Consider the following 57,108-nt stretch of genomic DNA (forward strand, 5'->3'; position numbering starts at 1 on the left):
CAAGCTATTCCAGAATACTGAAAACTGTTTTTCAGAGATTAACTGTTCAACCAAATAAATCTGAATCACCAGACACATACTGAGCTTGCTGAACAGAACTGTATATATTTTGCAAAACTGACATCTGTCAGATTATGAGTATCTATTCACTGTGATTCATCTCCCAAATTTCAGTCTTTTGACATAAATTGTGGCATCACTTCTTCCCATACATGTCATGTACAAAGGCTGTTAGTCTTAAAAGAAGGAAGAAAAGTAGGCTTAGAGTCTACAATCCACATTTCTGCTACTTTTTCCTAATTTAGACAAAAAAAATAAATCAGGCAACTGTATGAATAATCAATGATGCTGGCTAAATAACATTTCTGATAACAAAAAATCTAGAAATAATCAAAGTATTTTTTTCTCCCTGTGTGGCTCTAGCTGTTAATTAGATGTGCCATTTTTTTCCCCTGTGACCATGGCTGTAGATTTGTCCATAGACATGTCCATTGAATTTCTATCTGCCAAACCCACATTGTAATAGCTTTTGTAAATGTAACATGCCTATTAAAAAACCCAAAAACCCCAAAAAAACCCAAAAAACAAAAAAACCCCAAAAACCTCCCCCCCCAAAAACAACAACAACAACAACAACAAAAAAAAAAACCCAGTAAAGTCTGCTGTGTTTTGACCACACTTTGGGTTCAACATGGATTTGAAAGCCTGTGTTATTTCTTATCAAAGTATAAAGATCTTTTAGATCTGATCTCATTTGACCAAAAAATGACATAGTACTGCTTGGATGCTGCAAAATGGACTTAGAGGTGTTTTTAGGTCACTCTGTGCTATGCAAGTCCTCTTTCTGTAAATTAAAATCAGGTCCAAAATTTTGCACAGAGCTTCTCTGAATGTTGTTGAGAAGGTGCAGCATCAATCCTCTTTTTTAATCAAACAAATATGAGATAGATGGTTGCAGGAAAATCTTTGAACTCTCAAAATATGCCATATGATGGTGTGAAATGCTCCATTATTTCACAACTGTACTATCAATGCATCCTGAACACCTACCATAGAAATGTTTAAAGTGATTTTTAATGTAAATAGCTTTATTCTCCTTATTTCTATCATTAGAACAAACAAAAAGATCCCTCCTCTGTTTTTCTTTTGAACTAGTAGGCAACATCTACACCAACCTGGACACAATATTATCTGCTTTTCTTTTCAGACACAAAATCAATAGCATTAAGTAGGAACCCCTTTTTCTCTATGGAAACTTGTATCCACTATTGGATCATTTCTCATGTGCAATGAACCATCTGCCTTAATGTCAAAGCTGATTCTTTTAGTTGTTCCTTTAATTTTTCCCCTGTCTCTTCACTTGTAGTATCTAATATGAAACCACAAATTTAAATCTGTCTGAATGAGAGTATTCAGGGCAAAGTGCTTCAATCACTTTCAAATTGCTCATTTTGTGCTACACTGAAGATGATGTTTTTAGAAGAAAAGAGGATTGCAACTTTCTAACAAGTTCAAGACTTTGACTTAATTTCTTTCTTTTCTTCCTTTTTTTTTAAGGTGCAGTCACCAATTGATCTGTCATATTGTGGTTTTCAAAGATGAACTGAGAATGCTCTGAAAGGAATTTGCAGTTGAAGAGCCGTAGGAAGACCTAGGGTAGGGAATTACATTTTCATTGTGGCTAACTTTCAATGACACTGAAGATGTCTCACTTGGAAGATCATCAAACCCATGTTTTCTCTTCTACTTCAACAGACAACGCTTCATTCATTTGATGTAGAAACTCTGAAGAAACTAATTTTCATTTTGAAATAAGTGTGAATTCTTTTTATCCTGAGATTTAACAACTCTTGACAATGCTTACATTTTACTTCAGAAAAATGAGCTGTTTTCATAACTTCAGTCTTTGCAATCACTTTTTCCCACCAAGTCTTTCAGTATTCCCTTTCTCAACCCAGGTTAAAATACATGGAATTTTAGTTACTACTACTTCTAAGCTACCTATTTGTTGTATTAATAAAATAACTATCCCATTTACTAAAAATAAAATGAAAATAACCACTTCTTGAAGTTAATACTCTAAAGAATGGAAAAAAGATTTCCTAATCATGATCTTCAATGATTTCTCTTCCATTAATTTCAGATCAAATCCATCCTTGATTACATGATACTCTTGCTTATTTTATCCTTCACTATATCTAACATTTAGCTCCATCTGTGTTCTCCTGTGGCTAAGAATATAATAAATTCCACCCATAAGGCTTCCAGTTCCATAACTATGTTTAGTACAAAGTTTTCTTTTGTTTTATAATATTTCTTTCACAAAGATTTAATGTGTAAAAATGGCTTTTTTTATCCTTTAAGCACTACATTTTTCCTTTTTCAATCTCTTAGAGACTTAGCAAGCATCTCCTATGTTATCAGAGATGCCTGCTGACACCTTTAAATAGTTCTGGCCAGTGCTCTAAATAAGCTAGAGTCAATTTTATTAGTCTGTAAGATTATGGTCCTTAGTTTTTCATAATAATTATTAGCCACATGATTACAGCAGACTTCTGTAGTGAATATTGAAACAAAAAGGCATTAAATTGATCTAAGATATTATTAGTTTTCTCTCTCTGTTTAGTATGGAATAGTTTCTCAGTCTTTCTCTCATTCCTTACAGAATTCAAGTAGAAACTCCATAGTCATAAACTGTGATGTCCTTATAAAAACATATTTTTTTCAGTTGGTCACCTATAAAAGGTTTCTTGCTCCTCCTAATTATAACTTCTTCTGTGCCTTCTTCTTTTTGATTTATGTCCCCACATACTTATGCATTCCTTTATACTAATGCTAGTAATCTCACATAATTTTCATTTCCTGTATGACTCACATGTTTGAGGTCAATGTATATGATTTAACCAGATGACTTCTTGCTATATACTCACTATTCTTTCCTTGCATTGGGACCACTAAATTCCAAAGTGTATGCTGTCTGTCAGGAAGTGCTTAATTCCTTTATTCCTTTAAATTTCTCTTCCATGACATGTGATCTTCCAGTATCCTGAGTTTGCTGAAGTCTGCTTTCTTGAAATCCTTTTCCTCTCACTTTGCTGTTCTCCCTCCTTTCCTTACAAAGGGTCATGGATACTTTCATTTCATATCCACACAAGTTCTCTTTCACTCTCATGTTCTCATCCACATCCTATTTAGCACAAAGCTGCTATTCTAACCTCTCTAGTTGCTTCCTCTACTTCTCTGCTTTCTGTATCAAGGCTGACACTATATAGAAATATGTATTTATTTATTTGTTTACTTACTTACTCTCTTACTGTAAGCTGTTATATTCCTTTCCAGCTGAAGTCTACCTAACTTTCCTCCCCTGTTTTTATGAAGCTTCATGCCCTACAGCATTTGGCTAGATTCAAAAACACCCCAAAAAAGTGTGACCCCACAAAATCCAAAACTGAATTCAAGCCTTACACAACAGGTATTTCTGGCTTGGGATTGCAGCGGAAATCTCCCTGTTTTGTCATCAGGTGTATGTTTCCTCTTTCTGGACAAGCCACCATGTGTGCCCTTGTATTTCCATCAAATAAGCCATTTTAACAATCCATTACTGTGTTAGTTGAGTTGGAGTTTCATATTAAGAATCCCAGCTTTTCTATTTTACTATTTTCTGTTCCCAATTTCTATGTGTGAAGAAACATTTCTACATTTGAAAGGAGAGCAGATCACTCAGGTTTCAGATTGACTGCATAGCCAGTCATCAAAGGAAAAACACCCATTCTTGTGGAACTGTTTATATCAGTTTTTTTCAATGAAAACCCCAAACTTTTCCCAATGTTCATTCGTCATTTGGGGTTTTTATGCTGACTCTCAGTCTGATATTTGGAGTTTGCTTCTATGCAGTATAAGAGAAATAGAAGGGCAGCTATACTCCAGATTTAGGAGCATTCGCTATATACAGAAGAAAAATAGGAGAATATTTGGTCTTAAAACCAGAAAATAGATTAGAAATCTCAAGTTATTTTCTCAATCTCCTACTTATGTAGATATCGTGTTTATTAAGAAGAACATGCATTTTTTATGTGTTTTAAATAAAGTACAGGTACAATTCCAGTAAAGACAATGGATCCACATAAGTTGCCTGAAGTAAACTCTAAGACTGAAAACTTTTTCTGATGGTGACAGTGCCCTGGTGTGTGAATTTTGGCAACTCATTTATCTGTCCTTTAATTTTTGGTTCCCCAAGTGCAAAATGGCTATGACAAGAGTTAACAAATTCATACAGTGTTTGTCTTAGAGTAAATTTATAAGCCCAAAAAGGTCCCTACATGATGAATACCACAGAAAGCAAAGAATTTTTATTAATGATGCCCACTCAGAATGACACTTGTATCTCAGTGATAACTTCATCCCTAAAATCACTAAAAGAAGATTTAAAAGCTTACAGAAAATGTTGAAATGAGGCAAATTTTCTATCATCTCTGTAGAGTAGCAGCACTGAGAGCTCCAGCACACATCTGTCATCTGGAGGCCAAGTAGGCATTCCACAATTCCAGGAAATCAATTCCAAAGACTGTAGATTGTCAGTTGCTTGTACACTGGAGGCCATCCAGGCAGCAGATTAAATTGTATGAGAAAATTGTAGCAGGCTCTAGACTGCATGTAATGGAGACCCTCAATGACCTTTCTGAGGACTTGGGAAATATGCATTGAAATTGCCAGTGGGCCCTTTTGTAGCACCAAAACTGCATACTGAATTTCTCTTACTTATCACACAGGGTCATTCACAACTGAGCTGTTTCTGAAGAAGAAAAACAAATGCAAAACAGAACAAACAGAAAATGTAATCACCATCTTTTCTTCTTTCAGAAAATGTACAAGGTTACTAGAGATCCATTATCTGTATAACCACAAAAAGAAAAAAAAAAAAGTTGGTACTTGTGAAAGCCACAGTCTTTACCAGCATTTAATTGGGCTACTGTTCCTGAATCTTTCACCCCTGAGAGATTTCAGCAGAATACACAAAACACTGGCTGAAATGATTGCTGATTGTAGAAGATTGATTTAAATGAGTAATAGTTTCAGGTTGTTGGTTTGTTTTTTTTTTTTTTTCCAGACTGTTAACCACCCCCTGGTTTTTAGGTTTTGTTTTTTCTAGAGTAGACCTCGACCATTCAAACTGCAAATGAGACCCTTTCAGCACTGCTGACCTGGGGGTTCAGGCTACAGTATGCAACTCTCCTTGTCATGAACAGAGAAGCTGCACATACACAGAGACTGGAAACCCCATAAAGAATATAGATGAGCCAGATGAAATCCTGTTTCTTACTTCTGACCAGCCTGTGGTTTCAAAAACTGGAGAGTTAACACCCTGACTTCTACTTTCCCATTTATGAGTGGCAAAGTGGGCTGGTCATTTTATCTCACTCCTTAATAGTATTTCTACTCTTTAGGAAAGCTGCATGGTTTAACATATATTTGTATTTATTTTTTAATCTATTAAAATATTTTCAGGGCATTTTAAGCAGATGGAATAAGTAGATTTATTGGTGTGGAGTGCAGTTGTGCTTCTCTGAATAGCTCCCTTACATTCACTATGACATATAAACGTGTCCTTGTGCTTTGCTAGTAGATCATATGGAATCATACACCAAGCTGCCCATAACTTAAGAGTTTTGTGTTTATCTTCAAAGCAGCTTTTAGGGCATCAGACCAAGCAAGTTTTTGGTCTGACAGCAAGGCTCTACAATCTCTGTAAGGCACATGATCAGAGAGGGAAGTGGTGAACAGAAATTGCCCTTATTATTCTCATGTTTTGTTGACTCTGCACAGATTTCCTATATGACCTTGACCAAGTTTTTAAAACTATTTCCTAATTCCCTGTACAGTATTCTGGGGTAATAATTCTCCATGTCAGAAGTATCTGAATAAAAATTTATTGCTAAATGTCTTCCCTGCTAAGACTTCTAAGTAATACACTCTTTCAAAGAAAATTACTTTTCTGCTAAAGGAGCAGTTGCTATACTAATTATAAACAAACATTGTTTATATTTTTAACTTTGCTTTATCAGAGATCTTGCTCTGATATATCTCTATGTTGTACTTTATGGTTTTACTTACATATCAGTAGTTTTCTGCCTCTTACATGAGATATTTTTACAAACATTTTGATCTGCTATAGCACATTTGGTGCTAGCTACTGTAGAATTAGATCTCCTGTTTTCTGGGAAGAAAAGATGGGGAGAAAGGAATGGAGCAGCAATCCTTGTACACACACAAAAAGGAAATCTATGGGCTAAATGACTGAAGAATGGAATGAAAGACATATGAATATAAAGAGCAGCCTTTCAAAGACTGTTTTAGCCACAGGCCTTTTAATGTCAAATATCTGGTGTATCCAGGCTGTAAAAAGCAAAGCAGGAATTTCTAGGATTGATTTTCATCCCTTTGACTCATCCCTTTCCTTTGCCCATTTGCTCTCGTAAGACAGGTCCAGAGTGTGCAACAGGAAACCAAGCAAAAACAATACAAGAAAAACGCGTTTTAATTTTAGCCACACAGCTGCTTCTGGGTTCTTTAAATACACTCCTCTCTAAGTGCTTCCATACACCAAGATATCCAAGTGCTCTAGACAGGCTGAGTCTCAACTGCAAACTCATTCCACAACTAATCTCTGTCTGGCATTGTTACAGCAATCAAACCAAGTTGGTCAAATGCCCAATTGGGGAAAACTGGGTGCTTATCCAAGGGCTCTCTGCTATGTGACTTGAGCTACAGACTCCAAGTTCTTTGGGCAGAAACAAGTTTGTGGACAGGAATTAAACACAACCTCTTTTTTTTCCTTATCCTCTCCCTCTGCACATTTCTATACAGCATAAGAAACCAAAAATATCTTTTGAAGGAATGGCTGTGAGTGACACTGTGCCCTAGTATAATGTGACAGGTGACCTATTCTCCTTGTTCCAGGCTGCATGTAGCCTTGCTGTCTGGAAAACTATCTGGGGAATTTAAGGCCTACCAAGAGAAAAATGGCAAATCTAAAAGCTCAGTCACATACTCAGTTCTTCATCTTGGGTTGGTGTTTTTTTTTTCTCTATGGCTTTTGAAGGTGAAACAAGCCACCTCTGAATTCCAGAGGTTTTTTACTGCCATCATGTGGAGAATTTCCTTAAACAAAGAGAAAAACTGTCTTCTCTGACAAGATATGATTTTTCCTGCCCTTGGCAAAACTGAAAGAATTTAATTCAGTCTTACATCTACACAGAACTAGTCCTGGAGCCTCAAAGGCCATAACATCTGGTAAATATTCAACTGTTCTTAGTACATTTTGCTTTTGCCCTATTGAAACAGTTTATTTGTTGGCATAGCAGAGCTGGACAAGATTGTGACAGCCTGGGTATGCCTGGCATTTCTGATATTCCATTACAGGTTTCTTTCTCTGGTCTGTAGGAACATACAAGCACTATTTATCAATGCTATGTCTCTCCATGCAGCAATGTAACAAAGAAAAACAATATTACAGCAGGGCATCACAAATCCAATTACATAAATTGTCTTGGGATCAGAAATACACATTTTTCAGGCATTCCTATTCCCACTATGCAATCCTCCATTTTATCTGACCACTATAACAATCACACTTGAGAAACCTGGTAAACATAAAACTGTTCCAGAAGGTTAGAAGTTTAGAGGGCTATATTAATTTTAACAAAAGAAGAAGAGTATTTCTACACTCCAGGAAAGTCCAAGATTGCAAAAGTTTTCAACAAAAACCAATGACTGTATTTCAATTAGGAATGCCACCACATTTTATACCTATTTTATTACTTTTTAATTCTGTACTGTACTGATTAATATTGTATTCACAAGTAAATTATGTAATTTTTCTGTGAGCTTTTCAGAGATATTGACAGATATTCCTTAAAGGTTATCCTTGTATTAAGTCAATACAATCTGAAAGACAATTACTGTCAGAACATTTCATAGAAACTCTGTTATTTTCCCAAAGACATACAAACAAAGGGTCCCATTTTCAAGACTGGTGAGCCCCTAGTAGCTCCTCATAAATTCAGCACAACAGAAATCAGCCTTCCAGTTTATATCTTCTGTCCATTTTGCTATATCACTACAAATAAAAACTGGTTTTTAGTTTCTCCCTGACCATAGCTTGCAAACAGTAACTAGGGACCTAAGCAGGGTCCATAAATTACTCCAGAACAAAAGCACGTTTTAATTGATACTGACATCCTCCTAACAAGACTTCTTCAGAAGATCTACTACACCCACCAAGTCCATAAATTACTCCAGAACAAAAGCACGTTTTAATTGATACTGACATCCTCCTAACAAGAATTCTTCACCCACCAAGTTAAAAAGTTGGTCTGAAGATCTGTGAAGTACTACCACCATGGCACCGCCTTGTTCTAGTGTCCTAAAAATCTGTTCAGATTTGGCTACATTATACACAGTCCACTGTAAAAAATCAGCACTTAGCATATTTTTCTTGATCTGCTCCCATAAGCCCTCACAATTCCTGTGGCACTGGACACAAACTGTTCTGAGTTTTGCTGTGCTAGTCAGTGCAGTGCAGGTTTCTAAGTTAAAGGTAAAATATATCCCACTACTGTTCCCTATAATAGGGGAACAGACTTTGCCCTGCAAACCAAGAGGCAGTTCTATATTTGTCTTTCAGATGGTTCTAGTAATTCTGAATGTTTCACAATCATACTGTTAGGCAAAGCTTCAACCACTACTAAGAGAACCCCCACACACCAGATTAGCTCAGGCATCTAACATAACAAGCCCACAGGGAAAGCAACTGAGCCACAGTGGCATCTGAGCTTCTGAGAAAGCCTGTCCAGTCTATGTGCCTGGCTCATCTATCCATACTGTGAGGCACAGCACAGGCTGGATCAATGTTACCACATCATATGATCTCCTACTGACTAGTCTGAAGGAAATGTAATCCTTCTATGTGCAACTAATATGGTTGGTCTCTAATCCTCTGCAGCACACGTCTGTACCGAAGGTTCGACATTCAAGTTCTCTTCTGCATGAAGTTCATTTTTTATCCTTGTGTATAAAGTTACAAATTCATGCCTTTTCATTTACTTGAAAAAATGATGAAAATAAAAGGCCAAAATCTTTACCAAAATCACAATCTCAAACTCAGCCATGTCAAATATAGTTCCCAAAAATTAGGAAAATACCAACTTGAGATCACCAATTCATTGGTTCTGCTATGTTATATTTATGATATCAGGATTTCTTTAATTACCTGCTGACATCTTAGTGTTTTTCTGCCAAACAAGGTGTCATTCAGTTGAATGACTAAATGGGAATAAAACACGTAGAGAATTAGGTTGTTGTTGTAGTTTGTAGTATTCCTATCTCCTATTAGTTGCCCTTGGTACAAAAATAAAAAGCACAGACTCACAGAATATTCTGAGTTGGAAGGACACCACCAGGATCATCAAAGTCCAGCTACTGTCCCTGCACAGGACAGTCCCAAGAATCACACATTTACCTAAATAACATTATTTTAAAGTAATATTTGGGACTCCTTATTGTAATCCTATGTAAATTAGACGAAGGCCTTTTCACCCGGAAAAAAAATAAATCCATAGGCAGTCCTTGATTGGACTACATCTGTCCCTCTCGAAGTCCCGTAATCCAAAGAGACTCACGACACCCCGTGGTTATTACAAGGAACGCAGGCATACAGAACCCATGCAGAATGTGAAGATGCTTGTCTCAGCTCTCAGGTTCAAAAATTAAGGTACAACTAGAAAAATGAAGACACTGGACGAGCTACAACACATAGTAACGAGTCTGTAGAGATGGTCTTAGCAAACTCAACACTTACCAAAAAAACCCCAAAAAACAACAGCTCCCAAAACCACCACCACCATCTGAAATACAAACCCAAATAATTTTTGAACTCCAGGAAACCACGACATCTAGCCTGCTTTGGAGAAAATAGTAGCATGACAACAGTTTAAATCCTGCAGATTCTTCCACCAGAAAAAAAAAAATACTGTAATGAGATCTCCCTGACAGCACTGCACTGATTAAGTAAAGGTATCCTTCTACACCTTGTAGCTTTTCACACACTGTACTGAAGAGCAGACGAGAACATGACTGTGCTGGGGAGGTGAGGGAACACAAAATCATTTGTTATTTTAAAATTACCTTCATTCTGCCTTGTCTTAAACAGGATACATTTCTGGCAAAGATGAAGTTGCAGATGGATACAACAATATGAAAGATGTGTACTTTGAAAAGAATACATAGCTAAAGTTGAAATTTAGAAGAAAAGGAGCTATTACTAAAGTACTTTCTTTAGACAAAAATCTTGTTAAGTCAATTTCTGGGTGAAATTCTATGATCTGTGACAGACTGCAGGTCAGAGCACATGATCACACAATGTTTCCTGCTTTGATATTTATTAAATAAGATATTAATTATTAACAAAATATATATGTGGAATGTCTTTTCAAAGAGATTTTGAGCTTTAATATTGTTTTAATGTCCAACAACACAATTATCTGCATGAATTAATTCTTTTGTTGAGACCAATGAAAACTTATGAGGCATCATTTAAACAATATTCTTCTGTTTATGTATTAAAATTACAGAAGTGAATAACAGAAGGAACAAAGATACCTGTATTAAAATATCATAACAATTAGACTAGTTCAATGAAGTGAGAATGAATAAAGCTATTTATTTGCAAACTAAGATAATACAGTGCTTGCTAAAGGGTATTTTGTCTGTGATAGCTAAACAAAGCAGTGAGTATATGAAGAAAAAAGATAGAGTACATGGTGTTTTCAGACCTAACCTTTCCAGTTCAGACAGTGTAATATGAGACTACATTCTTCTGACCTCGCTGTGCTTTATTTCCAAAGTTTGCCAAACATTTCTCTCTACCACTGTGTTACGACAAAAGATTCTTTGTCCCACAAGCATTTATGAAGTCGATGCATCAACACCTTTATTAATTGTTCAGTAAGCACACATTATTTAACCACCTAATTAGATAAAAAGTTGCCTTTGTCACTCTTAAGCCATGAAAGATGATTTCTGCGTCTTCTCCTGAAAGAAGATATTCAACACCTTTTTTTAATAAGTGTTGAAACACCTACACTGAATAAACATGCAATCATATTTCACTCACATTCTGTTCACTCTTTTCCTGTTGTATGACCAGAATAAACAGGGAAGTGAACAAAAAGTTAATTCTTATTTGTCAAAACACTCACCTTTAGGATAAACAAATCAACCACTGTATAACACAAGGAAAAAGGAAAACATCCTGTTGCCACTGAGTGTAATCAGTGAACTCACACAGTAAATGAGACCTTGGATCAAATGAAATGAAAAGGGAGAGAAGGGGTAATGACAGAAATATTATTTAAACTACAAAAAGAACGTATTTGGAGGAGGAAGAATTTAGATGATGTTCAATATAAACCTAAGGTTTACCTTGACTATCCAAGAAAACTTCTCTATTAAACAGTGCAGTGTTTCAGTTATCCTACCTGCTGCCCCTTGGAGGAAGGCCTGGTATCACATACTCCAAATCTGTTCTGAATCACCTGAACTGGACAGCAGGCTGTCTGTCCCAAACACAGGCTACTCGCTCTCTGGTGAGCTGTTTTCACTGAGCACCCACACATACTCCATGTCCTGAGAAATAAAGCCTCTGGGGAGGACAGTAAGGGCTGTTTCTGGGTACAAGGCAAGCCAGGACCATGCCTGTACAAATAAGATGATACAACAGCATTCTTAGCATGCTTCTCCTCAGAACTCAAAACTCCTGAACAGTAAGGGATCCAAATCCAGAGTCCAGAGATCACACATCTCACACTACAGCTTAGATGTAATCAGAGCCAACTCTGGCATTTAAGTGCTCAAAAATACATCCCAAGAATAAGAGTCACTAGTGTTCTCTCACAGCATTTCAGATTGGTAGGACTGGAACCCAACAATGCCACATTTTTTAAAATGACGCTGCCATTTCATGTAACCTCAGACATTTTTGTGTTGCATTTGGCAAGTTGTTTATGAGACTAAACTGAGATTAAAGGTCCTTCTCTTTTTCATTCAAGAATTTCTTAGATCTTGTTGACCTCTTTAATCAGCATATTTCAGGTTCTTCAACAGGACCATCACAACAATGAAAGTGTTTCTTTCCATTTCTATTTAAGGAATTAATTTTGTATTTGCTCAGGTCTTCTACACAGCCTTTTCAGTTTTCTCTAATGAAATGGCTTTCATGTCCAAATGCAAAATATTCTGACATATTTCTGGGTGCTGGTAACATTTATGCAGTTCTCAGAACAAGAATAGCTACTGCAGTTTTTTCATTGAACCAGGGACTCACTTCCTCCTATTTATTTGCCCTTGGTTTATATGCAGTTCATGTAAACCAAATCCATGTATTTTACACTTCCCAACCTTGTAAAAGTTGGTTGGGTTTTTTTTTGTTTTCACTCATGACAGGAAAAAGTGATTCTTCCCCTGTACTTCGCACTGGAGAAACCACACCTTGAGTTCTGTGTCCAATTCTGTGTCCCTCCCTTCAGGAAAGGGCACTGAGGTGCTGGAATGAGTCAGGAGAAGGGTGATGAAGGTGGTGAAGGATCCAGAGCACAAGTTCTGTGAGGAGCAGAAGGGGTGTTCAGCCCAGGAAAAAAGGAGACTCAGGGGTGGCCGTATCACTCTCACCAGGAGGCTGCAGCCATGCGGGTTCGGCCTCCTCTCCCAGCAGCCAGAGACAGGACAGGAGGACAGTCTCAAGCTGTGCCAGAGGAGGATCAGGCTGGAGATGAGAAGGAATTTCTTCACAAAAAGGAGCATTGGACATTAGAACAGGATGCCTGAGGAGGTGATGGAGTTACTGTACCTGGAAGTGTCTAGGAAAGACTGACTGTATGCAGCACTTGCTCTAGTTGATATGGTGGTGTGAGGTCATAGGTTGGACTCGATGAGCTGAGGTCTTTTCCAACCTAACCGATTCTGTGATTCCTTTTTTTTTTTCCCCTTCCCTGTTTTCCCTCATTGAGACAAGTTTGAGACCTCTGCTGCTTTCCTCGTATTTCCTCTCTCATTCATGGACTGAGAGAGGCTGTACAAATGCCTAAGCTTCGTGTGGGTAAGAATCGTGCTTTTTTGTACAGCATTCGGGAAGCGCAGCAGCACCGCAAGCCCCGGGCCCCGCTCACCCCGCCCGGCCCCCTCACGGGCCCGGCGCGGCCCCACGGCCCCACGGCCCGCGCTCCCGCCCGCCGCCTCTGCGGCGGCGCGGCCCGGCCCGGCGGGAGGCGGTGGTCGCGGCCGGGCCGTGAGCGAGCGGTGGCGGCCCTGGCGCCCCGGGACTGTGCTGTACCTGGTGCGCCTCGCCGTGTGGCGGGGCGGTGGCTCGGGACCGGCAGCCGAGTGGCTCGGCCCGCCTGCGCGGGCTGTCCTCGTGCCGCAGGAGTCTGGCGTGCGGGCCCGGCGGCGGCTGGCGGGGATCGGCGGGAGGGGCGGCCCCGGACGGCGCTGCGGGAGCCCGGCTGTAAAGGCGGTGCGCGGCGGAGGTGCTGCCCGCCGGGCCGGGGGGCGCCTCTGCCCGGGAGTGAGCAGGAGGCTCCTCACGCCCGTGCCTCGGGGGAGTGACACTTCTGGTTTGCTTATTTTCGGTTGTGGTTGTGGTGTTTTGCCTTTTTCTGTGAGAGAAGATGATGTGTCAGCCCTGCCCAAAGCTTCACTTGATGCAGAGCTGGCAGATGAGGTGTTCTTGCTTTATTTCTAGCCCTCTTGCTGTTTGTTGTTTTTGGTTTGAGATGGTTTTGATGTTTTGGAGTTTCAATTAGCATTTCTACTTATCACTTTCTTAAAAAATACATTTGTTTTGGAAAGGGCTGAGTGCTGAAAGTATGGATCAGGACTTAAACCACTTCTTCCACTGCAAGGATAGCATCTAGGTTGCGCTTGTGTAACCATGTTTGTTCCATACCTGTTAGCAGGCAGGCAGTTGTGACTGAAGATGGAAAGTAAAAGTGAGGCAATTAGCTGCTTGAGGAAATTTTCTTCTGCTGGCCATAATTCCATCATTCTTGTAATAGCCATATTCCTATTTCAGAACTCAGTACTGGTGCTAAGATGCAGTATTTTGGAGCACACTTCTAACAAAGTTGGCAGGACCTGAAGGAGAAACTTGCATTTTGGGGTAGATTATTTCAGAATGTCTGTTGCATTGTCATTTGAAGCAGCCTGTAGTGCATACTGCTGCTGATGGACTGCTGGCATGACTGTGATGCAGACTCCTGAGTTCCCATATTTGTAATTTAAATATAACACTTAACATTGAGACATAACTTCAGTGGGTTACTTAATAGGAAAATAATTTCTGCACTTAATTCTGTCAGTTTTCTGTTAGCCAATTTCTCAATTACCTTCTTTAAGAGAAGTAGAAACTTAGTCTTACTGAATGCTGCCTACTTCAGAAAGCAGCTGAAGGTTGGGAGAGGTGTGTAGTGTGGGAGGCCATAATGTTATTACATTTTTCTGATTTTCATCGCTTTTAGTTTCAGCCTTTCAGTGTTTTCATTCTGGGTGTGGGCATTTCTGAGGCTCTTTCTCCCCTAGGAGTGTATTGCAGTGTGTTGCTCTTCCAGCAGCAGATTTCTTTAGCCCCCTGTGTGTTCACTGGTCACTCATTCTTTTCTCTGATGACTTACTCTACTCTTGAGAGTGAAACAAAACTGTGTTAGCAAAACCACAGCTTTGCAGGTTCAGCTGTATTTGTTGTAAGAGCTTCACCCAGCACAACTGTCTTGTTTTGCAATTCAGCCCTTGGGACAACAAAGCTTTCGTAAGATAAATAATGCCCTGAGTAATCCCAGTTCTTGAAATAAATGGTGTTATGAATAGCCTTTCAGTTTTAGATTGTTTTACCTTTTTGGGGTGGAAAGACACATCCAATACATTAGCTTTTGAATTGAATTTCATTCTTTCAGCATTTTGAGATACTCTTGAAGTCTGCAGTTAGGTCACTGTCAGTGTAAAGGGAGCTATGCAGCTATCCTCCGTTGTTGTCTTATACTGATGGAACTTTGTTTAGATTCAGATAAAGTCCTTTTTGTTCTTAACTCTTTTTGTAGTTTCTCAATGGAAAAGGTGCTAAAAGCTGCCCTCGGCACTATGGAAACACTCAGACAAAATAGTCATCTACTGCCACCCGTGAGGAGTTGTTGGGCAGAGTGACAGAAATGAAGAGCTTCAGCCATCGCTTCAACCATCGCTTCAGTATGGCGGCAGCTGAATCTGACAAGGACTCCGGATATTCAGGTTTAGAAGAACACTGTTACCTTTTCTGTGTGTTACCATGCTGAGGCTGTGCTTTAACTGGTGACGTTTAACAAATCTGAGTAACCCCTTCCAGTTTGTGTCTCATTACCTTTCAGGGCCTTTCTATGCAAGATTGGTTTCACCTGTAATCCTCTTGCCACCAAAGTTTTTTGAAATGGAACATTACCAAATTAGAGAGTTCATCCAGTGAATTTGAATGGCATGGGAATTTAGAATTAATGGAATAATCTTAGACTTTAGAGTCTAGAAGGGGAGATGTCAAAATTACTTTTTCTTTGCAGTCAGTGTTGAATGAATTATTGGATTGTGCTGCCCAGTGTCTCTTATGAGCTGACCATATTGTCAGTAGAGCCTGATGAACCAGAGGGTGGTGGTTATAACATCAGTAAAATAGTAGTCACGGTGTGCCATTTTAGTACTCAACAAAACTGTGCAAAAATGACCTTTAAACAAGAAAAAAACCCACTTCTATGAAAGATACCTGCTTCACTGGGTTTTAGATAGAAAATTTCAAGACACAAAATGCCTGCATCACAAACTATGGATGTGGCAATGCTGGAGTCTGTAGTGCTTTGCTGTATCACTTTTTAGACTAATGCAGCCTTCATGATACTATGCAGTCCCTTGGAGACTAAGTATGAAAGAAAAGAAAGTAATAGATTTTTGTGGGAGAAAGTGTCTGTATAAGAACTGACCTGAAATACAAAGCCTTTTGTTTAGAGGCTGACAGCTGTCTGCCACAGCAGCTTTGGTTTTGTTGATATTACAGAACTAAACTTTATTGTTTTTTGTGACTTGGTTGAAGGAGGCAGAATATTAGAACTGAAATACAGTAGTAAACATGTTGCATGTGGAGCAACTTACAGCTGAATTCTGCATCTGGCAGATGGAAGTTCAGAATGCCCGAGTGCTATGGAGCAGACGGACTCCGAGGATGTGCTGAATGCGCTGTGTTGGAATGCAGAGGATGGGCCTTGGCAGTGCCCGAGGACCACAAGCAGCTCCTTTCCTGCACTATCTCCTATGGTTGTTATGAAAAATGTGTTGGTTAAGCAGGTAGGGAAGAAATAATATCTTTAAAAATATTGCATGTTCTTAATTTTTTTTAAAAAACATTTTTCCTTTTAAAAAATATTTTGCAATGTTGTTGCATTCCAGAAAAAAGCCTTGTAATTTAAGAAGTTCTGGTGTGTTTCTCTCTTCTTTTGAGAGGCAGCTGGAATCACTAAGATGAAATGTGAAATGTAGAAACTCTGCTCCATCTCTTAAACCTCTTTGTCTCAAAGGAATCCCCCCCCCAAACACATCTTCAAGAATGTTATGTGAATAGCACCCAAGATTAAACAGAAAAGGGTGATTTGCTTTTGAAAGCTGCTCTTGTTTTTTTATTCAAAAAAAATGGTGAAGTAGGATGGTAGGTTTGTTTCCTCATTCCAGAAGTGCTTCAATGGGAAGCACCAATCCAGAATGTTATAAATGAAAAAGTTAAATCCTTGTCTGAAGTTAGCTGTGGTACTTCTACTGTAATAGTTGTTTCACTTAATTGCATGTGATGGCTCACATTGCAACAATTACCTTCCCTGTTTATGTTCTCCAGTAGAAGTCCAAAGTACGGTCATATTATTAGACCTGCTGCTCTGTACTCACTCATTTTCGGAGCAGAGCAAAAGTTCTTCCATGTTTTTTACTAGAATACTTCTGAGAATACAGTGGGAAGGGGAAAAAAGAATATAAATCCTGATTCTTCTTCTACTGAGCCTGTTATGACAACAAGCAAGACCTAATATTCCCTTTTAGTATTTAGCAGATTATGCAGTCGTGGGGAAGGTGATTCTGCTCTCTGAGCATTGTGCTTTATCTTGACAAGAGACAATTTTATTTTATAGTCACATTCCTAGATGTGTGGACAAAATACTGTGTAAACAAATGCTGAAGTTTTTATATGTAAAGTCAGGAATAGGCAGGCTTCACCAAAGGCTGGGGCCTTTGGCCCAGAGCACAAAAATTAAGACATTACTGCACTGATTCCAGTGTTAAACTCAAAGATGTGTTGCAAATAAGAAGCAGCAACTAATAATAAGTAGCTGATATATAGAGAGATGTTAAAAAATCCAACCACACACACACACATACATAAATACATATATATGTGTGTGTGTATATGTGTGTGTGTGTGTATATAAACCCCTGGTAGAATAGGAGAAAAGAAATTTAGCAACAAAGAGTTGGAGATGGATAAAATGTCCACACTTGTTTCTCTTGAGCAGTGCATCATAATACCTAACTAGGTATGATTAAAGACAATAATATAAAATTGAAAAATGTTTACTACAATGAAGGAAAGCAGCAAGTCTAGGTCAGAATAATAATGAAATGTCTTTCTGCCTTTTTTCATTATGCCTAGTTAGCTCAGGTGGTCATCTTTTTAAGATGGCCTTTTCAACACAGTGCTCAGTTGGGCTTGCTGGACCAAAAAAAAAAAATAGCAGCATCCAGTTAGTGCTGATTATTTCTTCCAGTTTCAGTTTCTATCAGCATCATCTTCTGTCTTGGAACCAGTGTGATCCTCTGCAGTGGTGGTTACCTGCTGGCCCTATTTCAGAATGTAAACAGCTAACAGTAATGCTGGTAAAAAGTATCAAGTGGCAATTAATGCCAGTGCTGATTGTGGTAAGGTTTCTTTAAGTCTTGCAAAAGTCTTTGATAAGTGGGAAGGCTTTTTAGGCAAGTGACACTGATACATCAAAAAGTTAACTTTCATTAAAAAATGCAACAAAACACAATTTGTAGAGTTAGTGAAATCAAAGTGGCCTTCTCTACTGAAAATGAGATTTTGAGTAGGAGAGCTAGAGCGGAGTGCTACATGAGAAGGAAAAGAAAGAGCAGAGATAGGAAGAAACCCAAGAGCAGGACAAACAGTTACCACAGCTCTTTTGGCTTCAGTGGTTATGGATCTCTGCCGTGCTAGGTGCAGTTCAGCAGTGCAGTAAATGGCAATTTCTGGCTCCAAACCCTTGCTTCTTAAGGCTACATGTTCTGTCCTGTGTTTGTATAGCTACAGTATTTATATGCTTCCTCACTCCTTACATCTCCAGTTACTTTTCTTTTGAATGTTCTTTCTTCTGTGTTAAGGTAGTAATATTTATTTTTACAGGTAGCTGTTCTGTACCCCTATTCCATAAGCATCTTGCCCACTGAACCAAAGCTACATTGTGTCAGAGTAGGTAATTGAATCTTTTCTCCAAGTCTCAGTTCCTAATCAGTGGGTAATACCTGCTTTTGGTAAGTTCCAAGTCCTTTACTGGGGGAATGGACTTTAGCAAAGCATGTTAGCGTTTGCCAGTTTAAAACTTATGAGACTGGTGGAAAGGATATGAATTTCAGATGACTTAATATAGACTAAAAAAATAATAAATTGTTTGTGGTAGCTAAAAACTGTGCCTTCAGCAGGCCTGCCAGTTGTGTGCCAAGTTGTAAGGAATTGGAAAAGCAGCTGACAATATATTAGCATAATTGTAGCGGCGATGGCTTAAATATAGTAAGAAGTGAGATTTTGCTTCAGAAAGAAATCGTGTCCCTTACTAGACCATTTGATGTCTTTGGAGAAAAGCAATCATGTTTTTGGCCAGAAAATCTCATGAAGATCTTTAGTAAGGTGTTGGAGGAAAAAGAGGTAATGTCTTGTAAAAATTGATGTTTTCCCCTATATTCCAGAGTATGGCTTGTGGGAGGGAATAAAGCCTTGGGCGTTATTCTTGAAATAAAATGCTTTTAAGGTTTATCAGTGCACAATGTTTCCCCAGAGGTACGAAGTTAAACTCCTCTGGGTTTACCACAGGCTTTTCTCCTTGCATCGGTTGATATTCACCCTTTTTTTTTCTGTTTCATAGTTTGACATTTACTGAAATTGTGTATTGTACTTCAAATTACAAGACTTCCTGAACAGCTGTTGTGTATCTTAAATAACCACTTCAAAATCTTTCTACAAGGATAGATTAGAGAAGATTTGAGTTGCTACCTTTCAACAAAGAGGGAGCCTGAATTGTTCCTAAAATGTCTGCGCAATCTTTCCTTGACTCTTAAGATGTTTCATAACAGAAAGCTTAATTATTTTTCAGCTTTCCTGTGTACTTGTAGTTTGACCCCAAGTCTGGGTCAAACTTTTTAATGAACATTTTACAATATAAGCTTGCACTGTAATCCTCACTTAGGAAAGCATATATAAATTCAGATTGAATTGTTTTTAAATATAGCTGCTGTTGCATAGTAAAAGGATTATGGATTACAGCTTTATTTCCAGCGTTATACTCCATTGTCAGAGAAAGAGAAGGATGAGTTAGATGGAAAACTCTTCATAACACATTAATTGGACAGTATATATCAAAGGTATAAAAATGGCACAGTCCACCTGTTTCATTTGAATTTGTTTGTATGGTCTTCTATGACACTTTTGTAAGACTTGTGCTTTTTCCCTGTTTGTGCTTCTTAGGGGAGTTCATCACAGCTCCAGTCTTGGACTGTGCAGCCATCCTTTGAAGTGATTCCAGCTCAGCCACAGCTGGTGTTTCTTCGTCCATCAATCCCACCTCCCATTAATCCTCACCCTGTTGGGAAAAAGAGAAATGACTCCACTAATTACCTGCCCATCCTGAATTCTTATCCCAAAATAGCACCACAGCCCTGCAAAAGAGATCACTCCTTTGATCCAGAAGAATGTCAGGAAACCACTTGCCATAAACGACTCTGCACAGAAGCACCCAAGATGGAGACTTCTCCTGGACTGACGAGCACAGGCTTGCCTACTAGTTCTTTTTCCCACCTACCAGTTAGCTTTAAGACCCCTCAGGATTCTAGCCAGCAGAGTTCTTCAGCTCTGGTGACAAGTGGAAAACTGTCGGCTCTTCCTGGTTTTCATCGTGTTTCCAGTGATGCTCAGAAAGTGCCAGGTTTGACTCCCCTCTTGCCTTTTGGGACTCTGCAGGCAGCAAAGTGCACCCTTCATGAGAGCGAGAATGCGTCACAGACTGCAGTGCCTTCTGCAGCGTGGAGCCCTCCGTTGGTACCAGAAGAGATTTGCAGTACCCCTGAGCTGCTCTTGCAGCAGCAAAGCAAGTGCAGACGCTTTCAGAATACGCTCGTTGTGCTGCGCAGGTCGGGCTTGCTGGAGATCACTTTAAAAACCAAGGAGCTCATTCATCAGAACCAGGTCACGCAGGCTGAGCTGGACCAGCTGAAGCACCAAACACAGCTTTTCATAGAGGCAATAAAGAACAATGCTCCACAGTCATGGGCAGAGCTGGAAGCATCCCTAACAGGATCTGATAAAGCTGATGGCAACCTCGAAGACCCCACTTATCCTAACATGTAGTAAAAATGTGCAGAGCTGTTGGTCAAGTTACTTCTGTGCCTCCTTTTTCCTGTCTCAGACTTCTACTTGAGCATTTTTTGAGTCCAGGATTTGTAAAGTTGCATTGCCATTAACAGTTTGTCTTCAGAGCCAGCTGTGGGACTGGAATAGCATGGTGGGTTCCAGGCAGAATGGGTACTTAGTACTGCAGTGTGACCTTGAATTTCATGCTAACTCTGTGTAATTCCTTGGTCTGAAGGAGTTTGTATGTGCTCTGCTAGCATGTTCCCGTTCTTGAAGTGAAGACAGTCATTTGCAGTATTCTGCAAGCATCTTCTTACTCCCATCTTCAGAAAGTTGTTTCTGAGAGTGCAGCAGCAGAACAGGCCCCACTGTTGGGCCATCATCAGTTCCAAGTAGGTGAAAGGAGTTGGTGTGAGGTGAAATAAGTCCTTTTCCCATCCCCTTCCTTATTTTTTTTTATTTAGAGAAATTGAATAGAGAGGAGAATTTGAAGTTCAGAGTATGTATTTTTAGGAAGCAATTGCCCTAGAAAACAAGATGATGGGCTCAGGGTACCTGGAGATGAAAGAGAGGCAGAAAAAGTGAAGTCCAATCGTAGCTGTTTGAGACAAGGAAAAATGAGTCTACCAGTGACCTTCTCTATTCTATTTCCACTGCTCTAATAGAGTATAAAGGAATGAAAAACTTGCTTTGCTGGGCAGTACCCTCTGACTTAGGGAGATTTAACTGGTGGAAATCTCTCATAGTCTATGTAGTACCACATGGACTTTTTCTCTGACAGTTTGGAGGGTGGGCTGAAGTGGGTGTGCTTACAGCTAATGGGCTGGTGTAATTTGTATAAATATATGTTCAATAAATCTGTGAATAAAGTTCAGCAGCTGGTTAGAAATCTCCTACTGGGCATCAGTCCAGACTTAAATAGTATTTACTGAACTAGAAAAATCCACTCTGGAACTCATACTTAAATCTGGGGCTCCTTAGGAACCATATCCCTGGATAATGGGACACCTTAACTCAACATCTATAAAAAAATAAGGATGTTGAAGGTATCTGGTGATAAATATGTCATCAGGTACCATTCTGTTCAGTTTTCTTAGCTGCCTTTATTCCTGGGAGCCCTGATAAAGCTTTAAAACAACAAGGGCTTTCCTTTCTTGACTGCAATATAATAAAATAGGTTAGCTTGGAAATGCATTTGGAAAATTAGTTGACCACATCAGGACCAGGATAAGTCCAGATTCTGCGCAGGATCTGAAAGTGGTCCAGTAGATTTGAACAGAAATGTTAGTGTCTGAATGGAAACTGTAAACAATGAACTCACAGTTTCTTTTGATCCTTAAAGCAGCAAGATTTGGTACTAAGAAGTTAGCTGAAGACAGTCTTGGTCTAATCAGTCAGATGGCCTGCTGCAGCTTCAGCTATTGTTGACAACTTACATGTGGGGTAGCTTGATGGGTCAGACAGACTGGTTTTTGTATTAAGTTTTAATAAATGTTGGTATTTTTGATTACTTTTACTATGTCTTTTTGAAATTCTACTGTTCTAGTTGGAATTTAGGTATTTTCTGTACTTTCAAAGCCCGTTGCTAGCTCTGAATACAGTAGCCTAACACCTCTGTTATAGAACATGACCTTTTTGCTAAAACTTCACAGAAACTGACTGTGAAATATGAATGAAATAAAGTATGTACTTGAAAAGTTTGTGGATTATTTAGTGCTGTTGAACTGCAAAGTCCCTGGTTCCAAACATACTTTAAGTACAGCTCCACAGCAGCATGTGGGAAAGTACAGATACAAAAGTGATACTATGATGTATCTCTCTGAAGAGAGTCATGTGAGCTTTAACAGTATCTATGAATTAAAGGGTCTCTGGGAGGAGCATGCATAGAAATGGGCTGTACAGAACTCTAAAAATACATTGTCGTGGGTGACCACTGCCATGGATCTGTCATGAACAACCTGGAAGGATTTTTCCATCTCGGAGCTGTTGTCTCCATGATGACTGTACATTATGCTCACCGTCTGTGCAGGGTGAACTCCTACGCTGTGTCTTAATCCTGTCAGCTGGGTATGCAGAAGTTTGAAATTGTGAAGTAAGAATCTTGGCTACTGAAAGAATTACTGGAGTAAAAAATGTTTTAGTTGGAGAAAAAATTCTCCAACTAAATCTATACCAGCTTTTCACCAAAACACATTTCTTCAAAATGTGGCAGTCTTACGTGGTCTTTCTTTTGTTCAAACTTGACTTGAAGGGAGAACTAGGCAGTCATGCTCAAAACATCCAGCAGCCACATGGCATGAAATCTTAAGATACATGAGATTTCTGTTCAAAGCTCTTACTTGACATTAGAAAAGACAACTTGCATCTCATTGCCTTATATCTAAAAAGGAGTGTCATCAATTGGAATAATTTGATTTCCTGAAACTAGAAACTCAGTGTTTGCGAATTTTGTATTCACAAAGTATGGATGCAATTCAAGCAGGAAGTTCTCAGGTTTCTGTCTCTTCTGCCTACCTTTTCCTTTACATGGTTAAGTTTATCTGCAGCATGTCAGGCATCTTCACCTTTATTTCACCAAGGCCAAAAAGATTAATTTCTTCTTTTGGGTGCATTGCATCTGTTGTTTTTTTTCTTTCTCATGATAAAAACAGTCTGAAAGAAACAGTACCCCTGTAGGCTTGAGCTGAGCAATCTCCTGGCATGCAAAATTTCTGGCATCCACTATACTGAACATAGCATGCTGTTCTTGCTTTCATTTTCATAATTTCTAGTACAAAAATGTAGGGTCCCTCCCTACCTACACAATTTTACACACTTGCTGTACCTAAGTGATGCTTCTTTCAGGTTGTGGTGTAATGCAGCCATATAATCCCAAGTGCACTGCATGGTCCTATGTGTCCAAAATGCTCATGCCCATTTTCCCTTTTTAAATCTACCTCCTTTAAGGTATTTCCGTGAGAAAAATGTAACAGTTCCAGTGTAATCTGATTCAGAAGGCGGAAGGAAACACCATGTGTTCAGTCTGCTCTCTTGCTGAGCAGTTTCCAAGACTTCCTCAAATTCTTGTTGAACTAAAGCTGTTCTTAGAAGAAGTATCCTGCATTGATTTGAAAGCTTCTACAATTAAGAATCCACCCAAATTGTTTAAAGTATAATTACTATTAAACACATGCCTCTTACATTGATCCTGAATTTGTCATCTTTCCATATCCAGCTGTCAGATCTTTTGTCTGTTGTCTGCTAAACTGAAAGTGCATGGTGTGACATTGCTGTTTTCACTGTAGGCATTTTCAAACTGAACAAGTCACTCTTCAGCTTTCTTTTTAAAAATAAGTAAATAGGCTCAAGTCTTCTGGATCTTCTGTTTGTGGCACTCTTCTTTGGATCCTTTACAATAATTTCAATGCATTTTTAATTGGAACACTAATAGCAAAACAGGACTGCTAAAAGAATTGTACAGTATCAATTCTCCCTTCCGCTACTCTACCTCATTTTTATAGCAGTCTTGGCCGTGACTGACATCAAATTTGAAATACAAATAATCCCTGTGTCTGTTGCTTCTGTGGTTGGTGAACCCCTGTATGTTTCAACATTCCTTTGAATGCAGTTTGCAGCCAGAAAACAAAGCAAGCTGGTTGCAGGAAGTGGCCAGTTGTATTCATTAGTTTTCTCTGCTTCTCTCCTTTGAAACTTGTTCATCTTTAGATGAGATTTGAAAGGTAATTTTATCTTGTATTTCAATTATTGAAAAAAATATTATAGTAAAGAACTAATTTTTAAAATAATAGCAGATGATTGTGTTTAGTGAATGTCTGTATAAATTCAAAAACCATAGTTGCAATGTATTTCATACCAGATAGTTAATTTTGTACAAATCTGGCTTCTGTCATGTGGCACACTTTTAAATGCCCATCAGTAATAGAAATACTACATGTGTGTTGGCTTTGTCTTCAACCAATTTTGAATTTTAGCTGATCAATATAAGGAGTCAGTTTTACCTGACCAGCTTTCTTACTTGTAAGCTTTATTAATTTCAAATAGTTTTGCTTTCTGTGTCCTGGAATGATCAGAAATTATGGGTTATTCCATTATTTTCTTTCTGTTTCCTGCTATGTCAATTTAAATCAGTCTACCTACTTACTGAAAAACTGATGATGTATTAGTTCTTTCCTCACCTCAGTCCTCTGAAATCTTTCCTAGAAGTGGGAAATTCATTTAAATATTATTGGTGGTTCAGAAAGCTTCATGATTAGCTCTGTCAAATTTTCAGTCACAACTTATTCAGACTTGCTTAATTAAAAATGCATAATAACTGTTGTTTGAAATAACTGTTTTTGAAGTAAAAATCAAGCTACTCTTATGATCTGAGTGGAATAATAAATATTTTTTTCTAATTGCTCAACAGAAATTTTTGTGAAATACTTTTGCCAGTGTGCACTGAAGCATTATAATTTTTATCTCGATCTGAAGCGCTGCCAGCAAAGATTTCTTCTGCATCTCATACATATTATAAATTGAGGAAATGGACTTCCCAGGGCCAAAAGGGGAGTTTCATCAACTTCTTAATTGTTTTCTTCATTTTCTTATTGTGATTAAATTAATTTAGTTAATGGGAACTGAAATGCTTCTTACCATGCTTACTTAACACAATTTTACTTTTTCTTCTTAGCACTAGTATGGATTTTTTTTAGGCCATATACTTAGGCCAGGACTAAGAAATCCAGTAACAGACAGAAAACCAGTCCTTAGTGGTTTTTAACAAATAGGACTGCTTGAAAAATTTGTATGTTTTCAGTGAAAAACTCAGGGTTGGTTGTTTGTTTTTTGTTTTTTTTTTTAATGAAAAAGTCTTTTGGCTGAAAGCTTCAGTGTTTTTCAGTGTTACTCCTAGAATTCATTTTTCAGTGAATCTCAAGTACTATGGAGATAGTCTGGACTATGGGAAAGGGGGAAGATGTTATTTCTCTAAAGGAATGAGGTAAACCTTCATTTCCTTCACCTGCATTGTTTTGGGTTGCCTGTACAAAAAACAGGGCCCCAGCTGTGATGAGTGGTTCCACCACCTCATGCTGATGATGCAGAAGCCCATGTAGCCAGTCAGAACTGCTCAGTTGTTTGCAATGGCAGAGGAGACTAAGATCCCAAGTAAGTGAGGATGAAACAGCATCTCCTGAGAAAATTGCTAGCTTAGTGAGTACAAATACCATTTTTTCACCTTAAAAATTCTAGCTGAAAAAACCCAAACAATAGTTTTGTTTGGCATAAGACATCATGGTTCTGGATAGGTCCTGTTCTACATTGGCCAGAGGCAGAGTTCAGTGCAGTGACTATTTTGTGAAATGAGCAGTGTTTAGTGTGCAAAGTGTGAAATATGACTGGACAGTGGAAAAGCTGTTTTACCCGGGGTGAATGTTAGCAGTGCCTATTGTTTTGTGTTGTTGCTAAATATTGTTTCCCATGCAAATGTTATACCTATCCAAACGTGCTTGGAAGTCAGAGTAGGATAGTCTGTATCAAAGTGAAAATGGTTTTCACTGTTCAACATCCTATCACTAACCATGCTTGTAGAACACTTACACATTAATGCTTTTTTAGAACATTCTGGAAGGGGGTTGCTGACATTACTTGTGTGATAAATGGCCAAAAGCATTCCAAAACATTTGATTGCAAACTGATCCTTATTGTGCAAGGATGAAAGTCTGAGCTTGACGGTAATCATCTAAATAGTGAAACTCCTCCAGATGTGTGGATGCAACAGCCTGGTCAGAAAGCGAGAAAATGGGCTTTGTTTTCTCACACTGGGCTTGTGAGACTTTTTAGGGAGTTGTAGAAACAATGATAACTTGTCAGTACAAACAAACTGCAAGTGGTGTTTTCCTACTCTGTTTTTCTGTTCTTCTCAAGGACTGTTTGTGAGAAAGATGTTTTTGTTAGTTAGCCAATCAAGTAGAATGTGTCTAATCTGTCTATAAAAGAGAAGATTTTTCATATTAAATGCTCTTCTCCTGTAAACCAGCCTTCGAGTGAATTTGTGTCATTTCTGGCTCAAGGGTGACACATGCATAATGGGAGCTGCAGCCAACCCAAAGTGGGACAGAGCAGAGCAAGTAACTGCACTGAGGTCTATTGCTGTAGTGCTCCTGGTCCTGTGCAGTAGCAGCATTTGGGTAGAGAATGTTGAGAAACTGTATAGTTAAGACAGGTGTTGACATTGAGAGTGAGATGTTGGTGCCCAGATAAACCAGTCGTCCTGACTACCTTCTAGCAGTCCAGAAACAAGCTGGGCATTCTGAACATGCACCTGACGGCCAAAGCCTCTATTTCTTTGAAAGACTGGGATGCAAAGGTCAAACTTGCCTGCATGTTAAAATTGTTACCCTGTTCAGTTTTATCCGCAGCCAAACTTAAAGCGGTGGTGTTAGGAGAAGCAGAGTGATGCACTGCCTCTACCTGATCCTGGAGCCAGTGAAGTTATGGGAAGGATAGCTGCAGTTTCTAAGGCTTGTTGTTTTTCAAATGCTTCTTCAGCATCTAAACACTTACAAGGCAGAGACACTACAGCCATCTGATGTGAAATGTGTATCAGTGAGCTTTGTAGGGTGAGTGGAAGAAGATGGATGCTTTCCATTCCAGGGGGCAAGAGATGCCTTGATACCACTTTTCCTGTTTCCACATTATAACATCTGTTCATCTGCAGATGAATGCCTCAGAGGAATGCCACATTCTTACTTCATCTCACTGCTCTGGCAGCCAGTTCAGTAACAACCAAGTGCTCAGTAGCCACGCAGACATTCACTATTTCATAAAATATAATGACAATAACAATAACAAGTCACTGCCTACCTCTCATATTGGGGAAGGGAGGAAAACACTCCATTGTCCTCCACAGCTTAGATTATCTTTGGGCATGCTTTTGTAATTTCTTTATCAACCCTGTTCTGATGTAAGACCAGTCCTTAACACATCATTTTTCAGTAAATGGACTATTGCATCCATCTTAGGCCCCTTCAAAATAGAAATATGATTAAAAATGTCTCAGTTTGCCTGAGATTATTTTCTGTTTGGGATGAGAACAAGTATAGCAGCACTCAGTTCTTCTTGCATCTTCATGCATTTCCATGGCACCAAAGCTGCAGGTGAGAACTTCTCTAACTTAAGCACACATAACAGCATGAAATTGATACAGGCAATTTTGTTCACACTTAATGTCCTACAAGTGCCAAGAGCACTGAGTGTCTAACATATGCTTTTGAACTTCTTCCTTATTTTGAGATTTGCCCCTGTTTCTTTCTTATTAACAAAAAAGATCTTGATGAAAATGCAATATTTACAATGTATAGCATCAGCTCTCAGTCTTGCTTTAGAGATTACTGTTAATGTTCCATATCTCCTTGGCATGAGAAAGTATTTGTTTTAAATCACACACTGTTGTCAATGCACTGTAATTTTCCATTTCTTTTCTACAGTCTAAATTGTCACATCAGGTAGAAGATAAAATAAGAGAACTTTGAGTGAGGGACTGATTGCCATACGCCCAACACCTAAAATCTCGGCAATTTGGCAAGAAGAAAGTGGAAAAAGATGAAGTAAATTCCACAAAATTAATGTCATAAGTAGGTGGCAGCTGTTAAGGAGAAAGAACAAAGGCAAAGGAAAGGAAAAGAATACTGAACACCAATGCTACCAAAGATTTTTCTCACAGATGCATGAAAATAGATTTGAATGTAACTGTCCACACAGTAGACCAGTTTTCCAGGTTTCTTTTTAAAAATCTATGTTTAAGCACAAAGATTTTTTTCCTATTTGATTTAGATATATAAGCTGAAATGTATCTTGGTGGTGAAGAGGAACTGACTTGCTGCTTTCATTGAGTGCTCCTTCCTTTCTTCCAGCTAAAAATATATGCTGTAGTCTTAAATTTGTCACTTTAATCCCACAAATCACACCCACCTCAAAAGCACTTGGCACTGCCATTAGTACTGCTGCATGAAATAATTCAAACAATAACATATGGCTGGAATTGAGATGGCCCCAGGCTCAGTTTCCTGTTTCCCCTTGTAGAAGGCACTTTTATCTTCTCAGCTGTAAAATGAGAAAAACAAAACTTATTCCCTATTAGAAAGTGCTTCAAGCTTCTTGTATAAGAATTGGAACAACAAGTCATGGCTGTGGGCTATCATGGTTCTGGTGCTAGATTTTCTAAAGGCTGAGCATTTGTGTAGTTATACTAACCTACATTTTGTTTCATGTTAATAGATTAAACTACATGCTCACTGGGTTAATTTCCCTAATGTAGTTCCACAAGTGGGTATAGAGACTGTTTTCTTAAGGTTTGGAAAACTGAAAGGAAAAAATATAGCTTACTAAAATCTCGACTTCTATGCCTATGCAGGGAAATTTTTATAAATATCTCAAGGTTGAAAAGGCTAAAGGAAGGGATAGAGTGATAGCTGCTGTATTGGGACCCTAAAAAAACCTTTTGTGGTGTAAACAAACATCTGTTGTGCTTCTCTATCACATATTAATTTATGCCCATGCACGTAATTTTCCTTTCCAACATATAAACTTCTTCATGTAACTGTAATAATGCAACATATGAAACTGGGGTCAAGAGCCTGGAGATTTATCAGATGTCACATTATTCTATCTAAAAAGATACAATATTTGAAATCAGAAAAATGCCCTCAATGCAGTCCTGGAAGTCATTGATTACTGCAGTCTAACCAGCATACCTGGAAAACACAAGTGAAATGAAGGGTGTGAGTACTGCAGCTGCAGTTATGGGATTATGCCTATCCTAGAAGCTCAGAATATGCTCAAATATTTCCTCCTGAACTGAGATACAGTTCTCTGCTACCTGTAGGGCTGAGTGTTTTCATTATTGTCTTCATCTATGAAGCTTCTGTCCTGCTTGCTTTCATGTGTTTACATAATTTGCACAATTTCATTATAGAGATGCTGGGATTTGTCAGAGTCTAAGGTAAAAAGGATCAGAACTTATAAGTACTGACTTTTGGGACAGTGTAAAATTTAAAAATAATCTCAGATGGCTTCTAATCTATAGTAGTTCATTAATGAGTGGAATTTTTTCATGCCTTGAAGAATCTTTAGGGGCACTTTAGTCTTGCCTCTATTCCCCCCGCCTTGCCTCTTGTGGAGTAAACTGATCAACATGCTCCATTTTTTGTTAATTGATAGCAACTCTGGAACAACAATTAAGGTGACTGACAGCATGTTAAATGAGGTGCTGTGCAAACAGTGTATGACACTGTATATTGAATCTGCATGACCAGGTTTTGGTAGTGGAGAGGCTGCAGGGAGGCTTCTGTGAGACACTGCCAGAAGCTTCCTCCATGTCCAGCAGAGACAATGCCAAGTGGCTCCAAGATGTATGTGCTGCTGAATAAGGCTGAGCCAATCAGGAATTATAGTAACATCTCTGTGATAACGTATTTGAGAAGAAAAAAAAGTTGTTGAGCAGATGTGATTGCAGCCAGAGAAGTGTGGTGTGAAAATACATGACAGAAACGACTGCAGGACACCAGGTGGAGCAGAGGGAGGAAATGTTCCAGCTGCCAGAGCCAAGATTGCCCTGTAGCCCATGTGAAGACCATGGTGAGGCAGCTGCCACCCTGCAGCCCACAGAGGACCACAGGGCTATAGGGATCCACCTGCAGCCTGTGGCAGAGACCCACAGCAGAGCAGGAGGGTGCCTGAGAGGAGGCTGTGAACCTGTGGGAGGCCTGTGCTGGGACAGGCTCCTGGCAGGGACCTGCAGACACATGGAGAGAGGAGCCCACGCTGGAGCAGGTTTCCTGGTAGGACTTGAGACCTCATGGGGACCCACACTGTAGCAGGCTGTGACTAAAGGACTATATCCCATGGAAGAGTGGCCCATGTTGCAGCAGTTCATGGAGAACTGTTGCCCGTGGGATGGACTTTGGAGAAGTTTGTGGGGGATTGCCTCCCATGATAGGGACCCCACATTGCAGCAGGGGAGGGACTCCTGCCCTGGTTGGCATCAGAAATAATGAGTGATGAACTGACCACAAGCCCCATTCCCCATCTCCCTGCACTGCTCTGGGGGAGAGGAGGTAGATCTCAGGAAGGAGGGGAAAGAGGGGTGGGGAGAAGGTGTTTTTAAGATTTGTTTCACTTCTTATCATCCTGCTCTGATTTTGTTAGTAATAAATTCAATTAATATCCCCAATTTGAATCTCTTTTACCCAAGACAGTATTTGGTGATTGATCTCTCCCAGTCCTTAACCCATGAACCCTTCTTTAGTTATATTTTCTCTCCCCTGTCCAGATGCAGAGGGAAGTAATAGAGGGGCTTTGGTGGGTGCCTAGTGTCCAGCCAGAATCAACCTACTACACACCTGAGCAATGACAATTTTTATTTGGAAACATCTGGGGAGACTAAAAAAATCTGGCTCCGAGAATCTTAAGAGACATGGGACTGGGATGCTGGAGCTCTGGCATCACTTGCCAGTTAGATTCAGTAGGACAACCAATGCTAAAAGCTCTTTGGTGTAATGAAGACAAGGCTGCTGCCAGGGCAGTTCCACAAGAGGACTGAAGCACTCTTTGGTCCATATTTGCTGACTTTTGGTGTAATCTCCAATTTATTCCTCTTTATTCCACTGGCTTTCCAGAAAAGAGCTGGAAAATTAAACAACCCCACATCTGGACATGTCATTATTAAAGACCATCTTGCTGGTTGTTGTCTGACATGTTTCCGTAGGTTTAAGTATCAAGCAGGACACAGAGATTCCACATAGGTTTAAATTTTCTTCTCCCTTCATTGTATTGCACAAGTAGGTCATTGCTTTACTCCAACTCTGATAGCTCTGTCTAGCCTTTAAATAACTCAAAGAGAACTATATGGGCTCTGCTGTTGCTGCTTATGGTTTCTATCCATGCATCTTCGCCTTGTAACATAATATGCTGTTCAAGAAAGAAAAACCCTTTTGGTTTTGCTGGGGTTTGAGGTTTTTTCAGCAGAAAGTGATTACCAATGAGTTTTCTTAACTTTCTTTGCGTCCATTCAGCCAACAATCAATGAAGTTAACTTGAAATTGTTGTCATACCTCATACTGCCTGGTGGCTCTCATCATCCCTACGCACATCAAATCACTTCTGCTCTCACTGGGGCCACTTTCTCTGATTGCTTTCGACCTCAGCTTTTCTTTCAGTCCAGGACTGCTTGTCCTCCTCCAACTATATCCTTACAGTTAATGAGTCTTCTCATTCATTCAGTCTGTCTCCTTGAAAGTATTTTTAGACTGTGACCATCTCCCTTGAGCTGGCTATTTCTTAAGATAAATGCTATTTCACATCATCGTTTCTGCTATGTTCCCATGCCTTATTACTTTTACATTTTGACTCTGTACCCTCTGAGGATATCTAATGAAGACCTTCAGGCCTTCAGGGCCGCCTGGTAGGGCAGTATGCAGAGGAACACCATCCACTACTTACTTTTTATGAGATTCGTACTGTACATAAGAACACATTTCTGGTTTACTTAGGAGTTGCATCCCCTCATTTCCTCTACACTGCCATTGCAAAGACTTCTGAGACCTTAGAGGTGACACCAATTTTTCAGATAGTCACACTTAAAATAGACAAACCACTAAGCAAATGTCTGTGGTCTCTGTGCAAGGCCTTTAGCAAGAGGGAGCTTTTACTTCAGCCACTAGCATTATCAGAGAAGAAATCTGGTGGTCATCTGATTTTCCAAAGCCAGAGAAGCCTAAGTGCTTTATTTTTAAAACCTTTGCAAATATTTAGACATTGTCACAAGAAATCATGTTCCAAAATATATTTGCTATTGCAGCTGCTATGTAATGAAATGCAAATAGTAAGTAATGACTCTTTAAGTACAGAAGATGAGAAGCTTTTATTATTTATCCTTAGAAAACTTTAGAGCCAGTGAACAGATTTAGAATTTGCGACATTGCCATTGAGCTCAGCCTTCATTTAATAAATCATAGCTAAGAGCAAAGGTTCTATTCACAGTTGTTGAGCCCTGTTACATTTTCTTGCCGAGGATTTCTGTAGGTATAGAAAGCTATGACAAGGAAAGGATGTCAAGGCAGCTGACTAATTAAAAAAAATACTCTTAATTGTTCCTGCAGAGCCACTACCCCAAACAGGGCAGTATGCACACTTTGGAATAAGCAGAGAAATAAGCCAAATACAGGGTTGGTCTAATGTTTATAGCTCTTTCCATACCAGAAGATATTAACTGTAAAGGCTGTGGCCATCTGAAAGTCCCACCATGACTGCTGAAATCCAGTAGTTTGCTGCAAATGAACCATTTAGCTGCATAAAATGGTGATGCAGCAATTTCCAGCCAGTAACACAGGTGTCTGACAGGAAGAATAGCTGTACATGACTGTGCTGCAGTGACTCAAACTGGGATCTATCTGTGCTTCTGCAAGGACTGAAATTTTGTGGTAAGGGCAGACAGCTGTAACCCTGACACGGGCCAGGTATGATCCAGCCCTGATGTGAAGAGGCAGCAGGCTTCATGGGCAACTGATGTTGTACTGGAAGGATTCTGTCCTTGCAGAGTGGCCCACTGAAACTCTGAGTTGTTTTGCCCTTCTGAGTGTGCAGCCCTAAGGAGCTTTAAAGCCTGAGGCACTGTGGCAGCAGGTGCCAAGTGCCATAAGCTGCCCAAGACTGCAGTGTCCCTCAAAAGCCAAAAGCAGAGGGCAAAGATGTCAAACCATAATTTCTGCTGGTGGGAGGTGACTTCTAGCTGAAATGTTGAAAGGCTATTGTCTTTAAGTCTGCAAAAGTGGAGAAGTTGGATCAGTGACTCTGTGGAACAAAAATAATCCTTCCAAGACAAAGTGTATGGCATGAGACTCTGGCTCTGGTTCCAGTGTCTAGGTGACTGTCTGCTCACCTTGACACCATTTGCCAGGAAGGAAAAATTTATGTCAAGATGCTGTTTGTGGGTGGTGATAATAGCTTAATTTTCCCATAGCTTTGAGTTAACAAGGCACGAGTTTGGTAGTGTAATTTATAAATAGAAATTAGAATGGGTCTGCAAATTGGTTATTAGATGCATTTTTAAATTGTTCATTACATTAAAGTAGGGAGGATGAAAGGACTTGTCAAAAATCACATGATTAATTACTGGCAAAGCCAATAAACAAATCCTAATTTCTTCTTTTCTCACATCCACGTGTATGCTGTAACAAATGTATAGAGACAGCTAATGACAGCTAACTGTCAAAAAGCACAATACAGCTCATGTAAAAAATCAGAATATGTTTTATTGTTCACTGTTAGAGAAAATACATCATATTACCCATGGAAACAATTGTGTGTTCATGGGAACACACGCAGTGTGGAAGGATGCATATCCTCCATGTTTTAGTTATCCAGCTAAGGGTTTTTCCAGTACATTTTCAAGGTTACTCTGCTCATCACAATAGACTTTGTTTGTTATTGATTCAAAGGTGTATTCAAGTGTAAAGTGGTCAAAGATGATTACAAAGCCTGTAGGAGTGAGTGACTCCATCCTGGCTTGTGAGAAACTCAAGGATAAAAGCAAGGGACATTCCACTATCGGGAATGCACTGAGAGCCTTTCTGAGGAAGAAATAATATTTTTCATGGCTTGTCAGCATACTCCCAGCCTATTAAAGAGAAACAATGGATTCCTACCCAGCCCACATAAGCTGATGCAGTTTGCCAAAACAGAGGCTTCTCTCTTGCAGCTGCTGGGGAATCCAATGCTATGATCCTGGTGGAGATGTTACGATATCCTTTGTTAAGACATTTGTAAGCACAGGATCTCAGCACTGATCTAATGGGCTGCTGCTGCAGCTAAAAAACAACAGACACAAGAAGTTGATTAATCCCTGTAGTAATTCTATTAACATCTTTAATGGAGTTATAGCACGGATGATTTTACCCCTCTGCAGCAATGCGAGAGGGAATTGCCCTGGAGAGCTGTAACTAAAGTGTGGCAGGGATGTCTGAGAAAAGCATTTTTCTAATTATTCAAGTGCAAAATGAAGTGCCCTGATGGGCTGGAAAACCTCCCTGTCTTCTGGAATTTTGAACTCTTCACAGCCTTAATGGTACAGGTGTTTCCTGTGAGAGGGTGATGCATCAGGGCTCTGACACAGCAGAGAAGCTCTTGGCACCCTCCCAACTGCTCACTGTGTGGCCACACTTCCTTCTGTCTCTCTCACAGGTATGCATAGCCTGTCTCATCACACAGCTTCTCAAACACAGCATTTTCATTTACCTTTGTGGTTTCCTCTCCTTGTCCCTCCATCTGACCATGCTTGCTGCTCCCTGTCAGAAGGGCAGCTTTGCCTGGACTCTGTCATTGGACAAAGGATTGCTAAAAATAAGTAGCAGAGCTACAGTCTTGGACTATCATTATATAGGGAACACATCACGAATAGAAATGAGAAATTCTCAATTTCTTTTAGTTTTCCTCCTGAATTTCTAGCCTGTGGAGATAAGGTTTTCCTGATGCATTAACCATGTTCATAACCTGTTCCTAGGACAGCTTGATTGCATTGCAGTTCTGTCATTAAGGGCTCGTCAGTATTGTGAATCAAGAATCATACCTTGAGATGGAAGGGACCCACAAGGATCACTGAAATCCAGCTCTTTGCCCTGAATAGGACAATCCCAAGAACGACACCATGGACCTGAGATCATTGTCCAAACAATTCTGGAATTATGCTCTCATGTGAAGTTACCTCATGTATATAAGTGCCAAAGAGCCACTCCACAATACCCTCCCTAAGACTAGACACCATTTTTACAGTCTTCCACAACAGCCCAGGCTCCTGTTGCAGTTTTTAAAGACTATATAGGGTGACTAATAGGGCTGGGGACTGAGGGATTCAGACAGGAAGCCACAGGAGGGTCTGACTAAGTTTTCTGCAAGTTCAAAGACTGTTGCCACCTATGCAGGTGCAGGGATGTGACTACTAAGCTGGAGTATCTCATCTACATGGTTTGTGATTTCCATGTAAATATGCTCAATTTATTCTGTTTGATAGCCCATCCTTTCCTCCCACAGCCGCTGCAATCCCAAAAGATGGAGTAGCCCAGCTCTGTAGTGATCCAGGAGACAGTGGGAGAGGACAGGGAAGGTGTTGTGTGCGTGGGATGCACACACACCCTTGGGGATTTTATTTCTCTTTCTGCCTACGGTAGCTAGTCTCCACATTCTGCACAGGGATGAAAAGTCCAAGCAGCCACTTCTTGCCAAAGACTTCTTGCAGGTTCTCCCTCCAGGGCCGGGCTCTTACCAGCATTCCTTTCCGCACCTGGTACCGAGTCTGCCCGCGCAGGATCAGCAGCATCTGGTGGCAGCAGAAGCCGGCGCAGGCCAGTCCGATCCCAAGCCAGAGGTAGAGCATGAGGATGACAAACATCTCAGAGCTGAGGAGAGCTCCTGAAAACCAGGAGGGAGGGAGGACAATAAAAGAAAGAGCTTAGACACAGCCCACATGCAGTGTAACACAGCCCCAGGAACCAACAAACCAGCTGCTTTCGCTGGCCACAAATGCGGAGGTAGGGACAAGACCGGCTGGTTGCTCTGACTGTGTTAAATTATTTCCTTCATAGTGTCTGATGAATGGACCTGCTGCAGAAATACTGAAATGATATCAGTCTCTTGTACACTTCCCCTTTTGCTGTTTATGTGAGGATCTAGATTACAGGGACAAATTCAACCAGAAGTGAAGCATATCTGCTTCAGCATTATTCCGAACAATGATTAATTTATTTAAGGATTTACCTGCTCATCAGAGGGAATCTAAGATTTCTAGGATTTTGAAAAGACAAGTGGACCCTACAGCATATAGATGCTTCTAAGAAGCCTTACTCTTTGTATTAACACAAGGCAGAAATATTTCAGATTTCTCTTTTTCTCCATCTCTACTATATGAGTATGTGTGCATATATATATATATAAATGTTAAAAAAGAAAAATAAATCAATAATGACTTTCCTATCTTTGTAGCAAGACAGTTTTCATGTGAAAGCAAGAAAGAAACAGAAACCTTTCTAAAACACAATCTAAATTCCTTTTATTATCTGCTGCTATAATACTCAAAATACTTTGAATATCTGAAGCTCCTAATTCAGCTGGGGGTATTTTAGTAAATATTGGTGATGAATATATTTGAATAAAAATATTCTGTAGGCCCTTTCCTCTACAATGATTTTAGAACTCCTTCTTAAAAATGTTAGTATAACAGCAGGTGTCACTGAGTGACCTTTCAGTGTGTAAGCAGAGCTAAACCCATTAATGTAACATTTTCTGCGTGCCCATATGATGTTTATGCACATGTTTTGTGCATATTGGTATATTATTAAACACCCATATTTACATACAGGCATATTTACACAAAGGAAATGAAATGTGTGTCAATACTGGTATAAATAGCTGATATCTTTTCACTGGTTCCTATAAGGTTTAGAAATAAAAAAGCTCTCACATGTTTCTGTTCCTCTGGAAGACCATGGGCCCTACAAGACCAACTGTGTTAAAGCAGGGATTGCACGGCCAATAGAGGTGAGCTGCCTGAAAGAGGTTCATGGATGCTTCAGGTTTTAAGTCCAACAGAAGGGTCACTGGATGTGCATCTCTTGCTTCCCTTATGCAGAAGGCTGGATTAGGTGGTATCACCTGGTTTTGCAATCTGTGAATCCCATCTTTTCCACCTGGCAGTGCCATAAGTGAGAGACTGGGGCAGGCTTCTCTGAGGATAATTTGTAAGGACACTGACTACAGCCTCAAGCTTTTAGAGACTGTCTTCACTTGAAAAAGGTACAGGAATCATTCTGTTTTCTTCCTAAATGTAATGTCATCTTTCCCTTCTTATTAGATCCCATTCAGCTCAGGGGGCTCTGTATGCAACACAGCAAGAGAAGAACAAGCCTCTTAGGATAATGACAAATCCTCATACCAATTCTGTCAGAATAACTTGATCTACCAGGTAAGAAGCCCAGAGCCAAATACTGGATTCTTTGTTCGTCTTTTACTAGACTAGAGTGTGACAGATATTTATTTTTTTCCTACAACTGATACTGAGATGGGATATGGGGAGAGACCTTTTCTTTAGACCCTTTGCAAGGTGCCTGTAGGCTTTACTTATCTGCCTTGCTGAAATTCAACATTCAGGAAGTAATTACCCTTGTTTCCCCTTGAAAATATTAAGCATCTCTGAGCCATCCTTTCCAGATACATGATTTTTTTTAACCTTTTCTTCAGGCTACCTACATAAAGCATTTTCTATAATTTATTTTGTGTAGTCCAATATGATGTGTTTACAATAGCGCTCTCCATTTGCCCCTCATCCCCACAGTCTCTTTTAGTCTCAGATTTTTTTTTCTCTAAGTGACCCAGTGTGATCTCAAGGTTATATTGCCATATATTATCCATGCCAGAAAAGCTGTATTGTAGGCTATAGTTATCGACTTTGGGCCAGATTCTGAAATCCATGCCTGAGTACAGTCTGGGCAGAATGAGCCAGCTGAAAACTTTCCCAGCACAAAAGCAGGGAACATTTAGTTGACATAAGACCAGCAGATTAACCCTTCATCCCCCTTTACTACTTCTGCAGTACAGCGGGCATGATGGAGAAGAAGAAAAGTAAAGTTGTTTCCCTGCTATCCCCATCCCCTGTTTTTTAAGTCCAACTTAAGTAACAGTTACATTAGCTGAAAAATACTGTGTGAACAACCCTTCCAGGTAACCATTCAAGACTGTGTTTTTTCTTTCCTGAAATAGAGGATAAATGTGCAGGTAGAAACCCAGTAGGTCCTTCCTCCCAAGTGATCAAGACACTACATACCTGTTATCTTGCTGGGTGAGGCAGCAGTTCCCTTCTCAGCAGAACTAGAGGTTTGGTGGGAGCTGCTGGAAGCTGCTGCCTCTCAAGGGTGTTCTGGCTCTTAGCTCTGCACCCAGGCCCATTGTGTCCCACTCAAACTGTCCACACACTGTATTGGCATCACAGTTGCTGCCACAGAGCTGGGGCACTTCAGTGTCTCTGCAAATATGTGCCAGGACCCACCACTGTGCAGATGAGCCCTCAGAGTCAGAGAGAACTAATTCCTTGATAATCTCCTCCCATATCCCTGCTCCCCCTCCCAGACTGCTATGCTGAGCAGAGCTTAGGCACAGGGGAAAATCATTCCCAGTGTTTTTAATGCTAGTAAAGCTCATGCAATATTATTTACAAAAATACTTCTAGTTGGAAAAATGATTCCATAAAAATGTCATGGCAGGATTTCATGTTTATTGTCTTTCAGTGATTACCATGACAAATCTGCAAATTTGCCAAGCAGAGAGATATTTGTTTGTTTTCAGATGGCAGCCCAGCCTGGAATCTGAAAAGCAAGCTAGGGCCTCCCTGGCTCCTGTTTTCCCAGCAGTGGAGTCTCCACACTCAGATCTTAATCAACAATCCTGGTGACAATGCACAAGCCAAAACATACTCCCTTCTAACTGAGCTCAGCTGAACCTGCAAAGCTAAAATACATGGGATACCTATTTTAGTCTGGTAAAAGCTGATGTAAGTGTATGAGGCAGGAGCTCAGAGCAGGGAGATGGCATTTTCTGCAGTCACTCTCAGGGCAGAGTAACAGTCTAGGCTGTCTGCAGAATCCTTTCTCTGAGGCCAGGATCTGTCTACTCTTGGGTTTGGACAGAGAAAGGGCTGAGGCTGGAGAGTCTGAGGGTGTGCTGAAAGGTGGAGAGGCAAGGCTTCTTGTTCTGCAAGAGCAGAGGATGAGTTATGGGAACAAAATCAGGAGAGGGAAGAGAAGGGTTGCGAAGATTTATAGAAAGGCAGGGAGAGAGGGGAAAGGGGAAGAAGTAATAAGAAGGGTAAGGAATGGAAGCAAGGAGAAGGATGTATTTGCTTTTGGTTTGGAGCTTTTGCAAAGAGCAGCACAGAGAATTCCCATGGTTCTCTGTGGACTTGTGTCCCAGACTGGGGTCACTAGACAGGTACCTAATCATGTCACATTAACTCCTCTCTCAGTTTCTGTTGCCTGAACCCTAATTCTCCTGTGCTGGAAGGATGAAAAGATCTCAGTAAGTTTGCACTGCCAGGAGGCAGGAGGTGGGTGACAGTGAAGGGACTGAGTGGACCTGGATAAAATATACCTGCTGGGATATGGGGAAGCTGCAGATTTGTAGGGTACAAACACCTACAGGACCACCCCCACCTCTACCTGTAGGACAGGCAAAAGATCCCTCAAACCTGCAGTGAAATCCATCTCCTCTGTCTAACTACAACACATGTCCTGCACAACAGATAGCTCTATTCTATCACCACCAAGTTGGTTATGGGGCATTTTCCAGAGCCTAATGCATTGGGAATGTAGCTATGGATGTAACCTGGAGTGGGTCCCAGCTTCTATTTCAGGTGAAGCAAAGTCTTTTGGAAAGGCTGGCTGTAGCCTCCAAAGAAGGCCAATTGCCCCTCTTGCCCATTTCCATACCACACCTCCACAGATGACTATCCAAGGAACTTCAGGTCCCCCCATCCCAGGAGCCCTGGAGGAGGAACACGCTCCTCATCTCTGAGCAAGGAGTCCTTACCTGAGAAGAACTGGCTGATGGAATGAGGCAGAAGAGTGAGGAAGGCCAGTGGGTCCGCAAAGGACATGGAAAGTGTAGCAGAAATGTAAACCATGCCTGCCACTAGGGAGTCAAGGCAAGCCAGGGAGGTGTAGAGGCAGAACATGATGAAGTTTCGCATGTTCCTGCTCCCGATGCAGTTCCCTGTGAAGAAACAGTGGTGGTCATGCCTCTGGGTGACTCTGGCACACAGTCTACAGAAGTGAGTGCCGGGCAAGGCTGAGCCAGGGGACCTGCTTCCATCCAGCCAGTCTGCCACTTCGGCTCCTTTGCCCAAGTTTAAGTCCTTGCCCAAGTCCTCGGGGGAGTTCTGGATCACAAGGACGTAGTTTCCCAGGGCATTAGCTGAGAGGAAGAGGAAGAGAGCACCATGCAGCAGAGCAGGCGAGAAAAGTGAGGTGGTGGAAGGGTCTCTGAACATGCTGGGGATGAAGACAAAGATCTGGAGGACGAAGGTCACTAGGGAGATGCACAAGAAGTAGGCTGGAGCGACAACATTGAGCAACCTGAGAACTAGCATTGCGGATTACGTTCCTGCGGGGGAAAGCAAGGAGAGAAGGAACATCACCGCTCCGGCTGCACACTTCATCCTTCCATTTCCTGCCGGGTCCCGGCCCCGCTGCCTTCGGGAAGTGCCCTCCGGGGGCCGCTCTCCCTCGCCGCCGCCCCACGGCCCCTGCCGGGCCGAGGCAACGGGACAGCCCGTGGGCAGCGACCGCTCCCCGGTTCCCGGAGGAGACCCCCCGGCCCCGGCGCCGGCCTCCGGGGAACTTGCAGCAGCGGTGCCCCGGAGGGGCTGCAGCGGCTGGCAGGGGAGAGGCGGCTCCCGCGGAGCGCTGGCGATGCGAGCACTGCTCTGTTCGCCTAGCAGTCTCTCTGCCAGGCAGGGTCAGTTTTGGTATTGCATGAGAGGAAAAAAGGTGGTGCTGGAGGAGGGGGGAGTGAATTGGAAAGGAGGGGTGGGAGGAGGAGAAGGGGAGGGGGGAGAGGTTGCTCTAATCCACTGCAATACGGATCAAATCCAGTGCTCTAATTTATCCCTTAAAGCCACGGATCTACAGATTACCTCTATGATAGCTGCCCTGTGCTGCACGAAATTAGAAAATATACAAAACAGCCGGTCAAGCGCTGTCCGGATGCAACCTGCGGCGCTCGGCTGCCGAGCCGGAGCGGCGCCGCAGCTGCAGCCGCAGCTGTGGCCGGGCACGACGCGTCCCCGCCGGACAGGCGGTCACCCCGGCCCGGGGCTCAGCATCGCCGGGGCACGGGATGGCGCGGGGGCCACCCGCGGCAGGCAGCGAGCCGGGGGACCGTGTGCGTGCCCCGGCACGCCGAGCACACCCGCGCCGGCAGCCTGAGGGAGTCCGCGGGTGTCTGCAGAGCCCCGGCGGCCCCGGAGCCGCCTCGGCCCCGCGGCGCTGCGGGCTGCCGCTGCCACCTTGCAGTCCCCTTGTCCCCGGGAGCCGCCCGCTGCCGGCGCGTCTGGCGCCGCGGAGCCGCCGTGCCGAGACCCCCACGGCAGCCGAGCCGGAGCGCAGCCCGGAGCCTGCCCTGCTCTTCCTCTCCCTTCCTGCTCGTCCTCTCCCTTCCTGCTCGTCCTCTCCCTTCCTGCTCTTTTCCTGTCCCTCTTTTCTCTCCCCCTGCCCTGTGTCTGTCTCTCTCCGTCCAGTGCCTCGTGTCTCTCCCTGTGCCTGTCCTTGTCCCTGTGCTTTTCAGCCCCGGACTTCTCGCTCCCTCTCTATATGTCCCTCCCGCGTCCTGTTCTTGTCCGGTCGTGTCCCTTCCCGACCCTCCCGTGTTGCTGCCCCGCCCGGCCCGTCTCCACCGTAGCTGTCCCTTCAGCACCAGCCGCACCTGCGGCAGCTCCGTCCACCTCACACCGAGCACAACCCGGCCCAGGAGAAGAGAGAGGTGTTCTTGGGCCTCTGAGGTCCTGACACCTCCCACAGGGAGAGCAGAAGAGTGGGAAGAGGCATCCTGCCCCTCCAGCCCGCAGAACACCGTTCCTTCCCACAGTGTGGGTGAGGCAGGCCAGGTGAGTTTTCTGTGTGTCCCCACACCTCCACAAAGCTGCGCCTATTGGAACCAGCTTTGGAGGCAAGGGGAAGTGTGGGGGGCAGTCGTTTCAGGTTCAAAGCCTTCCTTAACACAAGCAGGAAAGGCTTTGATCTGGGCAGGTGGTGCCTGGACAGTAGCAGTAGCCTGGTGCTGGTAGAAGTTTTGCAGACACGTGTTTGCTCCCTGACAGCTACACACCCTCACCCCCCTCTGCCCACCCACACTCTTCTTGTACTGTCTGCACAGGCTCTGTGCACGGCCTCTCCTTCTCCTACACACCTACGTGCTGCACCCTCCCAGCTCTCATGAGCAGCATCCCTGTCTCCCTCCACAGATGAGCCACCCATGACACGAGAAGGGGAGAGAAGAGGGTATTGGGCTGCAGCGGTGACCCTGGAGACAGTCAGACTCTGCACTGGTGAAAAGTCAAAGAAACGTGCATTTTACATAATCTTAAGTCCTAGGTTTGCTGGTCAGTCCCTCAGCACAGACTCTGCAACTCCACAAGAGACTCTTCCCTCACCTGAAGGTGCAGAGCAAAATGAAAGCGTGTTTCATGTCTCAGTTTCTAGGGAGAGAAGACTGGAGGAGAGACGGCTGTGCTTGTCTCCTGCACATGCACTAGCATGGAACGTGATGACAGCAACCAAGTGTTCAAGGGCTCTTTATTAGAAATAACTTTCCTCCCAGGTAACTTTAATGGTCCAACATTTCTGAGAAAAGCAGTGGCAATGACACAAGCAAGTGCAAACCAAGCCTGTAGGCACTGGATCTGCAGTGACAAACAGCTAAGAGACACCTCTGGCAGAACTGAAGGGGAAGCTGCTCAGAGCGGATTTAGTTTTCACTCCCACCTCCTTCATTCTCCTGTCACGACTACTGAGAATAAAATTCCTCCAATATTCCCTCAACTCATCAATTTAAAGTAGACTGAGCCTTGCAATAGAGATACATGACCCAGTCTAGGTTTTATCTTTAGATGATCAGACAGTGTTTTCTCCATATTTTAACAGCTTACATCAAAATAATAATAAAAAAAGAAAATTACAGAGAAATCTTTTCATGTCATGAAAGACTCTCGACTGAGGGGACTGCATCTCATGAAAGACATTAAGCCTGCCTGCATAGGGAACATCAAAAGCTGTAGCCAAAGCGGGGGGAGGAAGGGAAGGGAAGGGAAGGGAAGGGAAGGGAAGGGAAGGGAAGGGAAGGGGAAATATGGTTTTTCACTGGAATGGAAGATTGGTGAGGCAGATTATTCTCTACATGCTCATTAAAATGCTCCTGCACATTGATGCTTATGATTTGTCTCTGTCAAAATAGTGGATTCATATTTAACAATATAGAAAAATATCCTCTTTCAGTGCTGTTGTGTTGATATTATGAGCTGTTTGCAGGAAGGGGGAGAAGTTGACTGGGGATGAATTTGCCTATGTATATGCATGTGTATATAAGAGAAAGATGGGTAAATAGGAGATTAGCACAGGAAGTAAGCAAAAAACTGGAACAGTAGTTAATTTGGAGCAAGCATTAAAAAGTAACAACATGTACTGCATGAATTAGATTTTCTCCTGCTGTAAAATCAACATCATGAGACAACTTGGGTGTGTGACACTCAGAAATATTTTCTCCCTTTTTTTTCTCTGAGTCTGGTTTTGACCCAGGAGATGGAGTATTTCCCCATTCTGCTTTTCAACTGTAAGTAAAATCACTTCTCTTGTGTGTCAAGATTTTCTTGTCTTTTGAGTATGGCAAGGGTTATGCTATCTGCCTTTGTCTGGAAGAATTTGGCAGTTGGGCATAAGAAACACATGTGAGAGGAGTTTATTGTTCTCATTACCTACTGTGAACATGTTCTCCAGAAGTTAGCACAGCATACCACAGCCAGTCCCTCTCTCTCCCTAGCCTTGATGATTCTGAGTGTCAGCACTCTACTCTTCCCTGCTGGCCAGTTGTGTGCAGGGACTCTCCTTAGTATGCACTCTTTCCCAATATGTCCCTTTAGCAAGCAGGGTAGGAAACCACTGACAGAATTTATCAGTTGTCAGCCAGCTGGTGACTCCATCCTCCCATTCAATCATCTGGGCTACCTTTGATAATGACTGGCAGATGACAGTTTTCCTATCTTCCTCCCCTGATCTTCTAATTCTTTGTGCTCAGAGATTTCAAACAGAGTAAAATACCATTCCAGTTGATGCTATGCTCTGATACAGCCTGCCCTGTCCTTGAAGGTTTCGCTTTAAATTGCATCCCAAATTATGTATACTTTCATCCATCTCAAAATGTGCATTGCCTTAGTCCACACTGCTCATTTATTGTTCGAGATACAGTCTGGTTGTGATTTTTCTTTGGAATGAGTAACTTAACCTCTGTTATTTGTTGTGACATTTTTAAAGAAATGAATTCTCTCCATGGTAAACCAGGTGCTGCTTGATTTAAATTGTCACTTAACTACAAATTTTATGAAGTGGTTTCTGGTTTGGTTTGATTTTTCTTTTTCTGGGTAGTTAGCCTTCAAAATTTGAGCACCCACAATGGTCTGGAGAGGCCTCCTGTTTGATTAGGTAAAACTGAATGGCCAAGAAAAGTTACAGGACAGCCTAATGTCCCCAGTTTAGCAACAAAATAAATATAGCATGGCTGAGCTGCATGCCTTTATGCTGATCAGCTTCAAATCTATCTAGGTGGAGGCACGAATACTGAGAGCAAAAGGGTGCTCAGCCTTTCCTCATTCAGTTCTGGGTTACACTACACAGGCTGTCAGGATCTGATCTTCCATAAACACAAATCTAACGCTAAGCTTCTACTTCTAGTGAGAAATGGCCTTCAGAGGCCAACTCAACCATCTTTCCCAATTTTCCATACCCTTGTTTCAAGTTTACCCACCCTTTGCAGACAAAATTCTGATAAAGTCCTGAAGATCTCAGGTGATGGAGATTCTTCACCACCTCCAGGAATTCCATTCAGCTACTTCTTATGTATTCAGAATTTCTTCTTATTCATTTTACACATAATGTGGCACTCCCTTCCAGCAGTCGAAGGTATTAGTCCTTATACTGGTGGATTCAGAAAAAGAAATCTTTTTCTCATTGCAGTCTCTTACATACTTTAAAGTGGCTATCATGTCTTTCCTAGATGAAGCCATCCAAGTGCTTAAATACTCATTAATTGTGCCTCTTGGATTGTGTTTGAAAACCTCTGAAAGAAAGAGCAAGGGTCCTGGTGTATTGTTCCTGTTGTACAAGCCCCTGAGAGGGGCATCCAGCACTGAGGTCAGGCAGACCAACAGTATGGTTTTAGGCAGCTGGCTTTTAAGCTATGAAGATTGCCCATTGTGCTGCTTCAGTTGTGCTGAGGAGTTTGATGAGGAGGACATTTATTAACAAATGAAGAGATGGTAACATGTTTCCAAGGAGTTGGGATATCACATTGTTCATGATGCTCTGGTCCATTCTAGCTGCCCATGCAATGAAGCAACAGCCTGTGTGAAAAAAAGGGCTCTAAGCCACAATTTATGATATGCCCTGCTGTGTCAGGAAAGCTGTTGCAAAAATCAACATTTCATTTATTTGCTGCTTGTTGGTGGTGTCAGGAAACAAATTTTTGCAGTCAAGTAAATTTCAATGTGCCAGAGCAAAACAGCAGGAAGAGAAAATGTTGATGATAGGTGGGAAGGGAGTGTTGCGGGAGGGAAGGCACTCTTGGGCCCAAGCTCAAGGCCAGGGGTGTTGTCCCTGGCTGTTGTCCACTATCTCCTCCATCCCCCTGGCCTTGCAAATGCCCCTGAACTCTGTCCTCAGAATGGTGTGGAAATTCTTCCCCTAAGAGACTCAAGATTCTTCCCTTCCAGTGCCTATGGCTGCTCCCTTCACCAAACCCTGCCCATAATAATGTCTCATCACCAGAGGAATGGCTGAGTGCTGCAGCAAAACCCCCTGCAGAAAAGCTCCAGCAGTGAAAAGAAGAAGAAGGACAAGAGAGGGGAAAGTAGCACAGGCATTTTGTTCCTGCAAAGCTCTGAGCATCATCTGCAGGTGCCAGGGTGGTCTCGAATTCCCGTCATGCTCAGCAGACCTCAGTAGCAGATGTTATATCCTGACAACAAGGTGTCATGCTGCCACTAGATGGGACTCTTCTAGCTTTCAAGATACTTTAACTATCAGGTAAAGTACACAGTAAAATATATCTAAAAACATTTGTCTCAGCTGACTGATTTGAGCTCCTGAGCCACAATGCTCAACCCAACTGAGCAGACCCATCACTCCCAGGTGGCTGTCATGGAAAGTTATTGGAGCAGGGTTCCTGACATTCTGCATCATTTCCAGGCAGGACATCGCAGGAACAGAGCTCTTAAGGAGTAGAAAATTAAACTAATAAATGGAAATGGTGTTCATTCAAGGGAGGATTAAACCCCAAACTAACAGGCATGAATCTGTGAGGATGGTCTTCCGAAGCAATCTTCTGTCATGAGAAGCAGCTACTGCTCCAGAAATTGTGCACTGCCCTTTTTCACAGGTCTGACATCTTCCTTCTCACCCCCAGCTGGCTGCCCAATCCTCATCTGCCATCGTTGGATGCTTTCAGCATTGTGTCAAATTTATACTGGGCACAAGAGGCAGGAGACCTGGTCTTCCTTTCTGCTTGTGAAGTGTCAAGCACACCTAGGGAATCCTATAAATAATAAATAACAATAACACATGCACATATTCATAACCAAGTCATTGTTTAAGTAGTGAATATTCAGCACACACCAGATGGTTTTTCTTTCACTGCCTCCAAAATGGAAATGACCAGTTACTAAAGATAAAATATTCCTTCCCTCTGCTGCTTCCCTAGGGCTCCTACTTGTTGTTCTCTTGTAGAACTGCTACTCCCTAGAGAAAAAAGCCTTTCAGCCTTGGAAACATTGAAATCAGATCTGAAATATGAAACGTTTCAGCAGAAGCTGCAGATAAATGAACACAGTGTTAAATCAGTTCCAGAAAATAGACTTGGATTAATCCTCCTGCCTGCTGCAGCAGTGCTCTTGGGAGAAGCAATCTCTCTCCCCACTGTCACATGGCTGCTGCCTCTGCCATCAAGATGTCCCTCCACTGGGTCTGTAAAAGCAGTTCCTAAATTATTTTTGCTCATCAAAGTGCACTACGTGTACCTCACATGACCACCACCCAGCCACACTGCAGGTGGCAGTGATTTTTACTCACTGATTTTAACGGAGGGCCAGACGAGGGCCAGATTCTGCCTGCTTCATTTCCAGCCATCCCAGTTTTCACCCAGCAAAACTGGCTGCAGTTTTCCTTTATGATCTCTTACATAAGATGCATTAACAGCACTGGGAGCAGAGACCAGGCCCTCAGCCACCTAATGCCAAGTCAAACCATCTTGCTTCTTGCCTTTCTTTGTCCCCATGTGCAACACATAAACTTGCCCAGCTCCATTGAAGGAGATGGTCCCATGCCGTGCCATGCCATGCCATGCCATCAAATACTTAGGTAAGAACTTAGGTAAGAAAGACACTGGGCTCAAACTGTGGCAGATTTAGGAGGACCTTGGGCTCAGGCACTTCATTTTCCAAGCGCACATTTAAGCCCCAGATTTGGTGCAGAAGAAGGGCCATTATCTCTGACAGTCAGGTGCCCATATGGAGGGGATTCCCACACTGATCCCCTGGTCAAGGTGCATTCTGTGCAGCTCTGAGCTAGACACCAGCCAGGGCATGCTCTGGGCAGCTCTCTGTCCCTGCTGGTGAGGAATAACATCTTTTTCTGGAGCCTGTCTGGCTTGCTTTAAGAGAAGAAATTCAATTTAGTGTTTAGGAAGAAGAGGCAGAACTATGTCCTCTTCTCAGGAGGCTGGAGGCAGCCCCACACTCACCTTTTCTCAGCCCCCTTGTGACCTGGACTTTCAGGGGAGGCAAGACTTTCTCTGTGACAGAATGATGGGGCTGGGGGTGGACTGGGCAAGCTATCCCTACAAATACTGGGAGCAAACCCCAGGCCACTGAGGCCAATATCACCTCTGGGCTAGACAGGACTGAAAGGTAAACCTTGTTCTAGGAATATCAACTGCCTAGACGAGCCAAGGAAAAATCATGGAGATGCTACTTTCTTTCTCAGCTGTAGGAAAAGAAAGCTGTAGTTTGATCATGGATAGCTGTTTGCCAGTTTCCAGGAATCACGTGGTGTATTCAGTATCAAACCAATGAAGACCTTAGCACTGCTTTGAGTAAGACTAATGTTGCGCTGATGGCACTGCATCAAGGTCAACTTCACATGAGTCTGCCAGAAGAAAGAGCATGTATGTGTCAAATGGTAATTTCCCTTATCCACAAGCTTCAGGGCACTTCCAAAGGCCAGTGGCAGTCCAAGGACTACAGAGCCACTGCGGTGTCTCCTGTGGAACAACACCTTCAGTCATATTCTTCATCCTTGCAGGGGTGACTGAGTGAGGAAAACCAGAGGACTTCATTGGAGAAGCAGTGGTTCTCCTCAAGGGAGGACTGTAGGGGATAACTACTGAGGATCACAGGGTAAATAGCAAGAAGAAGAGTGAATTATACCCATCTGAAAACCCACTGAGGAGCTAAGGGAAGAAACAGAAAAATGAGGAGTAAATATAAGGGAGAAGTTCCATAACAGTAGGACTTGGACTTTCTCCAGACTTGTCTTCACTTGCTTCTCTCAGATTCATGTCTGATGGATTTGGGGTAAGCACAGCCAGCAGCTAGGTTTCCAAAATGCGTGCCAGAAGCAGAAGCTATAATGTGCTTCACTCATAGCTTGGAAAAGGGAGCTATCCCATAGAATTGGAGGGGGTAGCAGGTATCTTCTGCTCTGGGAGTAGAGGGAGCACTGGCTGTATACTGGACAGCAGGGACAAGGTCACTTTTGGGGGTTCAAGGGGACCAGGACCAAGAAGAGCCCTGTGGACAGCTTGGGTGGAGGGAATTCTGGCATGATGTGGAGGACAGGATGTAAAGAAGCTGAGAAACAAGAATGGAAGAGATGAAGGTGTGGGGATGGAGGGGATCTCCATGTGATGTGAAAGCTGGAAAGAACATGGGCGGTCGGGGTCCAAATGATCCAGCAGAGAGGCTGGGGTGATCGCCGGGATGAGAGGGTCAGGGGCACTGCTTCCCAGGCCCCCTGCGGGCACCGACCCTCCTCGCCAAACCTCCTCGGGCACGGCCCCCCGGCTCCCCGGCTGCTGCTGCCCCTCTCCCGCACAGCCAGCAGGGGCGGCAGCTCCACGCGTGACAGGCGACCTGCCACACCCTGAGGATCGACCGCGGGATGCTGGGGACAGATGCACATGAAGAGACACAGCGGCCCGGCCCGGCTCGGCACGGCCCGGCTCTGGGCGTGGCAGGGATGCCGGGCCGGGCCGGCAGATGGCGCCGGGAACCCGCCGGGAGCAGCGGGAGGAGGGAGAGGAGGGAGGAGGTGCGGGAGGGGAGGGGAGGAGTGCGTGGCCTGCCCGCGGTCTCACAGGGCGAGGACGTTTGTGGGAGTGGGGTGGGAGCCATTCACCTGTTCAGTGCCATCACCAGCCATCCGTCACTACCCAAGAGAAGTCTCTGCCCTGCCTCCCTCTCCAGCTCCGCTGGGGAGCCCCAGCCCTGCAGCTGGGATCAGCCTTGGCAGGGCAGCTCTCTTCCCCAGCAGGACCCACAGGCAGAGCAGCATCCCCCAGCCACAGCTCCCCAAATTGCCACTGGTCAGGACTGCAATCCCCAGTACAGGAGGATAAAAGATACATCAGATGTGACTCCTACCCACTGCAGTGGGATGCTCTTTGGTACATGGCTAAAATGCTCCAGGAGTCCTCCAAGCTTTGCTTGGGAGGTGCAGTGCTTTCTCCTTGTTTGCTATGTCACATATTACATTGGTCACCAACAGAGAGCAAAAGAGCTGCTGCACCTGCCTTGTCTCGGTATGGTGCAGCTCTCCCTGTGACACCAGCAGATCTGCTGAAGCAGTGGCAGAGCTGCCAGCTGCTGAGCTACCTGGCAAGGTGGAGGAGGGACCAGATAGATGTAGGGCTGTGATCAGCAGTGACCACCACTGCTCTCCTTGTTGTGGCGTGGCTTTATTAGCCATAAATTGTTTGTCATTCACTCACATTTCCCTTTTGGTTTCAGTTCAGTTGAGCATTCCCAGCTTCTCCTAGGTGTAACTCCAGCCTGATAAACTCCATATTTTCTCCACCTGAGTGGTCCCTTCATTTCAGTGCACGTGGAAGAGAAGGGAGGGATAAAAGAGGTGAAAAGAATAGAATCAGAGTGGTTTGGGTTAGAGCATTCCCAGCTTCTCCTAGGTGTAACTCCAGCCTGATAAACTCCATATTTTCTCCACCTGAGTGGTCCCTTCATTTCAGTGCACGTGGAAGAGAAGGGAGGGATAAAAGAGGTGCAAAGAATAGAACCATAGAATCAGAGTGGGTTGGGTTGGAAGGAACTCTCTACATCACCTAGTTCCAAAGTCCTGCCATCAGCAGGGACACCTTCCACTACAACAGGTTGGTCAAAGCCACATCCAGCCTTGGCCTTGAGCATTTTTAGAGATGGGGCCACCACAATTTCTCTGATCAACTTGGTCCAGTGCCTCACTACTCTCACAGTAAATAATTTCTTCCTAATATTTAATCTAAACCGTCTTTCTTTCAGTTTGAAGCCACTGTCCCTTTTCCTATCACTACATGCCCCTGTAGGAGTCCCTTTCCAGCTCTCTTGTACACTGCCTTTAGGTACTGCAAGGTTGCTGTAGGCTCTCCCTGGAGCCTTATCTTTTCCAGTCCGAACAACGCAAATTCTCTCAGCCTATCTTCACAGAAGATGAATGAAGTTGCTTGTGATAAATTATACACATAGTAAAAATATAGGTAAAGCCAGCAGCATGAGCAGGGAAAGTATTAAATAATTCTTTGTTGTTGACTAGGCTCAAATGTTGACCACATGTTCCAGGCAGAGAGATGGGTGAAAGTAGCTTGTCAGTGGGTCAGAAGAGACACAGAAAGACGTTGTGTACTTCATACAATGCGTGGCTTCACCAGGGAACATCTTGCTGCAAAGTGCTGTGGATGTCCACATTTTATATGCTTCTGAATCTCTTTCAAGAACAATGTGTTTGCTGGTGAATGGGAGAGGACACTAAAGGAGCATCATCCACCTGCTCTGTGTTTATGCTCTTCTCAAGGTGGTTGCTGCCAGCCACTTCCAGAAACAGAATGATAGCTACACAAACCTGTTTTCTGACCTAAACCAGCCCCTCTCTTTTTTTTTTTTAATTTAATTTTTTAAAAATTATTCAGGCACTATTCTTTACATAGAAGAAAGGCCAATGAGCTACTTAGAAAATATGGTTTTGTGGAACATTTTGTTTATGAGACAGCCTATTTAGAGTTAATGACTTTCACAAAGGACTGTGACACTGTACATTAGCTAGCTGCGCTGCTGGCAACAGTTTTAGCCAGGGAGAACATCAGTGCATGGAGTGTTTGCTCCCAGGAAGGCTGGCATGTGGGCAGACACAGCCCCCGTGCAGAGCCCTGGCCAGAACAGTATGGTTCATTTTATGATGTGCATCTTCCTCACTGCCTCTCCTAGCCCAGCCTGTTAGCTTACATCTTTCCCTATATTCCACTGCCATTCTCATTAAAACTACCACCACTTTTCCCTCGTCTATCTGCAATCAGTCTTTCATTGCTCTAAACATCATAAAAATGCCATTTACTGTTTCAGAAGGTCAAGTGCTCAGCCTGGACCTTTTTCTTCTGAGTCAGGAATTACCAGTTGCACTTCTTGAAGCAGAGGGGTCATTTCCCTGAGACTTCCAGAAAACATTTCACCCATGACCTCCATTTCAAGCTCCATATAACCATGTATTTATTTTGTTTCTCTCTCATACACCTTTGCCTAAGAGAGGGAGATGTGTTTTACACAGAGTGAATGAACCCATGTTCCTTTCTGTGTGCATCTCCCCAAGGAAGTGACACGGCACGTCCCAGGCTTGGAGAGCAGACACAAGGGGCCACGTCAGAATGTCTGCCACTGAGGGTAGGTGAGCAGCAGGCCTGACCTCTGGGGAAATTCAGACTACCTATTTGCAGAATAATGCAAGGATGTTTGATGCACAAAAGCTGGACTGGGGCTATCAAGTGCAAGCCTGAATGGCTAGCTCTCCACTGGGTCTTTCTTCCAAGAGGTGAGTGAACTGTTCCATGTTAAAACAGTATCGGGGTAGGGTAAAGCAGAGGAGCATTTGATTAGTGGCAGGTTGTTGGGGTGAAGAGAGCAAATCCCCAAGCAAGAAGTTGCACCATTTGCTTGTGGTGATGCAGGAGCAGGTGGGAACATCCACAGACACTGCTGCAGGCAGGAGGGGCTGACAGCCGGGAGGGCTGGGGATGGCATTTGTGAAGATGACCGTGCTGGGTTTAGGATGCAGTGGGGACCTGGACAATTTGAGCTGCTTGTGCTGAAGGCCCAGCTATGGTGTCTTGTGGAGCAGGGCTGGTGGTGTCTGGGCAGCATCATGGGAATATATTTCTTACCCAGGCCAGCCAAGGAACAGAGTCACAGAGAAATCCTGTGCCTGCAAGTACTGAACCACACTATCCCCCACCTGACTGGCAACTGGGAAGAGCCAATTAGCATATTTTAATGCAACTGATTAGTGCATGGTCACGCAGTCTGAGTGGTGGGTGATTTTTGAAGCAGATTTGAAATTATAAGCATGCAGACACCAAACCACAAGGGAGCTGGCATGGGGGAAAGACGATTTCCCAACATAGTAGCTTTGGCCCCAATTTCTCACCTATTTCCAATGGCAAGCTGCCTTTAAAGAGCCCTGAGAAGGTCCGGGGTGAGCACTTGAAAATTAAGAAATTAACTTTTTTTAATTAACGGAACTGAGGTGGGTGGTGTGATGGTGGCTCAGCCTCTGCTGGAGCTCTTCTAGCTCCTCCTTTTGCACAGCTTAAGTCCCGTGGTCTCCTGAGGGAAGGAGAAGCTCCTTGCTTGGGGCCGGGGGTCGCCGCCAGGCAGCCCCCAGAGGAGGGCACAGAGCCTGTGCCGCATGTCGGGGGCTGTGCCGGAGCTGCTGCCCCTCTTTCGGGCTCTGGGAGCGGGCTGTGCGGCGTTCCCCGGCCGGGCTGGGGCTGCCTCAGCCGGGGGTCACCCGCAGCTGCCCCGCCCTCCGCTGTGCAAGGAGCTGCTGCCGGCAGGAGCTCCGTTTCCTTAGTTACGGCAGGCGGGAGATATTCCGGGAAGGAGGCAGGCAGAGCCAGGAAAGGCCGGCAGGTCTGCGGGGACGCAGCCCTGCGCGGCCCGGGCTTCCCCGGCCCTCACACCGTGTCGGAGCCGCCTGGGCTCCGTGTCCCGGCTGGCCGCCCGGTGCCCCGCAGTCCAGACCGAGGGATGCCCACGGCCGGGGCGGGAATGGGCACAGAATTGCTGCGGGGCCGTGCCAGGGGCATCCAAGCAGCACCCCGGGGAGGGCGCGATCCGACCTCCACAGGGGCGAGCTTCCGTCTCTTGTCCAGGGAGAAGAGATTCATTCCTGCTTTTACAGCAAGAAAATAATGTAATGATTCTATCAGCCCTCCAAGGAAATAAGTAATTCTCTCCTAGAAGCAGTTTGCAGATAAGAAAGTCTGGGAGCACATGCAGGACTGTGCAATGCCATTCTGTGCTTTTGCCCATTTCTAGCCTCACCTCCCAGGTTCTGTATCCAGGCCTGCCCACACTGCAGAGCCCCACGGAGCCCTGCACTGGCTCCCACCCCTGCACCAGGGAGGTCAGGGCTCTCTTCGATGTTTGCCTACAGGCAGCCATTTGCCACGGGCTGGCACGCTGTGCTCACCACACTCCAGCTGGCCCACTCCTCCTGGTGAGGAGCAGCCGGCACGGGGATATCCTGGCAGAGCCATGCGCCGTGCCAAGCTGGGCTGCCAGCCTGGGACACAGTCTAGCTGGCTCCAGGTGTAGGGATCAAGAACTCAAGGGTGTTTTCATTGCCTGACCCTTCAAGTTTGCCTCCGATCTGGGCAAATTGCAGTTTTCCAGTTTCACAAGCATCAGCTCCATAGGGGTATTCAAAGGCACATCTCCAGCTAAAGGCAACACCTCTGACAGTATTTAGCTCTGAAGCTCAGAGATACTGGTGCTGCCCAAGGGTAAACCAACAGCTTTTCTAAAAACATAGACACAATAGCCTTTTTCTACAGATGTCATTCCAAGGAACAGTCGCACCATTTTGCTTGAAATGTGTCTAGACAAATTCAGCCTGAGTCCCTCAGTCTGCCTGGAAAAATTCAGCATAAATATTAAAGCCATAAACGACGAAAAAGAGGAATTACAATTGAGAGATTCATACAGACAGCAGGATGCAGTGCTAGAGACCCAGCTGCCCAACAGCTCCCTGTGCCTCATCCTCCTGCTGCCTCTGGCTGCAGCTCCACATCTCTCCCACACCACAGCAGGTTCTAAGCAATGCAGGAAGGAGGTATTGTGCTCCTTCACACACAGAGCTGGAGCTGAGCCACACACCACTCATGGTTCTCAGGCATGTGGAGGACTTGAAAACCATGAGCCCTTGTGGGACTGTACCTGTAAGGCTCTTCTTGGGCCAAAATCATGGCCACTGAGGCCCAGTATACAACAGAAAATGAAGGGGTTTTTCTCCCTTTTGGGGCTGGTCTATTTCCTTTTTTGTTTATTATTCTATTCTATTCTATTCTATTCTATTCTATTCTATTCCAACTAGGCACAGTCTGGGCCAGAGGCAGCAAGAAACAGGTGTCTCCAGGGAATGACTTACAGACAGGCAAGGTTTGTCCAGCTTTGTGTGATCCCTGATGTCTTGGCAGGCCAAAGGAAGGGGAGAGGGTGTTCCTTTGGGACTGGGGCAGGGTGTTCCTTTGGGACTGGTGAAGCTCACCAGCAGCAAGGTTGCCAGATCTGCTGAGAATTCAACATTTCCCAGCAGTGTTTGCCAATGTAAGCGATCAAACATGTTGGCTTCCAGTTCAGTAAGTCAGCAAAGCCATGGCTTCTTCTTCATTGCTCAGAAGCAGGGGATCAAATATTGAGGACCCAGTGGCAGATCACAGTCATGAGGCATTCTAGAAAGTCCCCATGGATTTGTTTCTCCCACAAGCTCCCATTACTAAGCTGGCATGGTGGTCTCTCTCTCCTGAGGTAGACAGTGTCTCCTGATGCACGGCAGCAGTCAAGGTCTCCAAGCCCCAGTGATGCTGCAGGACTGGCACTGGCTTGTCTGGAGCGAGAGAGCAAGCTGTGTGGCTTCTGCTCATCATACATACGACTAAAGAAGATACCAGTGAAAGAGATTTGGAAATTTATTTTAACTTAGCTGCTCCCTAAAATTTTAGGCATGCATTGATTGGGCTATGGTGGTAGCTCTTGGCTGGAAATAAAGGTCTTATTTATATGAAACTCATTTACATGAAACTGAAGTTTTATCAAAAGACATCATGTTGTACCCAACCTGTTTTCTGCACCATGCTCCAGCAGATCAGAAGTCAGCTGAGTGCTACCTCAGCCTTGGGGAGCCTAAAAAAAGAAAGACACTATAGGGGACACCGGGCTTTCACCCCTTGGTTCCTCATGGTGTGTGAGCTGTGCCAGCCATCTCCACTAGCAGTGTGAATGAAGATTCTTTGCTGGTAGCTCTTATATTATATTCATCCCCTGATGCTTCTCCTGGTGATTTTCATAGCTGTGCTTGTGAGACTGGAAGGTCCTTTACTTAAATGGCTGGAGTTTAACCACTGGACTGTGCTTCTTCAGCCCAAAACAGATGAAATGAGCCAAAACGAGCTTTCAGAGGATGCTGCAGAACAACACTATTGACTCAGCATCTGGAGAAGTCACAGATGTGGGACCCCCAGGTCCCCAGTACGAGTTGGGAGCAATGAAACACTTGGCATGCCAGTGAGACTTCTCTTCAGTAACATTCTCGTGACTGTTCCCTGGTAGCCCACTTGCAGATGTGTCTCTGGCCATCATTTGGGAACAGTGCTGGCCAGGCAAGACACCCAGTAGTGCAGCCCTGAGGGTGCTGCGGGTGGTTTCTCCAGCACAGAGTGCACTGCCTGCATTCTGACGGATTGGAGAAATGGGGAGCAGGCTGGGATGCTCATGGAGAACAAGGTTCTCAGCATCCCTTTACACTTGGTGGGTCAGGTTCCTCTCTCTCCTGCCTGTCATTCCTGATGAAGGCAGAGACCTTCTGCAGGACCACGACCCCTAGGAAGTCTCTTAGCTACCACCCCTGCTGCCACCTCTGCCAAGCATGTGAGCAATGCTTCATTAAGGGGAGAGGTTTTGCAAACGGTGTTGAGGTCTCAGATGTACCCTAGCACGGCGGGGCTGACCGCGGTGTGTCCCACTGCCGCGTCGATGGCCCCTGGGGCCCGTTCCGCTCGCCCCGGGGCACACCTGGCGTTCATCCCGAGGAGCCCGAGCGCCGCGGAAGCCGCTCGGAGCGGCGGATGCGGCGGGCACAGCCTCCCAGCCAGAAATAGCTGAGACGCGCAGACCCCGCACCCAGGCGCTGTGCCGGCAGCTCCCGCCCGCTCCCCGCTCCGAGCGCCGGGGCCGCCGCCTCGCCGCCTCCTCGCCGCGGATGCCACGGGCACGGTACGCAGAGCGGCGGGGCTGC

At 43.2% G+C, this 57,108-nt stretch overlaps 3 protein-coding genes across 6 annotated transcripts in view; 2 read left to right on the plus strand and 1 right to left on the minus strand.

The window, feature by feature from the left end:
• Positions 1 to 13,294: 13,294 nt before the first annotated feature.
• On the plus strand, positions 13,295 to 22,419 carry CIPC (CLOCK interacting pacemaker). Of its 4 annotated transcripts, XM_039704940.1 has the most exons (5): positions 13,295 to 13,387; positions 15,144 to 15,330; positions 16,238 to 16,407; positions 18,506 to 18,575; positions 19,841 to 20,029. In XM_039704940.1, the coding sequence occupies exons 2-5, from the start codon at positions 15,252 to 15,254 to the stop codon at positions 19,885 to 19,887; spliced, it is 366 nt and encodes a 121-aa protein (XP_039560874.1). In that variant the 5' UTR covers positions 13,295 to 13,387; positions 15,144 to 15,251; the 3' UTR covers positions 19,888 to 20,029. The 4 variants fall into 4 exon arrangements, with proteins under 4 accessions (XP_039560874.1, XP_039560871.1, XP_039560873.1 ...); XM_039704937.1 differs by lacking the exon at positions 18,506 to 18,575 and having other exon boundaries at positions 19,841 to 22,419; XM_039704939.1 differs by lacking the exons at positions 13,295 to 13,387; positions 18,506 to 18,575 and adding an exon at positions 13,451 to 13,564 and having other exon boundaries at positions 19,841 to 22,419.
• Positions 22,420 to 32,924: 10,505 nt separating this feature from the next.
• ZDHHC22 (zinc finger DHHC-type palmitoyltransferase 22) lies at positions 32,925 to 41,257 on the minus strand. Its single transcript, XM_039704941.1, has 2 exons — positions 40,328 to 41,257; positions 32,925 to 36,163 (listed from the first exon to the last, which is right to left on the minus strand). The coding sequence occupies exons 1-2, from the start codon at positions 40,884 to 40,886 to the stop codon at positions 35,898 to 35,900; spliced, it is 825 nt and encodes a 274-aa protein (XP_039560875.1). The 5' UTR covers positions 40,887 to 41,257; the 3' UTR covers positions 32,925 to 35,897.
• A 15,637-nt stretch (positions 41,258 to 56,894) lies between these two features.
• The window catches only part of TMEM63C (transmembrane protein 63C), a 31,801-nt gene continuing 31,587 nt past the window's right edge, over positions 56,895 to 57,108 (plus strand). Inside the window, exon 1 of the mRNA XM_039705477.1 lies at positions 56,895 to 57,086. The gene's annotated coding sequence lies outside the window, so the exon portion shown is untranslated. The remainder of the gene's footprint in view (positions 57,087 to 57,108) is intronic.

Source organism: Passer montanus, unplaced genomic scaffold (genome assembly GCF_014805655.1).
Source record: "Passer montanus isolate IOZ18808 unplaced genomic scaffold, ASM1480565v1 scaffold18, whole genome shotgun sequence".
NCBI lineage: Eukaryota > Metazoa > Chordata > Aves > Passeriformes > Passeridae > Passer > Passer montanus.

Excerpts from the sequence above, each read along its gene's own strand:
- ZDHHC22 (XM_039704941.1), bottom strand. The coding sequence starts at position 40,886 with ATGCTAGTTCTCAGGTTGCTCAATGTTGTCGCTCCAGCCTACTTCTTG. Across the intron at positions 36,164-40,327 it reads CATCAGCCAGTTCTTCTCAG|GAGCTCTCCTCAGCTCTGAG; the intron begins GTAAGGACTCCT and ends CCTGGTTTTCAG.
- CIPC (XM_039704937.1), top strand. The coding sequence starts at position 15,252 with ATGAAGAGCTTCAGCCATCGCTTCAACCATCGCTTCAGTATGGCGGCA. Across the intron at positions 15,331-16,237 it reads CAAGGACTCCGGATATTCAG|ATGGAAGTTCAGAATGCCCG; the intron begins GTTTAGAAGAAC and ends TGCATCTGGCAG. Across the intron at positions 16,408-19,840 it reads AAAATGTGTTGGTTAAGCAG|GGGAGTTCATCACAGCTCCA; the intron begins GTAGGGAAGAAA and ends TGTGCTTCTTAG.